This window comes from Chiloscyllium punctatum, chromosome 29 (assembly GCF_047496795.1).
Source record: "Chiloscyllium punctatum isolate Juve2018m chromosome 29, sChiPun1.3, whole genome shotgun sequence".
NCBI classification, from domain to species: domain Eukaryota; kingdom Metazoa; phylum Chordata; class Chondrichthyes; order Orectolobiformes; family Hemiscylliidae; genus Chiloscyllium; species Chiloscyllium punctatum.
This window is the reverse complement of record NC_092767.1, coordinates 4,624,724-4,696,812: the sequence shown is the minus strand read 5'-3', so window position 1 is coordinate 4,696,812 and position 72,089 is coordinate 4,624,724. Positions and strand designations below refer to the sequence as shown.

Genomic DNA, 72,089 nt, shown 5'->3' with positions numbered 1-72,089 from the left:
CACAATGTTTGAAGCTGGAAGTCAGGGCTGACTGGGTGCCGGTCGAGTGGGCCCACTGGGTCGCATTGTGCAGGCCTGGATCGGACCAGCGTCCCTGCCCGGTTCTAGTGCAACTCCAGCACGATATAGAAAAAACAGGTACTGGAAGTTTGTCGAGCTCTGCGAAAGGATCCATAGGTTCTGATCTACAAAGGATCATGAATTATATTTTTTCCAAGACCTTTCTACGGCTGTGATCCGCAAGAGGCAAGCCTTTGGTTAGGCAAAAACGATGCTGAGGGATTTGAATATTCTGTACTTGGTAAGATATCCAGCAACATTACGTTTCAGCCAGGGAGGGTCTGTGTTTAATTTTCACTCACTAGAAAACGCAACGGACTTCCTGTACACATTAAAATAGACTGACTGGTTCAAATAATATGGACAAATGTGTTCCCTTCATTTTCTCTGGGGTTTGCCTGGTTTACCTCATTTTGGGTTTTTTTTAGTATGTGGAGGTCCCATTTTTCCTTTTTCTATCTCCTCCTTTCTTCCTCCCCTCCCATTATCCTTTGTTTTTTCGATCATTTGCTTTTCATTTCTCTCTCTTAGTGTGGAATAGGAAAGGGGGTTGGGGAGGTGAGGTGGTTACATTTTGTTTCACCCGGACTGTTTCGGGTGAAGGTATGGATGGGACGGGGTTGAATGCCCACTTTTAACTTTCTTGTTGTGAGACCCGTTTTATAACTTTGTTTTGTCTTGTTTGGGAGTGGCTCCAGCTAGGAGGAGCCATGGGGGATTAGTAGGTAGTATGAGCATCCCCTGTGGGCAAGTCTCTGCTTATTTGTGTTCCATTTTGGTTCATGGTAGAAGTAGCTGTTAGAAGTTTTTATTTAGCTGTTTTTGTAGTTATATTTTCAAGTTTATACGAACTGTTTATAGCTTTCACTCGGCACGCTATAAATGGGGTTCTTCTCCCAGTGGGTCATGGGCTGCTTCGGATGGTTACAGCTAACTGCTCGTTTAAATGGTGCACCTGGAATGGTAAAGGGAGCCATTCATCGATTAAGAGAACAAATGAAGAAAAAAAGGAAATGGTTGAGGTCGCCTTGTTGCAGGAAACACATCTAACCGATAAGGAGCATTTAAAGTTCCAGCAGGGAAGGTTCATACGGCTGTTTATTTATCCTTTAATTCAACAAGTTGAGGAGTAGATATACTCATTCATAAGAACCTTCCACTTCAGTTGCTTGACCAAATTAAGATTGAATGTGGGTGATCTCTGATCCTTAAAGCTTTAATACATCGAGAGGAATACTGGATCTTGAATAATATAGCCCCCAGCACACCCCCTCAAATTTCACTTAGATGCGCTCTCCAGGTCGATGATCCTGGGGGCACGTCATAGAGTTAAGAGGAGACTCTAATTGACGTATGGACCCCGAGGTGGATAGGATGTCGAGGTGTCTCGCGGGTATTTCCCCGCCACCCAGGCAGCTGGTGGACCTGAACAGGTCGCTGGGTTGGTGGATGTGCAAGATGTCTTCGCCCTGAAAATAGGGACTTCACCTTTTTTTCTAACCCACATAAATGCTATACTAGGATTGACATGTTGTATGCCCCATTGGTCTTTTTAAATTCAGTGCTGTCCTGTAGAATTGAGAACGTAGCCATTTCTGATCATGTGGCAGTGTACATGGAGGTCAAGGATGGTGGCGATGGGACAGGCTCACGGCACTGGCACGGGGATCCTTTCCTCCTAATGGATAGCAAATTCATTGAGTATTTTTCGGGGGAATTTAAATGTTTTTGGAACATGAACTTGTGTACGTCCAGTCATCCGACGGTGCTATGGGAGACTGCCAAAGCCTATACAAGGGATTTGATTATTTCTTACTCGGCGACTCAATGATATCTGTGTCCTGTTTAATATGAATGACTAAGTTATTTGGATCTTTCTCAGGGTATAAAATCAATTTTATGAAATCGGAGGCCATCCCTGTTGGGGTGGAATCTGATTCCCTTCCAGATGGTCACAAGGAGGTTTAGGTATTTTTATCATCCAAGCCTTCGATCAATTACATAAAGTTAACTTCGTGCAGTTGCTAGAAAAGATAAGACAGAATCTTCCAATATTCTGTTTGGGTTAGCTGTGGTTAAAATGAATGGCCTTCCTTGATTATGATGTCCCATGCCAATGTTCCCTTTGACGCTGCCCAGACAGGCGCTACGGAGGCTTAACAGTTGGCTTTGATCTCTCATCTGGTGTCACAGATGGCCTCTTTTTAAACTGAACAAATTGCAGCTTCCACAGTGAATGGGGGTGTGTCGATTTTCCAGACTCTTTAAGAAATACCAACGAAGTTCCTTGCTATCCGATGTGGCTGATTCGGCTTGTCAGGACCCATGGTCAATTTGGCTCGACATCCAGGCCTTCCAGTCAAATTGTCCCCTCATTAATCTGTTGTTCATGGACAAGATGAGGCCTGTTATGGAGAATTGCAGAAACCGATTGTCCTGAACACAGTGAAAGCATGGAAAATGATGGGACAAGTTGAGGGCACTTTACAAAACCAAAACTTTGGCTTTCACTCCCATTGTAGGATTTGTAGGATTCAAGCAGGGATTGATGGATTGGGATTTAGGCTCTGGGAGTCCAGATGAGTTTCCTGTTTGGGAGAATTTTTTGACGGGGAGGTCATGATGAATTTTGAGCAGCTGAGCCAGGAATATGAGGTATTGGGAGGGACCTCTTTTGTTACTTTCAGCTTCAGGACTTTATACAGAAAAAAGAATATTCTAATGGTTCGTCTCTGTAAGTCAGATATGGAGATGAGAGAGCTTCAGAGTACGGACACTCTCTCGGTAAGCACCTTCTGTGATTTATTAGGAGGTAGTGTCTCGAAGGACATTGACCCTGTTACACCAGAACAGGAAGAGGCTATTCAGCACCTGGAGTCTGATATACAGTTACGGGAGGAGGCCAGTCAGCTCCTCGAGTCGATAACACTGGGCCCAGAGTAGGCCATGCAGCACCAGTGCCCTTTTATGCAGCAATAGGATCAGTCTATTGAGCCTCCTCAAGTCTGTAACATAGGAACTGGAAGAGGGACTGGAGATTGATGCACTGGGATACCAGGAGGACATTCAGTCCCATCGAGCCTGTTGCATGGGAATTGGAGAAGGATGCAAACTATAAGATTTCTTATGGGAAAGGAGGAAGACGTTTCCCTCACTTGTCTCGTGTATGGGAACAGAAGAAGGCCAATCATTCCCTCAGTCCTATATCAGTGATCAGGAGAGACCGTTCAGTATCTCCAGTCTGTGATGGAGGAATAGGAGAAGTTTTTTTCAGCCCCTCAAACTATTACACAGCAACAGGAAGATTGCATAAGCCCTCACGACTCTTATGCATCAACAGGAGGAGGACAGGCAGACCATCGAGATGGTGATGTGGAACACCAGAAAGACATCAGCCCACCGACTTTGTGAAAAAGGAAGAGAATGAGTCCATTCAGCGACTCCGACCTCTTACAGAGCAATCAGAGCAGGTCATTTCATGCCATGTGCCAATTATACAGGATTTGAGCGAACAAAGAGATCATAGAGAGGTAAGAATTTAGAATTATCATCTTCGCGATGGAATATATAGCAGTGAGAATACTGTTGAAATTTAAGAAATATTGTTACAGTCGATTATTCAGGAATTAATGACAAGAAATTTGAAAAGTCAAACCACAATCCATCAGAATCAACATGATTTTGATCATGGAGATCCTAGAGATGAAATATTTGGACTTCCAGAAGGCATTGAATAGCTCTGCACAAATGATTAATCTGCAGAATAAGATCGTTTACGATTAAAAGTAATTTATCAGCTTGGATACAGGCTTAGTGAAGCAACAAAATGCAGTGAGATGGAAAAATATGGGTCATTTTCTGTTTGGAAAAATTCAACTTTTAGGAAACTATATGTCTTGGTCCCCAGGCCCCAACTATTTACAATCTATAGTCTTAATTAGTTGAGAGGATAGAACATGTTATAACCAAATTAACAGATGACACTAACTCAGGTGAGAAATTGCAATGAAGATGCAAGAAAGTTAGAAAATTTATATGCATAGGTTTGGGCAACATTTGACAGAAGAAACTGAACAACAAAAAGTATGAGTGTATCCGTTTGGATCAGTGTAGCAGAAAGGCAAATTATTATTCAAATGGAGAGAGACTTCAGAATGATTAGGTACAGAGGGATCTGGCTGTCCGCGTCCATACTACAGAATACTCCGATGTAGGTACAGCAGATAATGAGAAAGGCAAGTGCAACTTTGGCATTTATTTCCAAAACACGGGATTATAAAGGGAGGGAGGTGTGAGATCGCAACTGAGTACTGTGTGCAGTCTTGGTGTCCTGACTGTAGGAGGGATGTATTTGCCATGGAGGCAGTTCAGAAGTGGTTTACTTGATTTACTCCAGAGATGAGGAGATTGTCCTCTGAAGAGAGATTGAGCAGTTCAGGCCAACACTGCCTGGAATATAGAAAAATGAGAGGAGATGTCGGAGATCTGGACGATGTGAAATGTGATTTACAATGTAGATGTGAAGTTGATATTTCCTTATGCGGGACAATCTCGAATGATACTAAAGCCATAGTTTCAGGATGAGGTGGGGGAGAAATGAAACAAGGGTGAGGAGAAAATACTTCTGTCTCAGGGTTGGGAAACTATGTAATCCCCTGCCCCAGAGTCCAGTAGGATCTGGGATATTGCGTAAGTGAATTAATATGGAGAGCGGACAGGAACGTGGAACTGAGGCCACAATGACATCAGCTATGATTGTATTCAATGTCGGAAGAGGCCTGAGGGGCTGGATTGCTGAACTGATGCTCCTCGTTCTTATTCAGCGCTTTGAAGGTGTTACACATAAATGGGGAGGACTGGTTATCGGACGGGAAGCAGGCACTCTGGATAAATCAGCCTTAGTCAGTTTGACAGAACGTCACCAGTGGAGTCACACAGTGACCAGTGCGAGGTCCAAGGCTCTTTCCAATCTGTATCAATGATCAGGAGGAGTGGAACAAATGTACTGTAACTATGAATGCCGATTAAAGTAAGATAAACAGGAAACTAAATTATCAAGGGAAGGTGGAGAGTCTGTAATTGGATATGGACAGGTGAAGTCAATGGATAAAAGTTTAGCAAATGGGATTAAAGATAATATATAGTCTGTCATTTTCTTTAGGAAGAATGGTAGGTAGTATGTTACTGAAATGGAAAGATACTACAGGACTTAGTGATGCAGTGTGTACTGGAGGGTTAATTCTGACCCGATCAGACACGGGAAGTGTTGCTCCATCTTCCTGATGTTCCCAGGGACCCCATTGCTCTCAACCACCATGTATATCCTCCGCCTCCAAATGGTGATGTCGACGTCGGGAGATGATGGATCTGTCACCCACTCCTGCCTGGAAAGTTTGGATCATAGATGCTGAGTGAAACAGTGACCCTGGCAGCACCGTCCTCCCCCTGGTGTGAAGATGCTCATTGTGTTGACGGAAGTGACACCACTCTGTGACCAGCTTCTTTTTCAATCAGGATCCCCTCACACTCTGCTCCTGAGTTAAATGTAACTTGGGAAGCTGTTCTTGGAAAACCCGGTGTGGATACAGCACATCCCTTTCGCTAAAAGGACACTCACTCCGGGGTTTCAGATCTTCCTCTCTGTGCAGCCTCTGCTCCATTTGGTGTTCATCTTACAGAAGCAGGTGTTGTAACTACAGTCCCTATGCTCCATCCAGAGTTGGGTCACCAAATCCTCAGGTCTCCCTTAATGTCTGAGGCGCGTCACAGCACAACCTCTAGCAAACCATCCACTAACCACCACTAACTTTTCTATAACAGGAGTCAGTCAGAAGCCCCTCAGGTACAAGTTAGATGCCTGCTCTTTTACAATAATACTCGAGAGGTTTACTCGTGTTACTGACTACACAATCAACTGAGAGGGATAAGCACAGGTGTTCAGTGGACCCGCACAGAGCAAGGTTCAAAGACGTGTCTAAACTGCTGGAACCCCTGTCCAACATGGAGCACCACATGGGGCACACCGGGAAGTGAACAATAGACCAGTATGCACACACCCCTCTCCAATGATCACCACATGGGGCACACCGGGAAGTGAACAGCAGCCAAACACACACACCCCCACCCCCCCGTCCATGGAGCAGTACATCAGACACACCGGGAAGTGAGCAACAGTCAAACACACACTCCTGTCCATGGAGTACCACATGAGACACACCAGGAAGTGAGCAACAGCCCAGCACACTCCTCCCTGTCTATGGACTACCACATGGAACACACCTGGAAGTGAATAACAGCCCATCACACACACCCCTGTCTGTGGAGCACCACATGAAACACACCGGGAAGTGAACAAAAGCCTGTCACATAGCATTTCATTGTTTCTGAGCTTCGCAATGCCAGCTCTCGATACACTAGGGATCCAAATGGGACCCACAGCCAGGACGTACAGGAGACCACGAGCCATACGTTTTGCACATTGTTTCTGAGCTTCATAATGATTTCCCCGGGATTCCAGAGATATGAGCACCAACGGCCAGGTTAAGGTACAGAAGGACGGATATTCATGTTTATAATTGGATGATAACTTGATCGACAAGTTCAGTAAACGTGGCTCTTCTCAGACAAATGGGATAAACTGGATGAGTAGTACTTTCTTAGGTCCAATAACAAAAATAAGAATATAAAGTAAATGTGCTGACAAACCAGCTGAAATCCACATCACAGAATCAGACAGCATGATCCAGATGATATATCTGTGCAGCATGTAGCAGTGTTCAAACCAGACTAGTGTACTGCTCAATACAACTCAGCAATCTGTGCAGACCACACCAATCCATGAACTGCCTCTCCAGCACTGGGAGCTATGCATTGAACAGCCGTAAATTATTATGTAAATCAGGAGCATTTACCCTCCCAGCATGTACAGCAGTGTACGCCACCCCAGGACATGGATCTGTAAACCAGGAGTAGTTACCCTCCCAGCATGTAGAGCTGTGTACACTGCCCCAGTGCATTGTTCAGTAACACTGTGTTAGATCACTGCCCAGCGTGGGGAAACCTGCAGCCCATGCTGGAAGTGACGGGATGTGCATCTCCAATCCATTTGCAGCTCCATATCTCCATTGTATCAATGGATGTAGAATATCTCAAGAGGAAGGAGGAAAATGACTTAGGGTTAAGTAGGCAAGGATCAGACAAGGCTCTAGAGGGTTAGAAGGTCGTCAGGAAGAAAGTGAAGAATAATCTCAGGAGAGCGAGAAGCGGGCATGAAAAAGACTTGGTGAGTAGGATTAAGGTAAAACTTAAGATGTTCTATACTTTTGTGGGGAACAAGATGATGTCTTTAGTGAGGGTAAGGCTCATCAGGATAGTGGAGGGAACTTGCACCAGGAGTCGGAGGAGGTAGGGGAACATACAACATTGCGCAGTACTACAGCGCAGTACAGGCCCTTCGGCCCTCGATGTTGCGCTGACCTGTCATACCAATCTGAAGCCTATCTAACTTAACTATTCCATGTACGTCCATATGCTTGTCCAATGACAACTTAAATGTACTTAAAGTTGGCGAATCTACTACTGTTGCAGGCAAAGCATTCCACAGCTCTCTCTTTAGGTCTTTCCTGACTACCTTGTAACCCTTAAGCGCCCCAACTGAGCCTTCACATCCCATCCGAACATAAGTCGCCGTCTTCCTCTTGACCAGAGATTCTACTTCATTCGTAAACCATGGCTCCCGCAGTCTACAGCTTCCTCCCTGCCTGACAGGTACATACATATCTAGGACACACAGTAGCTTTTCCTTGAATAAGCTCCACATTTCTAATATGCCCATCCCATGCAGTTTCCTTTCCCATCATATGCTTCCTAAAACTTGCCTAATGGCATTGTAATTGCCTTTCCCTCAGCTGTACCTCTTGCCCAGTGTATACACCTATCCCTTTCTATCACTAAAGTAAACATAACAGAATTGTGATTGCTATCACCAAAGTGCTCACCTACTTCCAAGTCTAACACCTGACGAGGCTCATTACCCAGTATCAAAACTAATGTGGCTTTGCGCCTTGTTGGCCTGTCTATATACAGTTTCAGGAAGCTCTTCTGCACACACTGGACAAAATCTGACCCCTCTTTAGTACTCGTACTATAGTGTTCCCGTTCAATATTTCAAAAGTTGAAGTTCCCCATTACATCCATCCTATCTCTGTCACTCCTATCGAGAATCATCTTTGCTATCCTTTCCTCTACATCTCTGGAACTATTCGGAGGCCTATAGAAAACTCCCAACAGGGTGACCTCTCCTTTCCTGTTTCTAACTTCAGCCCATTCTACCTCAGTTGACGAGTCCCCAAACATCCTTTCTGCAACTGTAATACTGTCCTTGACCAACAATGTTACACCTCCCCCTCTTTTACCATCTTCTCTGTTCTTACTGAAACATCTAAATCCTGGAATCTGCAACAACTATTCCTGTCCCTGCTCTAACCATGTCTCCAAAATAGCCACAGCACTGAAGTCCCAGGTACTAACCCATGCTGCAAGTTCACCCACCTTATTCCGGGTGCTCCTGGCATTGAAGTGGACACACTTCAAACCAAGATCTTGCTTGCCGGTGCCATCTTGCATCCCTGAAACTTGATTTTGGACCTCCCTACTCTCATTCCTTTCTATACGCTAACTACAATTTTTGTTCCCATCCTGCTGGATTAGTTTAAACCGACTCCAATAGCCTTAGCGAATTCCCCCCCCCCCCCCCCCCCCCCCCCAGGATATTGGTACCCCTCTGGTTCATATGAAGCCCATCCTGATTGTAGAAGTCCTACCTAACCCAGAAAGAGCCCCAATTATCCATGAACCCAAAACCCTCCCTCCTGCACCATTCCTGTAGCCACATGTTCACCTTCTCTCTCTGCCTATTCCTTGCCTCACTAGCACGTGGCACAGGCAAGAAACCAGAGCCAACAACTCTCTTCGTCCTAGCTCTAAGCTTCCATCCTAGCTCCCCGAATTTCTGCCTTAAATCCCCATCTCTCTTCCTACCTATGTCGTTGGTGCCTATGTGGAACACGACTTGGGGCTGCTCCCTCACCCTCTTAAGGAATGCAAAAACACGATCAGAGACATCACGAACTCTGGCACCAGGGAGGCAACACACCAACCGTGAGTCTCTCTCGTTCCCACAGAACCTACTATCTGTCCCCATAACTATGGAGTCCCCAATGAACACTACTATGCTCCTCTTCCACTTTCTCTTCTGAGCAGCAGGGACAGATGCTGTGCCAGAGCCCTCTACCCCACTGCTTTCCCCTGGTAAGTCACCCCCCCCAATTGTATCCAAAACGGTATGTTTATTGTTGAGGTGAATGACCACAGGGTATTCCTGCACTGCCTGCCGGTTCCCTTTCCATCCCCTGACTGTACCCCATTTGCCTTTTTCTTGTACCTTAGGAGTGACTAACTCCCTGTAACTCCTGTCAATAACCCACTCTTCCACCCGAATGATCCGAAGTTCATCCAGCTCCAGCTCCAGTTCCCTAATGCGGTTTTCAAGGAGCTGGAGTCAGGTGTACTTCCAGCAGATGTAGTCAGCAGGGACACTGGTGGTGACCGTTATCTCCCACATTCTGCAGGAGGAACATTCAACTGCCCTAACCTCAATTCCCACTAGTCTAAATTCCCAAAGGGACTGTTGAAAAAAAAAGGAATAAAAAACTCGTAAACATTCCAAGCTGTGGCACGGGTACTTTGTTTTTGGTTAGAGGAGGAGGGTGGGTGCTTTAACAGATTATAAGGCAAGGTGAGCTTTTCTGGGTGTTTGGTTTAATTCATAAACGGATTCATTGCTGTGTCGTAACAGCACACTTGGAACATTGTGTTCAGTTCCGGTCGCCTTGTTATAGGAAAGATGCAGAAGCTATATATAGGGTGCAGAGGAATCCCTAGGGATCAACAGAAATATTGGCACACACCACACGATCGAGTGAAATATTGAGGAAGTCACCACGCGAAAAATAAATACTGGCAGATTCTGCATGTCTGTATAAACGTCAGTGTGTCAGTGTTTGTGGTGTGACTGTACTGATGTCTGTATATCTGTGTGTGCACGTGCATCAGTGTATTTGCATTTCTCTCTGTGTACTTTAGTATTTGTGTGACTGCACCAATCTCTATGTATGCCTGTGTAACTATATGCACATCTTTGTGTATCTGCGTGTCTCTGTGCGTATCCGTGTGCACAGCGGATCTGCCAGCCTCTGTGGTTATTAAAGTCATGCAATGTCCCCCTCTGCTGGCCTTCACACTCTACTGCATTGATGGCAGTGGAGGGAGAAAACCATAAGGGATTCAGTCTAGGAAGTGGGGAGAGGGAGGTGGATCATAGCACCATCCAAACTGACAGCACCATCTGCACATGCACACACACACACACACACACACACACACACACACACACAGATGGGGATAGGGAGGATCATAATTGTACTGAGGACACTCAGAGTGGCGAATGCTCCTGAGTAATATCTGTGCTCGCTCTGCAATGTGAAAGTGATTTGTCTTTGAAGATTATTCATTGCACAGAGTGTACACCTTAAAGAATATTTCCACTGCAACTGCATCCAAGCAACTCTGTCCAAGTCGTCTGTAAGGTGATGCGATTAATTTATTAAATGTTTTTTAAATTGGAATATTTTATAATTCACCCCTACAAGTTGTAAGTGAGAAATGTTTGAAAAGTCCTGAAACTGACCCAGTGGTGATGGTAATATATCTAGGTATCAGACAAAACTGTTCTGTGCATCCAAAGATATTTGCAAAACCAAACAACCGTGCAATGTGAGAGATTCACAATGTTTGATGTCCTCTGATAGAAAAAAACATGACCCTTGTGCAGTGGCATGGGGAGACCAGCAGAGGGTGGCATTGTATGACTATAAACTTAACAGGGACAGACATCGAGGTGGAAGAGGGAAGTAAGAGTTTGTCTCAATTTCAATGGATTTACCCCCAAAATCACAGAGTCATAATTTCACAGAAATGCACACAAACATACATAGACACATTAAACACACAACACACATACATACCGATATGGACACTTACACACAAATACATGCACACGCCCACAGACACCGTGTTTTCTTTAAGATAGAGATAAGTATGTTTTACATGAATAAGGGAATCAATGGCCAGTTGGTGAAGGCAGGAGAATGTGGCTAAGAAACATTTTAACTGTGATCAAACGGCACAGCAGATCCAAGGGGTTAAATGAACTACTTCTGTTCCAATTTACTATTTTGTGAAGGGATTCATTTTGGAAATCGACTTTGAATGCAGATTACTGGGACAAATGTAGGATTCGTAGCAGTGTGGAGGAACAAACGGATCTTGGGGCCCATGTCTGTCGTTGTCTCAGTTGCCACCTAAGTTGATAGGGTTGTTAAGAAGGCGCATGGTGTGTTGGTTTTCATTAGCAGGTGCACTGAGTTGAAGAGCTGCAAGATTATGCTGCAGGTCTATAAAGCTCTGGTGAGACCATATTTGAAATGTTCTGGTCACCACACTGAAGAAAGGATATGGAAGCTTTAGAGCGGGTGCAGAGGAGATTTACCAGAATGCTGCCTGGACCAGAGGGCTTGTCTTATGAAGAAAGGTTGAGGGAGCTATGGCTTTTCTCATTGGAGTAAAGAAGGATGAGTGGTCGAGCTGAACAAGATGGTGAGAGTTATAGACAGAGTAAAGAGCCAGACACTTCCTCCCATGAATGGTTGTCACGAGGTGAGCATAATTTTAAGGTGTTTGGAGAAAGGTTTTGGAAGATGTCAAAGGCAGTGAGACACCAGCCTCCCTCCCTCTCCCCGCAAACCGGGTCCCATCTACAGTGAGACAGCTGTAATAACTACTGAGATATCACGGCCCTCTCCCTCTCCCCCCCCCCCCCCCCACACGGGGTTCCTGGTACTGTGAGACAGCAGTGCTAACCACTGAGACACCATGTCCTCCTCCCCCTCCCCCAAAACCAGGTCCCTGGTACTGTGATACAGCCGTGCTCACCACTGAGACACCATGCCCCCCTCCCCTCCCCCCAAACCGATTCCCTGGTACTTTGAGACAGCTGTGTTAACCACTGAGACACCATGTCCAAATTCCCTACCCCCATCCGTCCAACCGGGTCCCCGGTACTGTGAGACAGCCGTGTTAACCGCTGAGACACCATGACCCCCTCCCCCTCTCCCGCACTCCGGGTCCCAGGTACTGTGAGACAGCCGTGCTAACCACTGAGACACAATGCCCCCTCCCCATCCCCCCCAAAACCAGGTCTTTAGTACTGTGAGACAGCCGTGCAAAGCACTGAGACACAAAGCCCCCTTCCCCCTCCACCCAAACCGGTTCACTGGTACTGTGAGACAGCCCTGCTAACCACTGAGACACCATGCCCCCCTCTCCCGACCCCCAAACCGGGTCCCTGGTACTGTGAAACAACCATGCTAACCACTGAGACACAATTCCCCATCCCCGCCCCCTCCTCCAAAACGGAGTCACTGTGCTCGGTAATACTGGGGAAATGTAAATAAAAGTGATGAGCTTAGAGGTATGATGTTGTGGCCATAACCGAGACATGGGTTTCTCAGGGGCAGGAATGGTTGCTGGATGTTCCAGAGTTTAGAACATTTAAAAAGAATAGGGAGGAGGTAAAAAGAGGAAGGGGTGTAGCACTGCTAATCAGAGAGTGCATCACAGCTACAGAAGTTAACATTATCGAGGAAAGTCTACGTACTGAGTCAGTATGGGTGGAAATTAGGAACAGTAAGGCAGTAATCACCTCACTAGGGGTTAAATACAGGACCCCAATAGAGGCAGGGAGATTGAAGAAAGCATCGGTCGGCAGATTTTGGAAAAGTGTGAATGGAATAGAGTAGTTGTAATGGGTGACTAACTTTCCCAATATTGATTGGAACCTCCTTCCAGCAGATGATTTGGAAGGAGTTATTTTTGTAAGGTGTGTTCAAGAGGGTTTCCTAACTCAGTACGTTGAAGCGGCCAACGAGGGGAGAGACCATTTTGGATTTGGTACTCAGCAATGAGCTGGGGCAAGTGTCAGATCTTGCGGTGGGAGAGCATTTTGGTGATAGTGACCACAACTACCTCATCTTCAACATAGCCATGGAGAAGGAGAGAAGCAAGCACAATGGAATGATATTTAATTGGGGAAAAGGAAACTATGATACTATCAGACGTGAGTTGAGAACCATGGACTGGGAGCAATTGTTCCATGGAAAGGGCACTATAGACATGTGGAGACTGTTTAAGGAACAGTTGTTGCGAGTGATGCACAAATGTGCTCCTCTGAGACAGGCAAGAAAGGATAAGATAAAGGAACCTTGGATGACGAGAGCGGAAGAGCTTCTCGTCAAAAGGAAGAAGGCAGCTAACGTAAGCTGGAGGAAGCTAGGGTCAAGCTCAGCTCGACAAGATTGCAGGAAGGCCAGGAAGGAGCTCCAAAATGGTCTGAGGAGAGCCAGGAGGGAGCAGGAAAAAGGCTTGACAGGAAGGATTAGGGAGAATCTAAGGGCATTTTGCACATATGTGAGGAATAAGAGAATGATAAAAGAAAGAGTATGGCCGATCAGGGATAGCATAGGGAACTTGTGGATACAGTCTGAGGAGGTAGGGGAAGCCCTAAATGAGTTTTTTGTTTCTGTCTTTACAAAAGAAAAGGACTTTGTAGTGAAAGAAACCATTGAGGAACAGGTAATCCTGCTGCAACAGATAGATTGAGGAAGCTGATGTGTTGAAAATTTTGACAAACATTAATATTAACAAGTCTCCAGGGCCAGACCAGATTTGGCCTCGGCTGCTATGGGAAGCGAGAAATACGATTGCTTCGCCACTTGTGAAGATCTTTGCATTCTCGCTCTCCACCGGATTCGTACCTGAGGACTGGAGGGAGGCAAATATAATTCCTCTCTTCAAGAAAGGAAATAGGAAAATCCCCGGAAATTACAGACCATTTAGTCTCACGTCTGTCATCTGCAAGGTGTTAGAAAGGATTCTGCGGGAAAGGATTTATGACCATCTTGAAGAGCATGGCTTGATTAAATGCAGTCAGTACGGCTTTGTGAGGGGCAGGATCTGCCTCACGAATCTTAATGAGTTCTTTGAGGAAGTTACTAGAAAAGTTGATGAGGGTCGAGCGGTGGATGTTGTGTATTTGGACTTCGGCAAGGCATTTGATAAGATTTCCCATGGTAGGCTCGTTCAGAATGTCAGGAGGAATGGATACAGGGAAATTTAGCTGTCTGGATACAGAATTGGCTGGTCGATAGAAGACAGCGAGTGGTTGTGGAAGGAAAATATACTGCCTGGAAGTCAGTGATGAATGGTGTTCCACGGGCTCTGTTCTTGGGCCTCTACTCTTTGTAATTTTTATGAATGACTAGGATGAGGATATTGAAGGATGGGTTAGCAAGTTTGCAGAGGACACAACGGTTGGAGGTATCATTGACAGTGTACAGGGCTGTTGCAGGCTGCAGCACGACATTGCCAGGATGCAGAGATTGGCTGAGAGGTGGTAGATGGAATTCAAACTGAATAAATTCGAGGTGATGCATTTTGGAAGATCGAACTTGAAAGTTGAGTACAGGACTAAAGGCAGCATTCTTGGCAGTGTGGAGGAACAGCAGGATCTTGGTGTGCAAGTACATAGATCACTTAAAATGTCCACCCAGGTGGACAGGGTTGTTAAGAGGACATATGGTGCTTTTGGCTTTCATTTTCAGGGTGATTGAGTTAAAGAGCCGTGAGATCTTGTTGCAGCTCCATTTACTCATACCCCTATACTTATTCTCCCATTTCCTCATGCTCCGACACTGAATTATCCTGCTTTTACATATAACGATCCTAATTCTGCCATTTCCTCATATCCCATTACGATTCTCTCATTTTCTGATGCCCGAGTTCAAATCTCGCATTTAGGAGTGCCCTACTCTAATTCTACATTTTAATGGTGACTTGAACCAAATATCTAATTTAGGTCCACTCCCCACCACTTCTTCCATTAACTATGTAGCTGCAATGATTCTCCCATGTCTTGGTCCACTGCTGTAATTCTCCAATTTTGGCGTTTGCTGCATCAAATTCTCAAATTGCCAATTCTGCACTAATCCACCCTTTCGTCATGAACTGAAGAAACTCTCCCACTGAGTATTGCCTTGCCCCAACTCTCCTGTTTTGCTGTTTCCTGACATACATCTTCCACATAATGGTTTACTGCTCAAAGTTTTTTTCATTATTGGCGCCCTGCATCGAATGGCCACTTTCCTGCACTTTACAACATTTCTCCGACTTACTGATTTCTGCCTGTGTTCTCCATTTAACTATTCTCTGTTCCAACTCTGCATGTTTTAAGCACCCCACACCAATTCTCGAATTCAATATTGCCCTGAAACAATTCTCATGTTCATTGATAACCAAATCAACTTCTCCCAGTGTGGGGAACGCCACTCTGACTCTCTGAGATAGTGGTGCCATACCCCAATTCTCTGTTAACGTTCCACTGTGCAATTTTTCCATTTTGTGGTTCGTGCAACAATTATCCCCAAAACAGCTTCACTTCCGTGCACCATTCTACCATTTTCGAATCCTGCTCGAATCTTCTTTTCATCAGCAACTGCACCTCCACCACATTTAATATTATTCAGCACCAGTTTTAGCACGTCTTCCACCAATTCTCTACTTTCGGGACATCGGCAACAACTCTCCCATTATTGATGCCCTGCGTCAATTGTCCCATTGCGTTGTTTCCTGATACACTTCCTCCACGTATTAGCTTCCCAGCTCCAAAGTTTTCTTTTCCATTTCTTGGTGGGCGGACTCGAATCTCGACTTTACTACTGCTTGCAAAATTGTTCCTTCTCAATGATTCCCTTCCCCTATTCTTCCATTTAGTGGTGTTCTGCTAAAATTCTTTAATGAATTGACAATTTGTACTAATTTTCCAATGTAATGGCACTGTGCAACAATTCTCCCTTTTACTGATACCCAACAATCCCTGGTTAATGGGACGCGAGAGGAGATGAGCACATCCTCTTTATTCTGTCAGTTGAAACAGACGAAAATATCTGTTGGATGCCAATGCAAGAGGATACTGTCTTTTTCTGTGCCTTTTTAGTGGGGCATGCTCAGCATTGAAACGTCTGCTTTTGCACAAGCAGAGTTTGATTGCCATTCATACTGAGCAACATTAATACAGAAAACACGTTTTCAATTTCTGTGATCAAGTGGTTCAGGCATTGCACATATGGACGAGAAATCTGGCTCTTAACGTGGCGCCATGGCTTAGCTGGTGAAAGCAGCTCCCATCACACTGGTGCCTGCTCATTCTATTGAAAGCTCGTTATTTCTCGCAAGTATTGTTTTGCTGATCGAGAAACTCAGTGCCCGGTTTGAATTGCTGTGCATTCTGATTTCGCGTTCCAGCTTCATTTTCCTGGTTTAAATCCAGTCGTGTAGGTTGCTATTTTTAACTATTATTTTAACCTGGAGATTCTTCCCGCAGTTCCACAAGCACTTCTGCTTCTCATCCTCTTATTCTCATTCCTTCATTCCCAGTTTTGTGGAAATTAAGTGGTGAGGCAGGAGACACTGCAGCATTCCCGGGAAATGTTGTGGTAATGGCACTGACACCACGACATGATCACCCTCATTCTCTGCTGTCACCATTCATTCGTTGTACACCAACAGTAAATGCATCGGTGTTCTTCTTCAGCTATCATGTAATTACTTTCTTTTACTGATGGATAAGGAATACAACTATAACTTCGAAAGGGTCTTTAGATTTTGAGGAAGAAATGTCTCCTTGCCTCAGGTCGAAGTGACAGACGCATTATCCAGAGAATGAGAGACTACTTCGACCGACTCCAGCCTGACCTCAGAAAGCGTCTCAGCAGTTCGAATCTCAAACTGTCTCTGAATGTCAGACTTTTCAAGAGCAGAAATGGGAAATGAGGGATATGGAGATCCAGAGAGTCAGAGAATGTGAAAAGGCCCAGGAGGTTACAAAAACAATTATAGATAAACAGAGACGCATATTGAGGCAGAAACTGAAAGAAGCAATTCTCCATTCGGCGTGATGCTAAATAACGGAACCTAAAGGAAATGTAGCCAATAAAACATAGCCTTCCACCAGCTCAGGAAAATGAAAGTAGCATGACAGCTGATTAAGTCCTTTTAAGATTGTAAATTCGATGTTTGTAAGCTCAAGAGTGATTTTGATAAATATCCTGATTCGACAGGGAAGTTTATCCTTTTCCCAACAGTATAATCTAGAAATCTACAACTAACCTATTTCCTGTCCTTCTTAAGAAAAAAAACCTGTTTATCTCCAATGATGTTGCCAGGTGTAGCGGGTTTCTCTATCAATTGTCGTTTTTAGTTCATATTTCCAAAACCTGTACCTTTTTGATTTTTGATAACCTGGCACAAAACCAAGCATTACCAGGTTCGGACCAGTGGTAAGAAATACTGGTACCACGATACATTTGCACAACAAAACATGCATTCCCTGTCCGAGAATAGAACCAACACTATTGCAGTTCGAGTTCCAAATCCTAACTACGACATTACACGGAATGAAGACAGACGCTCTTGCGCTTATTCTCAATGAAATGGATTTTCCATTTCATTTCTGATCAGTTTCACTGCAGATTGGTTTCTACTCGTCTCCAAGTTTTGCAGAATGGAAAATCCCATTTGGCCCATGGTGCAGTCTGGTTTAAAGACATTCATCTATTCTATTCCCAGTTTCCAGCTTTGATCCATAACCTTATGTGTTCTGATGTTTCCAGTGCAAATGGCAGTGAGGTTCTCGCTTTGATCTTAGATGACACAACAATGGGATTGAAGTTTGACATAGTCACACTGTGTTATTACCCACATCGTGTCTCCCACAGAAAGAGACACACAGACAGATTCCCCGAGAGGGGCAGAGTTCTCAGGATTTGACCAGCTCCTTGTGCTTCACTTCAGATGTCCGCTCCAACATGCATGTTCAACCTCCAAAAGGCAGCTTTTGGTTAAACCAAAGCCAGTTCTGCAGAGAATGAGAGACGTCGATCTGAGCTAGAATTTGAATTGGACGAAACAAACTGTAAATTCGAAAACCCAAACCCTTCTGTTCCTGACAGACAACAGGAATGGACTAGCACGCTGCATCCTCGTGATTTTAAATGCGAACCGACAATCCCCTAATTCGACATCAGGCGTGTTACCAATTCTGTCACTGACCCAAAGACCAGGTTTGGATGTGACAGTTTGTCTATAGGTAATGTAATCGTCCACATCTGGGAAACAGCATTCACAAGGTGAAAAATCAGCAAACATAATCACCGTCACTGTTTCACTTGGAATGCCCCACTCTGTGAAACATTTCCTTTCACTGTACTTTCATACTTGAAGTTTTTTACATTCCAGAGCCTGAACTAATTCAGCGAGAAACCACTGGTCATTTCGAGCCCGTCATCCGGAATGAGGCGAGTTGAACGTTGCCTTCCTTGCTGCCAACACATCAGCGCAGCTCAAAACGAGCTCGTGTTCGCATCAGTCTTTACTTAACTTGCTACAGTATATCTGCTGAACAACATCAGATTATCACAGCATTGCCTTCTTCACATTGAAACCAATGTTGATAATATGAACCGACTTGGAAACTTGGAGAGAGAAACACTGCTGACGAAGACGATTATGACGTGAAGAGCAGGCACTAGATTTTGTTCAGGTCCCAAAGGCTACTGCAGTATCAATGGACATCCCTGCATACGAGTCTGAGTTTGCATTACCCAGAACAGGCTTTCATTCCCAGTCAGGAAATGAAGAGTTAATTCTCTTCTTGTGAATTATCCGAAGGAAAACTAAATCCTGGTTGCACCCAGAACACACACACGGATCCTGCCAGAACAATTCAGTGATCGATCAGCATCTGTCTGGAAGGACAATGGCAGCAAATATAAGTGAAAGCTATCACCGCAATTACCCCTCCAAGGTTTTCACGTTTCCCAGTCGAAAATACTTCGCTGCTTCTTCAATGTCACTACTTCTAAATCCTTGCCTGATGGCATCATGCCTCTATCCCGCTACTGAGGACATCCAGAGTTCTGCGGAGTAACTCAAAATCTCAATCTCTCGAGTAATTAGGGATTGACGGTGCATCCCATCACATTGAGCAATGACTTTGTCCCAGTAATACGTTTCCAAAAGCTGCAGTTTCTAAGGGAACACTTGCAAGCTGTCGGGAATAAATTGTGTTTCGGAGATGCCGGTGTTGGACTGGGGTGTACCAAGTCAAAAATCACACAACACCAGGTTATAGTCCAACAGGTTTAATTGGAAGCACACTAGCTTTCGGAGCGATGCTCCTTCATCAGGTGTTTGTGGAGGGCTCGATCTTAACACAGAATTTATAGCAAACATTGGCAGTATGATGTAACTGAAATTATACATTGAAGAATTGATTGTCTGTTAAGCCTTTCAACTGTTGAAAGAAGTGAAACTATCACTGTATTCTATGTGTAAATCACAAAACCCTTTTTATAAAAAGTTGCATTCTCGGGATAGCTGTTAACAATGGTAATAGCGAGACAATATGTTGAAGGTGTTACCCCCCTGAGTTATGTGTCTATGACCTTATGCTTATATTGATTCCAATCCAAAAAGTGAGATAACAGAGTTTTACATAATTTAATGCAGTTTTTGAGCTCAGAGTTCTACATGAATGTATGTGGTTTCTGAGTAAAGTGCAATGTAACTCTGAAAGTACCAAAAAAATTCACCACACAAAATATATGTGTGCATGTGGGTCTTTGTCTGTGTGTGTGTGTCTCCAGCGAAACCAAAAACTGACAACTCATGAACAGAAGCAGAACTGACAAAGAGAACATATTTTCAGACACACGGACTCATGAATGCTGTCTGTGAGGCAGAGCGAGTCGTCTGGGTCATGAGCTGCTCACACAAATTGCAGCGAGTCAATTCCAAATGGTGCTTGCAACGTACTGGCGCCTTAGAGCACCAATACTTCCAGGAAAGTGCTCAAGTAACACGAATCAGAACTGACTAACAATGAACCATGAAAAATGAAGATTATCAATTACAGTCTCGATTAGATGAGGTTAACAATTGGGCTGATGTCTCCACCGGATCGAGAGGACCAATCACCAGCCTCTCTCATCAGGACAGAAATTAAGGAAATTAGGGATAAGGAACCAAGTTTCATATCGCAATTTCCCTCCTTTTCGTAACAACAACAGAAAACTGCGAGCAGATTCAATGTAGAACCTAATTTCACATCAACAGGGAAATAAATATCTTCGTTCACTTTCAGAGAAACGGTGAAAAATGCAAATTGTCTGGAATATGAAAGTTTGGCGCAGCCTGTTTTTGAGTCGCATATTATGCTGGTGGCCTTTCGAGCTGGAGGGGAACGTGACAACTACAGCAGAAGGGGAAACCAGCGTGGGAACTGACATGTTGGTTGTTTTCTGCTGTGCCACATCACAGCCGGGTTCGAAGAAATGACTGCTTTTTTTTCTGTTCAACTTTAACACAGCTCATCCCTGCAAAACGTTGCCAGCTTAATCCATTAGCACACCTGGCCGCGTAGGGATACAAATACAAGCCTTCTTAAGAAGTGGAATCTGAAAACAGAGTCTCAGCTTGCTCAGCCACGCGAGCACACAGGCCAAAACCGGAAACCCAAGAGCATGTACCTGATGATACCCTGCAGCATACTCACAGCAACTGTACCAGTTCTGCAGAATAAGCGGTGGGAAGGAATTGCTCTATCTGAGCGGTCGTGCTTGTTGTTCTCATCAGCAAATCTGGCTTTGAATTTGCTAGCCCATATCTGCTGCCATGCTGAAACGGAATGCAATTCCGATTAGTCGCTGTGTGAATCTTTGTTCACACTCTCTCCTCAGATAACGTGATCACTGGAGATGATTTTTTCTGCTCCTGCCAGATACGCCAACTCTCCTGCTGCTCAGATGAATTGAAAAACTGGTTTATCACTGGAATCCAAGAATGGCAGAACACGCAGCAAGCTTATTCGAAACCCACAGACAATAAGAGTTCCAACATTCATTTTATTTTTCCATAATAGTGCATTATCCAGCAGAGCCATGCGCAACTGCCACCTGGCTGCAAGCTGAGTTGGAAACCTATGTGGGAATCAAGGACATGTGACTCACTTATGGTGGGTAAATCAAACAGTTCTCACTTTGAGGTGTGCAAAAATTAGTTTCTATACATATTCAGGGAAGGTCAAAGGCGATCTGAGATGTCAAAGAGGTGGTCACTGTTCGTGATTGTTCTTTGTTCGATTGTGAAAAGGTTTCCCGCTTTAGTCACATTCACGTTTCTTATTGATGACTGAATCAAACAGAAGGTGTTTCACCAGAGCTGCACGTGACTTGCATTCTTCTCCCTCGCTGTCATATTTTCCTGGAACTCTGTGAGAACAAGAAAACAAAATACATACTGTCATTCGGCAGCCTGTCTGTGATTTGTCCTTTTCCATTACAACATGGCTTAGACTTCAGGCCACACGGTAATATTAGTAACAGTATGAGAACAAGAGTCGATAGTTCATCTGTGCCTGTAAATCTTTTCATTCTGACTGAACTGTATCCGTGTCTGCTGCTTCGAAACTTGAATATGTGAACTGCTCCAAACTGTGATCGAGGATTTCTGGGTTTGGTTGACACACGTTGAGAAACGCCAGACAGCGTTCAAATGAAGCTTTCAGAGCACATTTTCGGATGCATTTGACAGAGACTAACATCATGAATCCAGTGTTCGCTGTGACAGGAGGAAATGAATACTCTCCTTGTTACTGATCCAGGCCACCTTCGCATGTAAAGCAAATGTGGTACTGTTGTTGCAGAAAGGATCAGTGCCCGGTATCTGTGTCCTTAAAGTGGACATGATCGAAAAAATAAAGAATACCATGTTGAAATATCCAGGAAATATTGGCTTAAAAGGCGCAGACAATTTTCCCTGCAGTGCCAAGACAGAGGAACATATGTAACTGCACTCTTAAACAGGATGGCCAGCAGTGATAGAAACATCGCCACATATGAAGGCCCACTGCAAATAGATATTTGAAAATGAAATTCACGCAGCAGGTATTCGGAATTATATTCTTCCCACCGCTACAGTAGTATTGGGCGAGTAAATTCAAAACAAGGCTTGCTGATGAGTATGCAACAAAGCCCCATCGATCATGATATGAAAGACTGATGTCCGTAAAGTGGGAACAACAATGTTTCTTCTAAGCTTAGTACTGGGCCACTTTCCCACAAACTGATACTGCTACTCTCCAGAAAATATCAGGGCTCGCGGCATGCACTCTAAGAAATGGTGACCATCAGTGCTGGAAACATCCCTGCATATTCAGAACAAGGAAGAATACACATCGAATAAAAGCGTAGACGGCAATTAATTGGACTTGCATTCCCTTTCACCACAGCAGCTAGAATGTGCGGGAATATACAGAGTAAGGTTTACTGACCAGGTCAGAAAGCAATTACCTCCACATATCTTGACTCACAAGCCTACCTTTCTTTCTGTCGGTTTTTTTTTTGAAGCGCCGATCCTTTCCGTAGGAGATGAAGATGATTACTACTCCCCCGCAGGATCACAGTGGGGCCAGAGACCCGATCGAGCTGCTCAGAACAGTTCGTGTTTGCCGAGAATCACTGAAACTGAGATTGATGACACGTAGACACGGTGTAACAGCTGCTAACACATGTGGAGGGTTTTGGGACGGATTAGGACCCACTCTGGGAAAAAGACTGGATCCTAAAACTGGGGATTAAGTGTTCAGGGAGAGGACTGGAGAATGGGGTTAAGAACGATATTAGCCAAATCGAATGGCGGAGCAGACTAGATATTCTGAAAGCGCTAACCGTCCTCCTCTGTCTTCCAATCTCTGGCCATCTGGTATCTAAGGAAATTTTAGAGACTGGGAAAATGTTTGGAGAGGAAGCAATAAATGTGAAGCTGAATATAAAGTTTGAAGTCAGGACAAGTTCAATAAAAAGGAAGTTTGTAGAAAGGCAGAGGGACATGGAGATGGAAAAAAGAAGTGTCACCAGTCCCGAAATCTCATTCGGTTTTCATTTTCAAGATGCGACCGGACCGGCTGAGAATTTCCAGCAATTTCATTTGTTGATTCTGAAACAGAAGATGGGAGTGATCCTGGACCAATCAGTTCTCCAATGTTCTAGGAATATTTGACTTACCCGTTCGATCAGATCACGTTTGTCCCACACTGAAACCTCAGAATCCTTCGCAACCCCCACCCTCGTTACTGGCAATAAACTGTTCATTACATAAACTTACAGGAGCACACACAAGAACAATTGCAAAACGTTCAGGGAGAACTCCGTTCCGTTCCATCAGCACATTCTGAATCAGTTAATTGTTGTTCAGGACCCATGAGACATTAAGCCGTCTCTGTCAGACCACTAACAAATGGCCATTCGCGTTCTGTGTCTTTGAATACTTTGGAGAGTGCACGGATGTAGTGGAATCTCACGTTTTGAAATGGACATCATTCATACTATTTTCAGCTGCACTGATAAAGTTGACTCTGGCGCTTCCAGTGAAGTGCAGAGAGTTTTCACTCAGAAACCGGCATGTGATCAAAGCAGGAGGACATATGTGTCAATGAAAGCAACAAGAATGCTCCATCAGCGTTGGTTTGCAATTCTGCATGTGGAACGAAGAGCTGGAACTCGATTAAACAGTGAAAACGACTATTATGGGGCTTGGACGCACGACTCTCTGATTAAACACCTCACATTTTTTCGAACTGAGGTATGCAGGCTTGGCAAACGACGAATTAGTTTGCTATTTCATTCTGAGCACAATTCACATGGCACAGCAATTTGCAAAGATCCAGCTCATTCCTCCCAAACACAAAGAATATAATTTACATCTTTCACTTTTGTTATTTCTTCAAAACATTACAATCTATTTAGCACTTGTCCTGGTATTTAACATTCAAACCGAATATTTTCATACGAAGTGATTTCCAGTCACTCTGGCGAACAGTAAATCATTCAGAAAGTTACCTTAGGAAACCCAATCATTTCCGTTTACAGTGTTGGGAATTTCCCATCTGCTGACGAGACAGAGTCCTCACAATCAACATTTTCTTTGTTCTTCATTTTTAAAACGTTTACCACTTCTTATTTTCAAGACAGGAGTTTTGTTTATAACACGTTCCAAGAACAGGAACAACCTTCCAATCTCCTGAAGCCGTTTCCAATTTAAAATGGAAGTTTTCTTCCTTTCCCACAGGAAGAGCAGTTAATGAGAAAGGAGTTTCCACGAGCTGTGTCCCAGGGTTTGGCAGGAAGCCCTGATTGAAGCTGCAGTGGCCGCTTTGAGTTGGCATCGGGGGTTTGGAGAACATGGTGTCGTATTCTGCTGCGTGTAACCGTCTTACTCCCTATGTACTCGGGGTGAATCATGGATGAGTTTTCGGAACAATGCTGCCTTCCAGTCTCTGGCCATCTGCTATCTAAGGAAATAGAAACTATTATTTGTTAGTTCGAAGTCCTGGGCAATGTGAAAGATTGAACAGTTCTGATTAAAAACTGGAGACTGGGAAAATTGTTGGAGAGGAAGTAATAAAAGAGAAGCTGAATATAAAGTTGGAAGTCAGGAGACATTCAATAAAAAGGAAGAGTGTGCAAAAGCAGGTGGAGATGGACATGGAAAAGAAGTGCCACTAGTCCCGAAGTCTTAAATCAATTTATATTTCCAAGATGCTACCAGACCTGCTGAGATTTTCCAGTAATTTCATTTGTTGATTCTGAAACAGAAGATGGCAGTGATCCTGGACCAAACAGCTCTCCCGTGCTCTGGGTATATTTGACTTACTGTGTCTATGTCCCACACTGAAACCTCACGATCCTGCCGCACCTCCATTCTCGTTCCTGACAATATACTGTTCATTACGTTAAACACAAGAAGAACAATTGCAAAACGTTGAGGGAGAGTACCCTTCGGTTTCCATCAGAACAATCTGAATCACTGAAAATTGGTTCAGGACCCATGTGACATTGATCCGTCTCTGTCAGACCCCTCGCAAGTGGCCATTCGGTTTCCGTGCCTTTGAACACTTTGGGTGGTGCACGGTTGGTTTGGAACCTCAAGTTTTCAAACGGACATCATTCATTGTATTTTCGGCTGCACTTATAAAGTTGTCTCTGGCGCCACCAGTAAAATGGAAACAGTGTTCACTCAGAAACCGACGTGTGATCAAAAGCAGGTGGACAGATGTGTCAATGAAAGCAGCAACAATACTGCACGTGGAACGAAGAGCCGGAATTGTATGAAGCAGTGAAAGCGCCCATTGTGAGGCTTGCACCCACCACCCTCATATTAAGCATCTCACACTGCACCGACTGAGCTAACCAAGCACGTGCGCTGTGGATTAGTTTGCTATGACATTGTGAGCATAATTCATCAGCAATTTGTTAGGATCCATTTCATTCCTTCTAATCACAAAAATATCATTCACACCTTTCACTTCAGTTATTCCTTCAAAACATTACAATCTATTCCCCACTTGTCCTGGGATTTAAGTTTCAACCTTAATATCTTCATATTTTTACCCTCAACTTTCTGTGCTGATGTGAATTCCAATCTCTCTGGCAGACAGTAAATCAGTCGGTCAATTACCTAAGGAAACCCAATCATTTCCCTTTACAGTTTGGGGCATTTCCCATCTGCTGACGAGACAGAGTCTTCTGAATGAACACTTTATTTGTTCTTTCTACCTAAAACCTTAACCACTTCTTATTATCAAGTCAGGAGTTTTATTTACAACACGTTCGAAGAACTGGAGCAACATTCCAATGTCCTGAAGCCCTTTCCAATTTAAAGTGAAAGTTTTGCTCCTTTCACACGGAAAGAGCTGTTCCTAAGGGAGCAGTTTCCACGAGTTGTTTCCCATGGCTTGGCAGAAAGCCGCTGATTGAAGCTGCAGTGGCCGCTTTCTGTTGGCATTGGGAGCTTGGAGAAAGTGATGTCGTATTCTGCTGCGTGTATCCGTCTCGCTCCCTGCGGACTTGGGGTGAATCATGGATGAGTTTTCCCGTTTATAATATCAATGCATGGTCGGGGTAAATGCTTCTGCCGAAATATTTGAGGCTTATTCCCTGGGTGGGCTCGAACCACCAACATTTCAGCCAAATGCACTGACCATTTGAGCTACAGAAACTTGCAACGCAGACATCCAAAAGCAAAGTTACCGACGGGATGTGAGGATCTGTCCGACAGCAGGAACTTGCGTTGTTTTCAGAGACGATCGCTGATTTTATCACCGAGAGGGTAAGCACACTGTGGAACTGCAAACACTCAAATTAAAAGGCATCCACACATGCGCAGTTCTCTCACATAGTTGCTCACTGACAATGCTGGTATATGAAGCCACCATTCGATAGAAACTGAAGTTGAAAATCCAGCACATTAGACCGCTCGATCACGCTATCACATAAAAGCCAGCACTCAGATTTTTTATGACTAGTGTTTCAGCATGGATTCACTTCACACACTTAGACCTCGCAAATTTTGTAATGAAATTGGGGTAATTTAAGAAGAAAGACCAAACAAAATGTACAGACAAGGAACAGGCCCTTCATCCATTCAAGCCTGAGCCGATACAAATCTACTGTTTAAACCTGTCACCGAATTCCTAAGCATCTGTATCCCTCTGCTCCTCACCTACTCATGCATCTGTCCAGACGCCTCTTAAATATATCTACCGTAATTACCTCTCCCGTCTCTGCTGGGAACGCGCTCCAGACACCCACCACCTGCTGTGTCAAGTAGTTGCCGCGTGTATCCCTCTTAAACTTTTCATGTCTCACCTTGAAAGCGTGACCTCTCGGTATTTAATCCTTCAACCTGGGAAATAAAACTTTTCTCTATCTACCCTGTCTGTACCCTTCATGATTATGTAAATCTCAAAAAGTTCTCCCTCAAACTTTCCTTTTTTCTAATGAAAACAAACCTAACCTACTCAACCTCTCTTCCTAGATTGCACCATCCATATGAGGCAACATCCGCTGAAACCTTTTACACGCCCTCTCCAAAGCGTCCACATCCTTTTGGTAATGTGGCGACCACAAATTTACACAGTATTCTAAGTGTGGTCAGACCAATGTATTATTCAGTTGTAACATGACTTGTTAGCCATTTTATTCAATACACCATCCAATGAAGCCAAACATTTTCTATGCCTGCTTGACCACTCTATCCACCTGTGCAGCAAACTTCAGTGTATAATGGACCTGCACTCACAGATCTCTCTATCCATCAACTTTTTTCCCCCAATGCTCTTCCGTTCATTGTATAACCCCATCTAGAATTAGACTGACCGAAATGCGTCACCTCACATTTGTCTGTTTTGAACCCCAGCTGCCACTTTTCTGCCCAACTTTCCAGTATATCTATATCCTCCTGTATTCTTTAATAGTCACTTATAATTTCTGCTAGTCCAGAAATCTTCGTGTCATCTGCAAACTTTCTGATTATTGCAACAGTGCTCTCTCCCAGATCATTTAAGTATATCACAAACAGCAGTGACCACAACACTGACCCCTGTGGTCAATTTTCTCAATTTCCAGAAACTCCATTCAACTGACAATCTGTCTCCTATTGCTCAACTAATTCTTTATCCACCTGTCTAGAACACCCTGCACACCAAGTTACTTTACGTTCTGTATTTGGTTACCATGGGGAACCTTATCTAACTCCTTACTGCAGTGCATGTATATGACGTCAACAGCCTTTCCTTCATCTATCAACTTAGGCACTTCCCCGAAAAACTCAATGCCTCTCACTGATATGCACATTATTTTCTAAATATGAATAGATCCTATCACTCAGTACCTTCTCCAGCAACTTTCCCAACACTGATGTTAGGCCCATTGTTCTGTAGTTATCCGGAATATCCCTACTGTCCTTCTTTTACAGGGGACAAAATGAGCAACGTTCCAGTCGGCCAGAACCTCACCTGTGCTGAAGGATGCCACGAAGATATCTGTCAGGGCCCCAGCTATTTCCTCTCTCACATCACTCAGGAACCAGGAATAGATCCCATCTGTTCCTGGGGATTTGTCCACATTAATTACTCCTAGCCTGCCCAATACAGCTTCCCTACTTATGTCAACATGATCCAGATTAATCAAATGTCTTCCTCTAGACTCAACATTCATCATGTTCCTCTCCTCAGTGAACACTGATGAAAAATAATCATTCAGAATCATACCCACTCTCTCAGATTTGACATGCAGCCTTCCTTAATTTTCCTTGAGTGCACCAATCCTTTCTCCGGTTACCTGCTTGCATCTTATATATGAATAATGGCTTTAGGATTCTCCTTAATTGTGCTAGCGTTGAGTTGTTTCATGACCCCTTTCAACACCCTTGATTCCTCGTTTAAGACTTGTCCTACTCTTCTCATGTTCCTACAGGGACCATTATGTTGTGAGCTGCCGAGGCGATATGTGTGCTTCCCTTTTCCTCTTGGCGAGTCGTACAATTGTCCTGTCATCAACAGTTCTCAAATCCTTTGCCTTCAACGGGACATGCCTATCCTGCACTATATTTAACCTATCTTTGAAAGCCTGACACATATGAACTGTGGACTTTCCTACAAATAGCTGTGCCCAATCCACATTTCCGACCTCCTGCATAATTTTGATATAATTAGCTTTGGCCCAGTTTCGTACTCTTTCCTTAGGACCACTCTCATCTTTGTCAATGAGTATTCTAAAACCTACAGAATATTGGACACTTCCCAAAGGAATCACCCACGGCAAATGCTATCACCAGCCCTGGCTTATTCCCCAATATCAGTTCCAATATGGCCTATTCCCTCGTCGGACTATTGATATACCTCTCCAGAAAATTCACCTGGAGGCTTCTTACAAATGGTATCCCATCCAGATCTCTGACACTAAGAGTATCCTTGTCAATGTTGGGAAAACGGAAATCTCCAATCAACACTAAATTATTGCTTCTACGTATTTCCATGGTCTATTTAACTATTTTTTCTTACACCTCACGCTCTCTGTAATACAGCCCCAAATATCTAACCTCACCCTTCTTATTTCACTGCTCCATCCATAGTGTCTCACGACCCAAGCCCTATATGGTGTCCTCCTTTCGCACAGCCATGAGATCATCCCTGACCAGGAATGCAACTCCTTCCCCTTTTACTTCCCTCCCTGTCCCGTCTGAAGCGTCTATATCCTAGAACATTTGGTTGCCAACCATGCCCTTCCATCAACTAAATCTCTGTGATCGCAATAACCTCATATTCCAGGCACCAACCTCAGCCCTAAATTCATCTGTCTATATCCATGCATTAAAGTAAATGCATTTCAGTCCACCAGTTCTTTTGCATTCATCTGCTCTCTGCCTACTCTTCCCATTATTAATGCTATCTTCCAGATTCTTAGCGTTTCCAGTTTCCACCTCACTGCCGACTTGTTTAATCTTGTGGTTCCCAGCCCCCTGCCACATTAGTATAAAACCTCCCCAACAGCAGTAGCAAAAACTCCCGAAAGGACATACGTTGCCATCTGGTTCAGATGTAGATCAATTATCTTATAGTTCCACATTCCCCAGAACTGGTCACAAAATCCAACAAATCTGAAACCTGTCCTGCAGCACCATTCCTCAACTCACGTGTTCACCGTGCCGTTTTTTTTAATTCATTTCTCCGCTGGCAGTCACCTGGCACAGGCAGTAATTCCGACATTGCTACCTTTGAGGTCCTCCTCTTTAATTTCTCTCCTAGCTCCCTGAATTCTCCCTGCAGGTCCTCATCTCGTTTTTTTTTTGTTGGTGCCTGTATGCACCAAGACAACTGGCTGTTCACGATCTCCTTTTCGAATGCTCTTCAGATGATGGGCGACATCCCTGGCCTGAGCACCTGGGAGGCAATATAACTCTCCAGAATTTCTGACACTCCACAGTGAGTCCATCCGCAGCTCCAGAGTGGCCACGCGGTCAAACAAGTGCTGCAGCTGGACAAACTTCTTGCAAGTGTATGTTTAGAAAACCTTTACAAGGATTTGCAAGGTTTGCACTGCTTGGACATGAGAACGAAACTGAATAGGCTTCGTCAGATTCCCAGGAGCTTCAGTGCTTATGTTTGACCTCACAGAAGCTTATAAAATCATGAGGAAGACAGACAGAGTAAATAGTCAGGGAGCACTTCTTCACAAGACACGCGAGTTCAAATCTACATGGCAAACGTTTAACGTGAGAGAGGAAAAATTGAAAAGGGATGTGACGGACACATGTTTTTCACACAGAACTTTTGTGTGTGTAGAATGACTTGCCACATTTAGTGGCAGAGTCTGGTGCACTCACAACATTTCAAAGGCATCTGAATGGGTGTATAGACAGGAAGACCTCGGAGAGATAAGGCACAAATATTGGCAGAAATGTATGGATTAATTTCGGTTATCTATTCAGCAAGGGCAAGTTGGATCGCGGGATTTGTTTCCATTCTGGACAAGTCTGAGATGCTCCAGCCACCGGCAACAGTTTGAATACACCATTTGCAAAAAAAAAAACGCATGTTGTTTGTTACTCAGCCAGCGAGTTTGGTTATTTTGTTTGGAGAGTGGATGAGCCCAACCGATCCAGAGATGAAGGTTTTCGCTGCCAATGACCATCCTTCTTGACACTTTCCCAAGTTCGCCATCAAAGATATTGGCTGAAGAAAAATACCTCACGTATCGCATTACCCACATTGCTCTCCAGCGAATCCAAAAACTGAAAGCTCTTAACGTGGAACAGAATCAAAACTGAAAAGGCAGTACCATGATCAGACACACCGAAGCTTAAGTGCTGTCTGTGAGGCACTGTGAGTCGTCTCTGACATGAACTGCTCGCACAAATAACAGCAATGCAATTCCAAACCTACTGGAGATTTAGTGTATTGCCAAGTCCCAGAAAGTGCTCAAGTATCATAAAACAAAACACAACAACGAACCATTAAAAGTGAACATTTCCAATTATATCCGTGATTAAATTAGGCCATCAATGCGCCGGTGCCCCCATCTGATCGAGAGAGCCAATCACCTTTCTCCCTCACCAGGACAGTAATGAAGGAAATGAAAGTATAGCAACACTTCACATCGCGATTGCCCACCTTTTTGCCACAGCATCAAAAAACGGTGAACAGATTCAATGCAGGATCTTCTTTCGAAATAACGGTGAAATAACTATGTCTATTCACTTTCAGAGTAAACGAGGAACAAAGCAAGTTGTCTGCAATATGAATAACCAATGTAGATTACTTTGGTCCCAGGTTCTACTGATGCACAGACTTTCATATGAAAAGGTTCCTTTGGTGATTGCCCTACACCCAGAAATCTTCTGGCTGCCTTCTGTTTGCACTGACACATTAACCTTGTGCTGCTCTAATCGAATTTGTTGTTCTTGCCATTTGTCCGTATTCCTACTCGGGATAGCTGGTCGTGGCAACTCATGACTGCCACACAAATTCTTTGCCAAAATTGGATAGTCCCGCAACGTGATTCGCAGTGCACGAACTTTGCAACGAGTATATGCCACGCGGCAAGTTAAAAAGCACGCTTCCATTTATTATAGTAAGTTTCTAGGAACTGACAGCCAGATTCCTCCTTACACTCGGAATTATGACAACACATTAACCAACAGCCTCTCTCAGAGACAAGTGACCAATGCCCGACTTGTGCCAGACAAACGTAGTTAACAGGATTGCACGCAGGGACTGCACATAAAACGATAGAGGAGAAGCAGACAGACGACCATCGGGCTGCGTTCAGGCAGTTCAGTTACCCTGTAAACCCCATGCACAGCTGTTCCTTGTAGGTACACACAGGGATCTGAGTGTCTCTGACTCCGGGACTTGGAACTCGGATGATATGACCGTCTGCAGCACTGGTTACTTCCTTGTGTGAGGTAACTCCCGATGGAACATATGTAAAACACGATAGCTCATTGAGAAATACGTCCAAAATAGTACCCAAGAGACGTATTTCTGTTGTGTTTCTAGTCCTGTTCCTGACATGACAGACAGCATTGTACTTATTGTGTGCTTCCTGACGGTTCGGTGCATGCTTCCGTGAGCGCATTGTGTGCAGTAATCTGCGTTTGAGCTGCAATTACGTGCGTTTGAAATCCAGGACCACCGGCCTCGATTTTGTTTTCCTCTTCTCGTGCGCAATTGCAACACAGTAAACGATCAATTAATATTGGGAAATAATATACACAGGCGTGTGAAAAGCTCACTTTCCGTCGCAATTATGCAATGGTTAGAGATCACTTTGATACAGGAGATAAGGATGGAAAGTGTGTTTGGGTAGAGATGAGGAACATTGAGGAAAGAGGAAACCAGCCGGTGCAGCTTACAAGAACACTAACAGTAACCACAGTGTAACAAAAAACGTACAGGAAAAAATACCGCCTGTGAATGATAAAAGAAGGCAAGAATTATGGGAGACATTCATTTCCCTTCTTCCTCTCCTGTTTGAATTGTAAAGAAACTTTGAAGAAAAACAATCGAAAACTCATACATGCCCCACCGAACAACGTGCGCCATACCTTGGTCATTGATTACTGTAGATTAAAATACTTACAATGTGCAAACAGGTCCTTCAGCCCAGCAACTCCACACCGACCCGCCCGAGCCCAAATGCATTCCTCTCCTTTAACCACGTCAATTTAGCACGGCCATTTCAACAAACCGGTACATTTTTGGACTGTGGGAGAAAAGCAGAGCAAGCACACACAGACACAGGGAGATTGTGCAAACTCCACACATTCAGTTGCTTGAGGCGGGAATTGACCCTGCCTCTGTGGCATTGTGAAACAGCAGCGCTCACGATGGTGTCAGCGTGCGATGGGACTTAATTGCCTTCTTTAATTTGGAAAAATCTCTGTCATTGTGAGCATCTGGAAAGACCAGTTCCTTCGCCAGAAAAAGAAATGAATATGTCATTAACCTTTGTTTGTTTCAGATCCAACAATACTCAGATCAATAGCTCCTTTCAATGAATAATTTTGACTCAATTTGGCTGCAAATATCTTGTCCTAACTTTGTGCTTTTCTTCTTTTACATTGGTGTCTCGCACCTTACAAATGACAGCAAAGGTATGAATGGAGATGGAAACATGTAACTCAAGTCAGCGGCAGCTTTCAATGAGATCACGGCTGATTTGGTCAATGCTCAGGGGGCGGTGCTGTCTGTAGTCATGGCCGAGTGGTTAAGGCGATGGATTAGAAATCCATTGGGGTTTCTCCACGTAGGTTCGAATCCTGCTGACTACGTTATGAATGCTTTCCTGCTGGAACTATTCAAAGTTAAGAAAGCCTGTTTTGCAAACCAGGCCTGTAATTTGATTAGACTTGAAAAACTCGAGTTCTTCATCAGAAATGCTCCACATTTAAAACATTATCTCTGTTTGTCTTTCCAGATACACTGCTCGACACATCGGGTTTCTGCAGTTGTTATTGAACGCCCTGAGCAGAAGTGCTGCTTTTCATTAGATTCCTTTCATCCCTTGTCCTCTGTTCTCTGACTCTGGTCATTGGCAACACTTCCTCCTGCTCGTCAGAGTGCTCATTCCCCACCGCTCCCTCTCCCATCATTACAAACGACCGCAGGAAATTGCCACTTAACCATCTTTGTTCCAAAGTGAAACTCACCAGCCTAGGAACTCTCTCCACCAAACGGGACTTCTCATCCCTGGACATGGTGCAAGCCAGAGGATTGTGAAGAGTTACTGTGAAAATATTGTCAGTTGGCAGTTGGAAAAATGTTTAGGAAGCAAACCATATAATTTAGGCTCCAGCTTTGGAAATCTTGAGAAACCCTTTGGGAAATGGAATCATAGGAGATTGAAGAAGTGTAAATTGTCAGTCCGAGTAGAGGAAGGGACATTGACTCTGATCTTCTCGGCACAGGAACTGGTCTGAGACATTGAAAGAATTCTCGCTCCCGTACGCGAGGAATACAAACTTCATCTGGACTGTGGGATAATGAAAAACTCTGGAACACTCAAGACAATATCCAAATATTGACTGAGATCACTACAGTACGAGTACTGTAGATGGGTCAGTTTTTGTCCACTGTGTGCGGGAGGGCTTCCTGACACAGTATGTAGACATGCCTTCAAGGGAAGAAGCCACTTTCGATTTAGTACTGGGTAACGAGCCTGGCCAGGTTTTAGATTTGGAAGGAGGTGAGCACTGTGGAGACAGCGATCACAATTCTCTCAGGTTTACTTTCGTGATGGAAAGGGATAGGTGTACTCCACGGAGCAAGAGTTTCAGCTGGTGGAAGGGAAATCACGATGCAATGAGGTAAGATTTAGGAATCGTAGAGTGGGGTAGGAAACTGTAGAGGGTGAGCACATTAAAAATGCGGAGCTTATTCAAGGAAAAGCTCCTGTGTGTCCTAGATAAGTATGTACCTGTCAGGGAGGGAGTAAGATATAGTACGCGTGAGCCGTGGTTTACTAAGGAAGTGGAAACCCTGGTCAAGAAGAACAAGAAGTCTTATGTTAGGAGAAAACGTGAAAACTCAGTTCGAGCGCTCGAGGGTTTCAACGATATCAGGAAAGACCTAAAAAGAGAGCTGAGAAGAACCAGGAGGAGAAATGAGAAGTTGTTGGCAGATAGGATCAGGGTTAACCCTAAGGCTTTCCATAGGTATGTGAGCACTAAAAGAATGACGAGAGTTAAATTTGGGACAATCAAGGATAATAGTGGGAAGTCGTATGTGGAGTCAGTGGAGATAGAGGAAGCACTAAATAAATATTTTTCGACAGAGTTCGCTATAGATAATGAAAATGTTGGCGAGGAAGATAGAGAGATACTTGCGTCTAGACTAGAAGAGATTGAGGTTCACATGGAAGAGATATTAGAAATACTGCAGAGTGTGAAAATAGATAAGTCAGCTGGGCCGGACGGGATCTATCTGATGTTGTTCAGCAAATGCAGGACAGGAAGGTACAAATCAAGCTGATGCTCACAACGGCTCGTTTTGAGCCGCTAATTTGCAGTGAAGTGGCGGCGCCAATAAAAGGTGTCACGCAGCTCGTCTAATTTCACATCCTGAGCTCGAAATGACCAGATGTCTCTCGCAGAGTTTCGGCAGGGTCTTGCTTAGACGACACCATGACACGTTTTCACTGGAGTGGATCATGAAATCGCGTCGGGACTGCGAATAAAACGATGGAAACTTCCAGCAGAGAAGGAGGCGATCCCGAAGCAGGCAGCTGAGGACAAATGTTTCTCCTTTGCCAGTGAAAGGCACTGCTTCACAAATTGGAAACTTCGAAGTGAAGCAGTGTTGGTGATTTTCTTCGCTGCTTGTTCACCTTTTTAATTCTGATTCCGTGAAAGTCCATGGCATTACATATCGACATTCTGCCAGCGATGAGCGCGTCTGTTGGGCCAGTGGCGTAATGGATAACGCGTCTGACTTCGAATCCGAAGATTGTAGGTTCGCGTCCTACCTGGCTCGAGGGGAATGTCTGACTTTAACCGTGCCCCACGTTGACGCTTCCCTGTGATGTCCTGCCGGGACGTCGCTTCTGTGCTTCCACATTTGAAACTTGCATTTGTCCTATTATCCATTTCAAATTCCAGCTCACCCCAACGGAGACCTCTGTCGCTTTGGGGGTGTCTTTTTGTGGGTGAAAATGAGCTGAAGTTCCTCCAAAGAGTTACAAGTCGCTGTGCAAAGGTCACACATCTGCCCCATTATTGTGCCATTTAAGAACACAGGATAAAGTCATTGACATTTGCACTGGGAACATTAGAACACACGAGACTTTGGGCCAAAGTTGGAAACTGCGACTGGAATGATTGGCTCTCTGATTAGCCGCGATGCACACAGGTGGAATGGCCTTTTCCCACTTTGTAAATCTACGAAGACAAGTTGAATATAATCTGCAAGGAAAATGTTCATAAAGGGTGTTTTATTTACACCAAATACGACAGTATCTATCGCCTTGTCTTGTTATTTACTTGTGAGGATTCGATAGTCTCAGAACCGTGGCCCGGATCGTACTCCGGCTCATGGAATGCTGGTATTGTTCAGCTAACATGTCGGTGTACCAGTACTTCTGCCGATTTTCCGATGCTAGCAGGTCATTGGTTTTGTCCAAAACATTATGAATGTTAACATAATACGAATAGCTGCAGTTGCTGGAAATCTGAGCAAAAAACGAAAATTGTTTGCGGAACGCAGAAAGACTGGCAACAGAAACATCGACTTTCCTGCTCCTCGGATGCTGCTGTGCTTTTCAAAAATTTTCTGATCTAAAATCAGGTTTCCAGCATCTGCAGTCCTCACTTTTGCCTAGTTCCTTCAGTGTCGCTGGTTCCCAATTCAAGAACTCCATCTCTAGCGGTTTCATGTCTGTACCTCCATGCTGTCGAGTTGAAGAGTGAATAAAAGTAACTCACCCCCTCCATCTCTGGGGTAATTAGGGGCTGAAAGTGAATCGTATCACATTGAAGTGTATCTACAAGCGACTTAATCTCTGTCTTTTATTGGGAACCATCTCTTTCATTGTAACCATCAGGAAAGGCCATTTCGTTCGCTAAAAAGAGAAATGAATATGTCACTAACCTTTGTTTGTTTCATGGCCAAGAATACTCAGATCAATAGCTCCCTTGATTACCTCTGCTGGTCATGTTCGCAAAGAGGTCTAGCAAATTGCCAAGTGTGATTTTCCTTTCAATAAATAATGTTGAATCAATTTTGCTGCAAATATCTTGTCCTAACTTTGTGCTTTTCTTCTTTTACATTGGTGTCTCGCACCTTACAAATGACAGCAAAGGTATGAATGGAGATGGAAACATGTAACTCAAGTCAGCGGCAGCTTTCAATGAGATCACGGCTGATTTGGTCAATGCTCCGGGGGCGGTGCTGTCTGTAGTCATGGCCGAGTGGTTAAGGCGATGGATTAGAAATCCATTGGGGTTTCCCCACGTAGGTTCGAATCCTGCTGACTACGTTATGAATGCTTTCCTGCTGGAACTATTCAAAGTTAAGAAAGCCTGTTTTGCAAACCAGGCCTGTAATTTGATTAGACTTGAGAAAGTCGAGATCTTCATCAGAAATGCTCCACATTTAAAATATTATCTCTGTTTCTCTTTCCAGATACACTGCTCGACACATCGGGTTTCTGCAGTTGTTATTGAACGCCCTGAGCAGAAGTGCTGCTTTTCATTAGATTCCTTTCATCGCTTGTCCTCTGTTCTTTGATCTGGTCATTGGCAACACTTCCTCCTGCTCGTCAGAGTTCTCATTCCCCACCGCTCCCTCTCCCATCATTACAAATGACCGCAGGATATTGCCACTTAACCATCTTTGTTCCAAAGTGAAACTCACCAGCCTAGGAACTCTCTCCACCAAACGGGACTTCTCATCCCTGGCCATGGTGCAAGCCAGAGGATTGTAAAGAGTTACTGTGAAAATATTGTCAGTTGGCAGTTGGAAAAATGTTTAGGAAGCAAACCATATAATTTAGGCTCCAGCTTTGGAAATCTTGAGAAACCCTTTGGGAAATGGAATCATAGGAGATTGAAGAAGTGTAAATTGTCAGTCCGAGTAGAGGAAGGGACATTGACTCTGATCTTCTCGGCACAGGAACTGGTCTGAGACATTGAAAGAATTCTCGCTCCCGTACGCGAGGAATACAAACTTCATCTGGACTGTGGGATAATGAAAAACTCTGGAACACTCAAGACAATATCCAAATATTGACTGAGATCACTACAGTACGCGTACTATAGATGGGTCAGTTTTTGTCCACTGTGTGCGGGAGGGCTTCCTGACACAGTATGTAGACATGCCTTCAAGGGAAGAAGCCACTTTCGATTTAGTACTGGGTAGCGAGCCTGGCCAGGTTTTAGATTTGGAAGGAGGTGAGCACTGTGGAGACAGCGATCACAATTCTCTCAGGTTTACTTTCGTGATGGAAAGGGATAGGTGTACTCCACGGAGCAAGAGTTTCAGCTGGTGGAAGGGAAATCACGATGCAATGAGGTAAGATTTAGGAATCGTAGAGTGGGGTAGGAAACTGTAGGGGGTGAGCACATTAAAAATGTGGAGCTTATTCAAGGAAAAGCTCCTGTGTGTCCTAGATAAGTATGTACCTGTCAGGGAGGGAGTAAGATATAGAACGCGTGAGCCGTGCTTTACTAAGGAAGTGGAAACCCTGGTCAAGAAGAACAAGAAGTCTTATGTTAGGAGAAAACGTGAAAACTCAGTTCGAGCGCTCGAGGGTTCCAACGATATCAGGAAAGACCTAACAAGAGAGCTGAGAAGAACCAGGAGGAGACATGAGAAGTTGTTGGCAGATAGGATCAGGGTTAACCCTAAGGCTTTCCATAGGTATGTGAGCACTAAAAGAATGACGAGAGTTAAATTTGGGACAATCAAGGATAATAGTGGGAAGTCGTATGTGGAGTCAGTGGAGATAGAGGAAGCACTAAATAAATATTTTTCGACAGAGTTCGCTATAGATAATGAAAATGTTGGCGAGGAAGATAGAGAGATACTTGCGTCTAGACTAGAAGAGATTGAGGTTCACATGGAAGAGATATTAGAAACACTGCAGAGTGTGAAAATAGACAAGTCAGCTGGGCCGGACGGGATATATCTGATGTTGTTCAGCAAATGCACGACAGGAAGGTACAAATCAAGCTGATGCTAACAACGGCTCGTTTTGAGCCGCTAATTTGCAGTGAAGTGGCGGCGCCAATAAAAGGTGTCACGCAGCTCGTCTAATTCCACATCCTGAGCTCGAAATGACCAGATGTCTCTCGCAGAGTTTCGGCAGGGTCTTGCTTAAACGACACCATGACACGTTTTCACTGGAGTGGAACATGAAATCGCGTCGGGACTGCGAATAAAACGATGGAAACTTCCAGCAGAGAAGGAGGCGACCCTGAAGCAGGCAGCTGAGGACAAATGTTTCTCCTTTGCCAGTGAAAGGCACTGCTTCACAAATTGGAAACTTCGAAGTGAAGCAGTGTTGGTGATTTTCTTCGCTGCTTGTTCACCTTTTTAATTCTGATTCCGTGAAAGTCCATGGCATTACATATCGACATTCTGCCAGCGGTGAGCGCGTCTGTTGGGCCAGTGGCGTAATGGATAACGCGTCTGACTTCGAATCCGAAGATTGTAGGTTCGAGTCCTACCTGGCTCGAGTGGAATGTCTGACTTTAAACGTGCCCCACGTTGACGCTCTCCTGTGATGTCCTGCCGGGACGTCGCTTCTGTGCTTCCACATTTGAAACTTGCATTTGTCCTATTATCCATTTCAAATTCCAGCTCACCCCAACAGAGACCTCTGTCCCTTTGGGGGTATCTTTCTGTGTGTCTCCCTTTGTGGGTGAAAATGAGCAGAAGTTCCCCCAAAGAGTTACAAGTCGCTGTGCAAAGGTCACACATCTGCCCCATTATTGTGCCATTTAAGAACACAGGATAAAGTCATTGACATTTGCACTGGGAACATTAGAACACACGAGACTTGGGGCCAAAGTTGGAAACTGCGACTGGAATGATTGGCTCTCTGATTAGCCGCGATGCACGCAGGTGGAATGGCCTTTTCCCACTTTGTAAATCTACGACGACAAGTTGAAAATAATCTGCAAGGAAAATGTTCATAAAGGGTGTTTTATTTACACCAAATACGACAGTATCTATCGCCTTGTCTTGTTATTTACTTGTGAGGATTCGATAGTCTCAGAACCGTGGCCCGGATCGTACTCCGGCTCATGGAATGCTGGTATTGTTCAGCTAACATGTCGGTGTACCAGTACTTCTGCCGATTTTCCGATGCTAGCAGGTCATTGGTTTTGTCCAAAACATTATGAATGTTAACATAATACGAATAGCTGCAGTTGCTGGAAATCTGAGCAAAAAACGAAAATTGTTTGCAGAACGCAGAAAGACTGGCAACAGAAACATCGACTTTCCTGCTCCTCGGATGCTGCTGTGCTTTTCAAAAATTTTCTGATCTAAAATCAGGTTTCCAGCATCTGCAGTCCTCACTTTTGCCTAGTTCCTTCAGTGTCGCTGGTTCCCAATTCAAGAACTCCATCTCTAGCGGTTTCATGTCTGTACCTCCATGCTGTCGAGTTGAAGAGTGAAGAAAAGTAACTCACCCCCTCCATCTCTGGGGTAATTAGGGGCTGAAAGTGAATCGTATCACATTGAAGTGTATCTACAAGCGACTTAATCTCTGTCTTTTATTGGGAACCATCTCTTTCATTGTAACCATCAGGAAAGGCCATTTCGTTCGCTAAAAAGAGAAATGAATATGTCACTAACCTTTGTTTGTTTCATGGCCAAGAATACTCAGATCAATAGCGCCCTTGATTACCTCTGCTGGTCATGTTCGCAAAGAGGTCTAGCAAATTGCCAAGTGTGATTTTCCTTTCAATAAATAATGTTGAATCAATTTTGCTGCAAATATCTTGTCCTAACTTTGTGCTTTTCTTCTTTTACATTGGTGTCTCGCACCTTACAAATGACAGCAAAGGTATGAATGGAGATGGAAACATGTAACTCAAGTCAGCGGCAGCTTTCAATGAGATCACGGCTGATTTGGTCAATGCTCAGGGGGCGGTGCTGTCTGTAGTCATGGCCGAGTGGTTAAGGCGATGGATTAGAAATCCATTGGGGTTTCCCCACGGAGGTTCGAATCCTGCTGACTACGTTATGAATGCTTTCCTGCTGGAACTATTCAAAGTTAAGAAAGCCTGTTTTGCAAACCAGGCCTGTAATTTGATTAGACTTGAGAAACTCGAGTTCTTCATCAGAAATGCTCCACATTTAAAACATTATCTCTGTTTGTCTTTCCAGATACACTGCTCGACACATCGGGTTTCTGCAGTTGTTATTGAACGCCCTGAGCAGAAGTGCTGCTTTTCATTAGATTCCTTTCATCCCTTGTCCTCTGTTCTCTGACTCTGGTCATTGGCAACACTTCCTCCTGCTCGTCAGAGTGCTCATTCCCCACCGCTCCCTCTCCCATCATTACAAACGACCGCAGGAAATTGCCACTTAACCATCTTTGTTCCAAAGTGAAACTCACCAGCCTAGGAACTCTCTCCACCAAACGGGACTTCTCATCCCTGGACATGGTGCAAGCCAGAGGATTGTGAAGAGTTACTGTGAAAATATTGTCAGTTGGCAGTTGGAAAAATGTTTAGGAAGCAAACCATATAATTTAGGCTCCAGCTTTGGAAATCTTGAGAAACCCTTTGGGAAATGGAATCATAGGAGATTGAAGAAGTGTAAATTGTCAGTCCGAGTAGAGGAAGGGACATTGACTCTGATCTTCTCGGCACAGGAACTGGTCTGAGACATTGAAAGAATTCTCGCTCCCGTACGCGAGGAATACAAACTTCATCTGGACTGTGGGATAATGAAAAACTCTGGAACACTCAAGACAATATCCAAATATTGACTGAGATCACTACAGTACGCGTACTATAGATGGGTCAGTTTTTGTCCACTGTGTGCGGGAGGGCTTCCTGACACAGTATGTAGACATGCCTTCAAGGGAAGAAGCCACTTTCGATTTAGTACTGGGTAACGAGCCTGGCCAGGTTTTAGATTTGGAAGGAGGTGAGCACTGTGGAGACAGCGATCACAATTCTCTCAGGTTTACTTTCGTGATGGAAAGGGATAGGTGTACTCCACGGAGCAAGAGTTTCAGCTGGTGGAAGGGAAATCACGATGCAATGAGGTAAGATTTAGGAATCGTAGAGTGGGGTAGGAAACTGTAGGGGGTGAGCACATTAAAAATGTGGAGCTTATTCAAGGAAAAGCTCCTGTGTGTCCTAGATAAGTATGTACCTGTCAGGGAGGGAGTAAGATATAGAACGCGTGAGCCGTGCTTTACTAAGGAAGTGGAAACCCTGGTCAAGAAGAACAAGAAGTCTTATGTTAGGAGAAAACGTGAAAACTCAGTTCGAGCGCTCGAGGGTTCCAACGATATCAGGAAAGACCTAACAAGAGAGCTGAGAAGAACCAGGAGGAGACATGAGAAGTTGTTGGCAGATAGGATCAGGGTTAACCCTAAGGCTTTCCATAGGTATGTGAGCACTAAAAGAATGACGAGAGTTAAATTTGGGACAATCAAGGATAATAGTGGGAAGTCGTATGTGGAGTCAGTGGAGATAGAGGAAGCACTAAATAAATATTTTTCGACAGAGTTCGCTATAGATAATGAAAATGTTGGCGAGGAAGATAGAGAGATACTTGCGTCTAGACTAGAAGAGATTGAGGTTCACATGGAAGAGATATTAGAAACACTGCAGAGTGTGAAAATAGACAAGTCAGCTGGGCCGGACGGGATCTATCTGATGTTGTTCAGCAAATGCACGACAGGAAGGTACAAATCAAGCTGATGCTAACAACGGCTCGTTTTGAGCCGCTAATTTGCAGTGAAGTGGCGGCGCCAATAAAAGGTGTCACGCAGCTCGTCTAATTCCACATCCTGAGCTCGAAATGACCAGATGTCTCTCGCAGAGTTTCGGCAGGGTCTTGCTTAAACGACACCATGACACGTTTTCACTGGAGTGGATCATGAAATCGCGTCGGGACTGCGAATAAAACGATGGAAACTTCCAGCAGAGAAGGAGGCGACCCTGAAGCAGGCAGCTGAGGACAAATGTTTCTCCTTTGCCAGTGAAAGGCACTGCTTCACAAATTGGAAACTTCGAAGTGAAGCAGTGTTGGTGATTTTCTTCGCTGCTTGTTCACCTTTTTAATTCTGATTCCGTGAAAGTCCATGGCATTACATATCGACATTCTGCCAGCGGTGAGCGCGTCTGTTGGGCCAGTGGCGTAATGGATAACGCGTCTGACTTCGAATCCGAAGATTGTAGGTTCGAGTCCTACCTGGCTCGAGTGGAATGTCTGACTTTAAACGGCCCCACGTTGACGCTCTCCTGTGATGTCCTGCCGGGACGTCGCTTCTGTGCTTCCACATTTGAAACTTGCATTTGTCCTATTATCCATTTCAAATTCCAGCTCACCCCAACGGAGACCTCTGTCCCTTTGGGGGTATCTTTCTGTGTGTCTCCCTTTGTGGGTGAAAATGAGCAGAAGTTCCCCCAAAGAGTTACAAGTCGCTGTGCAAAGGTCACACATCTGCCCCATTATTGTGCCATTTAAGAACACAGGATAAAGTCATTGACATTTGCACTGGGAACATTAGAACACACGAGACTTTGGGCCAAAGTTGGAAACTGCGACTGGAATGATTGGCTCTCTGATTAGCCGCGATGCACACAGGTGGAATGGCCTTTTCCCACTTTGTAAATCTACGACGACAAGTTGAAAATAATCTGCAAGTAAAATGTTCATAAAGGGTGTTTTATTTACACCAAATACGACAGTATCTATCGCCTTGTCTTGTTATTTACTTGTGAGGATTCGATAGTCTCAGAACCGTTGCCCGGATCGTACTCCGGCTCATGGAATGCTGGTATTGTTCAGCTAACATGTCGGTGTACCAGTACTTCTGCCGATTTTCCGATGCTAGCAGGTCATTGGTTTTGTCCAAAACATTATGAATGTTAACATAATACGAATAGCTGCAGTTGCTGGAAATCTGAGCAAAAAACGAAAATTGTTTGCGGAACGCAGAAAGACTGGCAACAGAAACATCGACTTTCCTGCTCCTCGGATGCTGCTGTGCTTTTCAAAAATTTTCTGATCTAAAATCAGGTTTCCAGCATCTGCAGTCCTCACTTTTGCCTAGTTCCTTCAGTGTCGCTGGTTCCCAATTCAAGAACTCCATCTCTAGCGGTTTCATGTCTGTACCTCCATGCTGTCGAGTTGAAGAGTGAAGAAAAGTAACTCACCCCCTCCATCTCTGGGGTAATTAGGGGCTGAAAGTGAATCGTATCACATTGAAGTGTATCTACAAGCGACTTAATCTCTGTCTTTTATTGGGAACCATCTCTTTCATTGTAACCATCAGGAAAGGCCATTTCGTTCGCTAAAAAGAGAAATGAATATGTCACTAACCTTTGTTTGTTTCATGGCCAAGAATACTCAGATCAATAGCTCCCTTGATTACCTCTGCTGGTCATGTTCGCAAAGAGGTCTAGCAAATTGCCAAGTGTGATTTTCCTTTCAATAAATAATGTTGAATCAATTTTGCTGCAAATATCTTGTCCTAACTTTGTGCTTTTCTTCTTTTACATTGGTGTCTCGCACCTTACAAATGACAGCAAAGGTATGAATGGAGATGGAAACATGTAACTCAAGTCAGCGGCAGCTTTCAATGAGATCACGGCTGATTTGGTCAATGCTCAGGGGGCGGTGCTGTCTGTAGTCATGGTCGAGTGGTTAAGGCGATGGATTAGAAATCTATTGGGGTTTCCCCACGGAGGTTCGAATCCTGCTGACTACGTTATGAATGCTTTCCTGCTGGAACTATTCAAAGTTAAGAAAGCCTGTTTTGCAAACCAGGCCTGTAATTTGATTAGACTTGAGAAACTCGAGTTCTTCATCAGAAATGCTCCACATTTAAAACATTATCTCTGTTTGTCTTTCCAGATACACTGCTCGACACATCGGGTTTCTGCAGTTGTTATTGAACGCCCTGAGCAGAAGTGCTGCTTTTCATTAGATTCCTTTCATCCCTTGTCCTCTGTTCTCTGACTCTGGTCATTGGCAACACTTCCTCCTGCTCGTCAGAGTGCTCATTCCCCACCGCTCCCTCTCCCATCATTACAAACGACCGCAGGAAATTGCCACTTAACCATCTTTGTTCCAAAGTGAAACTCACCAGCCTAGGAACTCTCTCCACCAAACGGGACTTCTCATCCCTGGACATGGTGCAAGCCAGAGGATTGTGAAGAGTTACTGTGAAAATATTGTCAGTTGGCAGTTGGAAAAATGTTTAGGAAGCAAACCATATAATTTAGGCTCCAGCTTTGGAAATCTTGAGAAACCCTTTGGGAAATGGAATCATAGGAGATTGAAGAAGTGTAAATTGTCAGTCCGAGTAGAGGAAGGGACATTGACTCTGATCTTCTCGGCACAGGAACTGGTCTGAGACATTGAAAGAATTCTCGCTCCCGTACGCGAGGAATACAAACTTCATCTGGACTGTGGGATAATGAAAAACTCTGGAACACTCAAGACAATATCCAAATATTGACTGAGATCACTACAGTACGCGTACTATAGATGGGTCAGTTTTTGTCCACTGTGTGCGGGAGGGCTTCCTGACACAGTATGTAGACATGCCTTCAAGGGAAGAAGCCACTTTCGATTTAGTACTGGGTAACGAGCCTGGCCAGGTTTTAGATTTGGAAGGAGGTGAGCACTGTGGAGACAGCGATCACAATTCTCTCAGGTTTACTTTCGTGATGGAAAGGGATAGGTGTACTCCACGGAGCAAGAGTTTCAGCTGGTGGAAGGGAAATCACGATGCAATGAGGTAAGATTTAGGAATCGTAGAGTGGGGTAGGAAACTGTAGGGGGTGAGCACATTAAAAATGTGGAGCTTATTCAAGGAAAAGCTCCTGTGTGTCCTAGATAAGTATGTACCTGTCAGGGAGGGAGTAAGATATAGAACGCGTGAGCCGTGCTTTACTAAGGAAGTGGAAACCCTGGTCAAGAAGAACAAGAAGTCTTATGTTAGGAGAAAACGTGAAAACTCAGTTCGAGCGCTCGAGGGTTCCAACGATATCAGGAAAGACCTAACAAGAGAGCTGAGAAGAACCAGGAGGAGACATGAGAAGTTGTTGGCAGATAGGATCAGGGTTAACCCTAAGGCTTTCCATAGGTATGTGAGCACTAAAAGAATGACGAGAGTTAAATTTGGGACAATCAAGGATAATAGTGGGAAGTCGTATGTGGAGTCAGTGGAGATAGAGGAAGCACTAAATAAATATTTTTCGACAGAGTTCGCTATAGATAATGAAAATGTTGGCGAGGAAGATAGAGAGATACTTGCGTCTAGACTAGAAGAGATTGAGGTTCACATGGAAGAGATATTAGAAACACTGCAGAGTGTGAAAATAGACAAGTCAGCTGGGCCGGACGGGATCTATCTGATGTTGTTCAGCAAATGCACGACAGGAAGGTACAAATCAAGCTGATGCTAACAACGGCTCGTTTTGAGCCGCTAATTTGCAGTGAAGTGGCGGCGCCAATAAAAGGTGTCACGCAGCTCGTCTAATTCCACATCCTGAGCTCGAAATGACCAGATGTCTCTCGCAGAGTTTCGGCAGGGTCTTGCTTAAACGACACCATGACACGTTTTCACTGGAGTGGATCATGAAATCGCGTCGGGACTGCGAATAAAACGATGGAAACTTCCAGCAGAGAAGGAGGCGACCCTGAAGCAGGCAGCTGAGGACAAATGTTTCTCCTTTGCCAGTGAAAGGCACTGCTTCACAAATTGGAAACTTCGAAGTGAAGCAGTGTTGGTGATTTTCTTCGCTGCTTGTTCACCTTTTTAATTCTGATTCCGTGAAAGTCCATGGCATTACATATCGACATTCTGCCAGCGGTGAGCGCGTCTGTTGGGCCAGTGGTGTAATGGATAACGCGTCTGACTTCGAATCCGAAGATTGTAGGTTCGAGTCCTACCTGGCTCGAGTGGAATGTCTGACTTTAAACGTGCCCCACGTTGACGCTCTCCTGTGATGTCCTGCCGGGACGTCGCTTCTGTGCTTCCACATTTGAAACTTGCATTTGTCCTATTATCCATTTCAAATTCCAGCTCACCCCAACGGAGACCTCTGTCCCTTTGGGGGTATCTTTCTGTGTGTCTCCCTTTGTGGGTGAAAATGAGCAGAAGTTCCCCCAAAGAGTTACAAGTCGCTGTGCAAAGGTCACACATCTGCCCCATTATTGTGCCATTTAAGAACACAGGATAAAGTCATTGACATTTGCACTGGGAACATTAGAACACACGAGACTTTGGGCCAAAGTTGGAAACTGCGACTGGAATGATTGGCTCTCTGATTAGCCGCGATGCACACAGGTGGAATGGCCTTTTCCCACTTTGTAAATCTACGACGACAAGTTGAAAATAATCTGCAAGTAAAATGTTCATAAAGGGTGTTTTATTTACACCAAATACGACAGTATCTATCGCCTTGTCTTGTTATTTACTTGTGAGGATTCGATAGTCTCAGAACCGTTGCCCGGATCGTACTCCGGCTCATGGAATGCTGGTATTGTTCAGCTAACATGTCGGTGTACCAGTACTTCTGCCGATTTTCCGATGCTAGCAGGTCATTGGTTTTGTCCAAAACATTATGAATGTTAACATAATACGAATAGCTGCAGTTGCTGGAAATCTGAGCAAAAAACGAAAATTGTTTGCGGAACGCAGAAAGACTGGCAACAGAAACATCGACTTTCCTGCTCCTCGGATGCTGCTGTGCTTTTCCAGCATTTTCTGATCTAAAATCAGGTTTCCAGCATCTGCAGTCCTCACTTTTGCCTAGTTCCTTCAGTGTCGCTGGTTCCCAATTCAAGAACTCCATCTCTAGCGGTTTCATGTCTGTACCTCCATGCTGTCGAGTTGAAGAGTGAAGAAAAGTAACTCACCCCCTCCATCTCTGGGGTAATTAGGGGCTGAAAGTGAATCGTATCACATTGAAGTGTATCTACAAGCGACTTAATCTCTGTCTTTTATTGGGAACCATCTCTTTCATTGTAACCATCAGGAAAGGCCATTTCGTTCGCTAAAAAGAGAAATGAATATGTCACTAACCTTTGTTTGTTTCATGGCCAAGAATACTCAGATCAATAGCTCCCTTGATTACCTCTGCTGGTCATGTTCGCAAAGAGGTCTAGCAAATTGCCAAGTGTGATTTTCCTTTCAATAAATAATGTTAAATCAATTTTGCTGCAAATATCTTGTCCTAACTTTGTGCTTTTCTTCTTTTACATTGGTGTCTCGCACCTTACAAATGACAGCAAAGGTATGAATGGAGATGGAAACATGTAACTCAAGTCAGCGGCAGCTTTCAATGAGATCACGGCTGATTTGGTCAATGCTCAGGGGGCGGTGCTGTCTGTAGTCATGGCCGAGTGGTTAAGGCGATGGATTAGAAATCCATTGGGGTTTCCTCACGTAGGTTCGAATCCTGCTGACTACGTTATGAATGCTTTCCTGCTGGAACTATTCAAAGTTAAGAAAGCCTGTTTTGCTTAACGGGCCTGTAATTTGATTAGACTTGAGAAACTCGAGTTCTTCATCAAAAATGCTCCACATTTAAAACATTATCTCTGTTTGTCTTTCCAGAAACACTGCTCGACACATCGGGTTTCTGCAGTTGTTATTGAACGCCCTGAGCAGAAGTGCTGCTTTTCATGAGATTCTCTTTCATCCCTTGTCCTCTGTTCTCTGACTCTGGTCATTGGCAACACTTCCTCCTGCTCGTCAGAGCGCTCATTCCCCACCGCTCCCTCTCCCATCATTACAAACGACCGCAGGAAATTGCCACTTAACCATCTTTGTTCCAAAGTGAAACTCACCAGCCTAGGAACTCTCTCCACCAAACGGGACTTCTCATCCCTGGACATGTTGCAAGCCAGAGGATTGTGAAGAGTTACTGTGAAAATATTGTCAGTTGGCAGTTGGAAAAATGTTTAGGAAGCAAACCATATAATTTAGGCTCCAGCTTTGGAAATCTTGAGAAACCCTTTGGGAAATGGAATCATAGGAGATTGAAGAAGTGTAAATTGTCAGTCCGAGTAGAGGAAGGGACATTGACTCTGATCTTCTCGGCACAGGAACTGGTCTGAGACATTGAAAGAATTCTCGCTCCCGTACGCGAGGAATACAAACTTCATCTGGACTGTGGGATAATGAAAATCTCTGGAACACTCAAGACAATATCCAAATATTGACTGAGATCACTACAGTACGAGTACTATAGATGGGTCAGTTTTTGTCCACTGTGTGCGGGAGGGCTTCCTGACACAGTATGTAGACATGCCTTCAAGGGAAGAAGCCACTTTCGATTTAGTACTGGGTAACGAGCCTGGCCAGGTTTTAGATTTGGAAGGAGGTGAGCACTGTGGAGACAGCGATCACAATTCTCTCAGGTTTACTTTCGTGATGGAAAGGGATAGGTGTACTCCACGGAGCAAGAGTTTCAGCTGGTGGAAGGGAAATCACGATGCAATGAGGTAAGATTTAGGAATCGTAGAGTGGGGTAGGAAACTGTAGGGGGTGAGCACATTAAAAATGTGGAGCTTATTCAAGGAAAAGCTCCTGTGTGTCCTAGATAAGTATGTACCTGTCAGGGAGGGAGCAAGATATAGAAAGCGTGAGCCGTGCTTTACTAAGGAAGTGGAAACCCTGGTCAAGAATAACAAGAAGTCTTATGTTAGGAGAAAACGTGAAAACTCAGTTCGAGCGCTCGAGGGTTCCAACGATATCAGGAAAGACCTAAAAAGAGAGCTGAGAAGAACCAGGAGGAGACATGAGAAGTTGTTGGCAGATAGGATCAGGGTTAACCCTAAGGCTTTCCATAGGTATGTGAGCACTAAAAGAATGACGAGAGTTAAATTTGGGACAATCAAGGATAATAGTGGGAAGTCGTATGTGGAGTCAGTGGAGATAGAGGAAGCACTAAATAAATATTTTTCGACAGAGTTCGCTATAGATAATGAAAATGTTGGCGAGGAAGATAGAGAGATACTTGCGTCTAGACTAGAAGAGATTGAGGTTCACATGGAAGAGATATTAGAAACACTGCAGAGTGTGAAAATAGATAAGTCAGCTGGGCCGGACGGAATCTGTCTGATGTTGTTCAGCAAATGCACGACAGGAAGGTACAAATCAAGCTGATGCTAACAACGGCTCGTTTTGAGCCGCTAATTTGCAGTGAAGCGGCGGCGCCAATAAAAGGTGTCACGCAGCTCGTCTGATTCCACATCCTGAGCTCGAAATGACCAGATGTCTCTCGCAGAGTTTCGGCAGGGTCTTGCTTCGACGACACCATGACACGTTTTCACTGGAGTGGATCATGAAATCGCGTCGGGACTGCGAATAAAACGATGGAAACTTCCAGCAGAGAAGGAGGCGACCCTGAAGCAGGCAGCTGAGGACAAATGTTTCTCCTTTGCCAGTGAAAGGCACTGCTTCACAAATTGGAAACTTCGAAGTGAAGCAGTGTTGGTGATTTTCTTCGCTGCTTGTTCACCTTTTTAATTCTGATTCCGTGAAAGTCCATGGCATTACATATCGACATTCTGCCAGCGGTGAGCGTGTCTGTTGGGCCAGTGGCGTAATGGATAACGCGTCTGACTTCGGATCAGAAGATTGTAGGTTCGAGTCCTACCTGGCTCGAGGAGAATGTCTGACTTTAACCGTGCCCCACGTTGACGCTCCCCTGTGATGTCCTGCCGGGACGTCCCCTCAGTGCTTCCACATTTGAAACTTGCATTTGTCCTATTATCCATTTCAAATTCCAGCTCACCACAACGGAGACCTCTGTCGCTTTGGGGGTATCTTTCTGTGCGTCTCCCTTTGTGGGTGAAAATGAGCAGAAGTTCCTCAAAAGAGTTACAAGTCGCTGTGCAAAGGTCACACATCTGCCCCATTATTGTGCTATTTAAGAACACAGGATAAAGTCATTGACATTTGCACTGGGAACGTTAGAACACACGAGACTTTGGGCCAAAGTTGGAAACTGCGACTGGAATGATTGGCTCTCTGATTAGCCGTGATGCACACAGGTGGAATGGCCTTTTCCCACTTTGTAAATCTACGAAGACAAGTTGAAAATAATTTGCAAGGAAAATGTTCATAAAGGGTGTTTTATTTACACCAAATACGATAGTATCTATCGCCTTGTCTTGTTATTTACTTGTGAGGATTCGATACTCTCAGAACCGTGGCCCGGATCGTATTCCCGCTCATGGATTGGTGGTATTGTTCAGCTAACATGTCGGTGTACCAGTACTTCTGCCGATTTTCCGATGCTAGCAGGTCATTGATTTTGTCCAAAACATTATGAATGTTAACATAATACGAAGAGCTGCAGTTGCTGGAAATCTGAGCCAAAAACGAAAATTGTTTGCGGAACGGAGAAAGACTGGCAACAGAAACATCGACTTTCCTGCTCCTCGGATGCTGCTGTGCTTTTCCAGCATTTTCTGATCTAAAATCAGGTTTCCAGCATCTGCAGTCCTCACTTTTGCCTCGTTCCTTCAGTGTCGCTGGTTCTCAATTCAAGAACTACATCTCTCGCGGTTTAATGTCTGTACCTCCATGCTGTCGAGTTGAAGAGTGAAGAAAAGTAACTCACCCCCTCCATCTCTCGGGTAATTAGGGGCTGAAAGTGAATCGTATCACATTGAAGTATATGTACAAGCGACTTAATCTCTGTCTTTTATTGGGAACCATCTCTTTCATTGTAACCATCAGGAAAGACCATTTCGTTCGCTGAAAAAAGAAATGAATATGTCACTAACCTTTGTTTTTTTCATGTCCAAGAATACTCAGATCAATAGCGCCCTTGATTACCTCTGCTGGTCATGTTCGCAAAGAGGTCTAGCAAATTCCCAAGTGTGATTTTCCTTTCAATAAATAATGTTGAATCAATTTTGCTGCAAATATCTTGTCCTATCTTTGTGCTTTTCTTCTTTTACATTGGTGTCTCGCACCTTACAAATGACAGCAAAGGTATTGAATGGAGATGGAAACATGTAACTCAAGTCAGCGGCAGCTTTCAATGAGATATCGGCTGATTTGGTCACTGCTCAACGTTACAGCTTTGTCTGTAGTCATGGCCGGGTGTTTAAGCTGAATAATTAGAAGTTTTCTGGGGGTTTCCCCACGTAGGCTCGTGTCCTGCTGACGTACGTTATGAATGCTTTCCCACTGGAACAATTTCTACTCGAAGTTCAGAAAGCTTATCTTGCAAACCAGACCGGTAATTTGATTAGACTTGGGAAACTCGAGTTCTTCATCAGAAATGTTCTGTATTTAAAGCATTATCTCTAAGAATGACGATAGTTAAATTTGGGACAATCAAGGATAATAGTGGGAAGTTTTGTGTGGAGTCAGAGGAGGTAGGGGAAGCACTAAATTAATATTTTTCGACAGTGTTCGCGATAGAAAATGAAAACGTTGGCGAGGAAGATACAGAGATACTTGCGTCTAGTGTAGTAGAGATTGAGGTTCACAAGGATTAGGTAATAGAAATACTGAAGATTGTGAAAACAGACAAGTCCCCTGGGCCGAATGGGATCTGTCCTAGGAACCTTCTGGGAAGCAAGGGAAGACATTGATGAGCCTTTGGAATTGATCGTCAAATCATCGTTGTATACAGGAATGGAGCCCGTGGAATGGAGCATAGCATATGTTGTTCTCTTGTGCAAAAAGTTTCGTAGAGACAACCCTGGTAATTACAGACCAGTGAATTCACTGCAGTTGTTGGTAACGTGTTGGAAAAGGTTATTATAGATAGGATTTATGACCATCTCGCAAAGAATAATCTGATCAGGGACAGTCAGCACAGTTTTGTGATGGTTAGGCCTTGCCTAACGAATCTCGTTGACTTTTTTGACAAAGTGACCAAACAGGTAGATGACAGTAACCCGGTTGATGTGGTGTATATGGGTTTCAGCAAGTTGTTCGATAAGTTTCCCCACAATAGGCTGTTATACAAAATGCGGAGGAATGGAATTATGGGAGAGTTTCCAGCTTTGATCAGTCATTGGCTTGCCAATAGAAAACAGTGTTGTCGTTGATGGAACATGTTCTTCTTGGTGTTTAGGTCCTGGCGCCGTAACACAAGGGTTGGTGTTAGGTCCACTGCTGTTACATGAGATCTAACCTTGCCAATCAGTCTCCCATGGGAAACATTATTGAACACCTTACTGAAGACCGTATGGATCACATTTACTGCTCTGCCCTCATCAATCTTCTTTGTTACTTCTTCAAAAAAATTATCAAGTTTGTGAGACATGATTTCCCACGCACAAAGCCATGTTAATAATCCCGAATCAGTCCTTGCCTTTCCAAATACATGTACATTCTGTTCCTCAGGATTCCCTCCAACAATTAGAGCATTCTTGGCAGATGCAGTTTCATGTAGGGAATGCGAGGTCATATACTTTGTTGGGAAGAATCAAAAGACACACTAGTGTTAAAATCGATAGAAAAAAAAAGAAGTGCGGTGCAGAGGAGTCTCAGTGTTCTTATACATGAAACGAAGAAAGGTTAATCACATATTTATTTCTTGCTGGCAAAACAAAGCCGTTTCTGATGCTCACAATTAAAGAGATGGTTTGCAAGAAAATAGGAAAATTAAGTCACTAGTAGAGTAATCAATTACCAAGATATCCCTCGTGATGTTTTATGGGACATGTGGGATTTTTTTTTATTTTGGTTCTCCAAACGTTTTTACAATAGAACCGAGAGTTTTAGATGGGAAGTTAAGATCACGCATGACTACTGCCATTTTTGTCACCTTGTACGATTTATTTCGCTTTGTGGTTACTGCGAGTGGGCTTGTAAACTGCACATGCTTGTGAGTCCATTCCTCACTGTTCCTCAACTCCAGCCAAACAGACTTTACATCCTTATTTCCTGAATCAAGGTAATTCTCTCACCATTGCATAAATGTCATTAAAACCTCGGTATTTCACACGCCTCTTTATATCATCTTTCAATATCAATTGATCTTTTACTGTATTGCAGTTGTCCATAAGAAGAGAAAAATGAAATGGAGAATGGTGGACCTAAGCTTCATACACCCGTTATTGAAGCGAAAATGCAGATTTCTGCCTATAAAACGATCGTGGAAGCATGTGCCGAACCCTCAGGAAACACAGAATAAGTGCAGTGCCACAGGGCATGTCAGGGACAGCACTAGAAGGACAACAGAAATGCTGCTCTAAGCTCCTATTTTGGATGTATTTCTCAATGAGCAATAGAGTGTGACATGTGTTCCATCAGGAGTTACCTCACACAAGGAAGTAACCAGTGCTACAGACTGTCATATCATCCAAATTCCAAGCCCTGGAATCAGAGACATTCAATATTCTGTTTATAACTGCAAGGAACAGCTGTCCAAGGCGTTTTTACAGTCCAGATGAAATTATGAATGCAGCTCTCCAGTTGTCAGCCTCTTTCTCCTATGTCGTGTTTCGTGCAGTCCATGCGTGGAATCTCGTCAACCACGTTTGAAATGCACATGATGGGGTATTGGGCCTTGTTTTCTCGTGAGTTGTTGTCTGAGTGAGTCCCTCGGTTTCTGTGCTGTTATATGTCCGAGTGTTCGGAGGAATCTGGATATCATATTGCAGAATTTGTTTTTAACACAGGGAAGCATGATTTAAAAATTACCTCATAGCAAATCCACGTTGCAAACTTTGTATGCCATGCATTTGCGAATGAAGGTGGGTGAATATTGGTTCTTGGCAAAGAATTTGTGTGGGCGTCAGTCCAGCAGTCCCTAGTAGCAATACGTACAAACGGCAGGGGCCACACATTCGGCTACAATAGCACAACAATAATAGGACAGGGCAAGCACAAGACAGGCAGACAATTCATGGAAACAGGGCACTCATCCACGGATTCCATCCGTTGGACCCAATCTGCAATCCCAACAAACGGCAGCAGCAGGAATGAAACCAAATGCATTCGTACCAAAACATGAGAGCAGCGCTTCACAGGAACCTCTGCAGCGCTGAGAATGTCACCCAGAAAGGGACGAAAAGTCTGCAAACCATTTTCCTAGCGTCACCGAACTTTTTAACAAGAACTCCAGAAGCATCCGAACTTCACATCTTTCTGCTCCAAAACACTCCGCTTTTCCACAACAGAGAATTGCACACTCAACTACCGCGTGTAATATGAGAATTGCAGCCCCTACACGACCAAGGGCGGCAGTAAGAGCGAGGGGAAACAGCTGCCACTGTCATTCCACAGCTACAAACGCTCTCTTTGAAAGGTACATTATCGTATGAATGTCGGGGCAGCAGTAGAATATGGGAACTAAACAGCCTGCGCTGTGTATTCATATTCTGGACAATGTGAGTTGTTCACAGTTTTCCCTGAAAGTGAGTGGACGTCGTTATTTCACCGCTGCTGTGAAGCCAGATCCTGCACTGAGTCTGGTCCCTCGTTTTTTGTTGTTGTGGCTAAAAGGTGGGCAATCGCAACGTGAAACTTTGTTATATTTCTCTCATTTCCTTCATTACTGTCGTGGTGAGGGAGGCTGGAGATTGGCTCGCTCGATCAGATGGAGGCACCAGCGCATTGTTGACCTAATTTAATCGAGAATGTAATTGGTCATATTCACTTTGCATGGTACATTTTTCTGTTTTGTTTAATGTTACTTGAGCACTTTCTGTTACTTGGCAATGCACTAAATCTCCAGAATGTCGGGAAGCTCCGTTTGGAATTGCTTCGGTGTTATTTGTGTGAGCAGCTCTTGACATACACGTCTCGCACTGCCCCACAGACAGAAGTAATGAGTTTGCGTGTCTGATAATGACTCTGCCTTTTGAGTTTTGCACCTGGTCCACGCTAAGAGCTGTCAGTTTTTGGATTCACTGGAGAGTTAAGGGGATAACACGATTTGTGAGGTTTTTTTTTTAGTCAACGAAATTATTTGATGGAGAACTTGGGAATGTATCAAGGAGAATGGTCATTGTCTGTAAATGTCTGGAAAACATTCCTCTCTGTGTCATTTCAAAACATTACGCCTCAAGAAAAAAATAAAATTCAAACACGCTCACTTAGTAACAAACAGCATGCGTTTTTGCAAGTGGTCTATTCAAACTGTTGTCAGGTACTGGAGTGTCACAGAATTACCGAGCAAGGAAGCAAACCTTCCTATCCACCTTGCACCTGTTGAACAGATGACCGTAAATAATCTAAACATATTTGTCAATATTTGTCCCTTATCTCTCCGAACAATTCCTGTCTGCATACCCATTTAGATGCCTTTGAAGTGTTGTGAGTGCACCAAACTCTGCCACTAAATGTTGCAATTTATTCCACACGCACAAAAATGTCTGTATTAAAAACAAGTGTCGCTCACGTCCCTTTCAAATTGTACGGCTCTCACATTAAACCTATGCTATCTCACTGTAAATTCATGTGACTTCTGAAAAAAATGTAGATTGACTATGTTCTCTGTTCGTCTACCTCATGATTTTGTAAACATTTCCAAGAACATCCCTCAGGCCTGAAGCTCCGGGGAAAACTGTCGAAGAATATTCAGCTTCTCAATAATGTCCACACCGTGCAAACCTTTCAAATCGTTGTAAATATTTTTTTAAATTATGCGAAGGTATATATAGAAAGTGCCAGGGGAAATTGCCTGAAGTGAAGCGATGCTGAAACATTAGTCTTGACAGGTTTGGCGCTTAATTATCGTCAGGGAGCGTCGCCGAGTGGTTTAATGTAGGTAAAAGCAACAAATGCAGATGCTGGAGACCAGATTCAGGATTAGTGGTGCTGAAGAGCGCAGCAGTACAGGCAGCATCCGAGGAGCAGTAAAATCGACGTTTCGGGCGAAAACCTGTATTCCTGATGAAGGGCTTTTGCCTGAAACGTCGAGTTTACTGCTCCTCGGATGCTGCCTGAACTGCTGTGCTCTTCCAGCACGATTAATCCAGAGAGGTTTAATGTGCTGCGTTTAGGATCCAGTCTCTATTGCGTCGTGGGTTTGAAACCCAACTTTGCAATAGAACAACTGCAGGCAGCTTTTTATGACAGAGCTACGCAGGTCCTGATATTGCTTTATGGGTGTGTTTGTTACTCCTCGGGTCTCTCACCCTCTCTGCGATAAACACGGGAACATGAGCAACTGATTCTTAAAATAATGAGAACTACTGCTGTCCACATCCTCTCGATCACTGTGCGTTTGGATGTGTACACGCACAATTTTGCTGCCAGTTGCTGTGTCTCAAATGGTCAGAGCATTTGGCTGAAATGTTGGTTGTCCTAGCCCAAAAAGAGCACAGAGCATCAAATATTTCACATCAAGTATTGAGAGCGACCATGTGCTGACAATACAACCACGAGAACTCATCCATGATTGACCCTGAGTCCTCAATGAGTGAGACGGTCACGTGCAGCAAAATGTGACCCCACTCTCTACAAGCCCCAGCTGCCAACAGAAAGGGGCCACTGCAGTTTCAATCAGCGGCTTCCTGCCCAGCCCTGGGACACAGCTCATGGAAACTCCTTCCTCAGGAACGGCTGTTACCGTGTGAAAGGGTAAAACATTCTAATTCAAACTGGAAATGGCTTCAGAAGATTGTTCCTGTTTTTAAAACATTTTATAATCAGAATTCCTTTCTCGAATATTAGAAGTGGTAAACTTTGTAGGCAAGTCGAACAAAGAAAGTGTTGATTGTGAGGACTCTGTCTCTTCAGCAGATGGGATTCCCTACACTCTAATCAGAAATGATTTGGTTTCCTGAGGTATTTTCCCGATTGATTTGCAGTCTGCCAGAGTGTCTGGGAATCACTTCGGCGACCTAAGGAACAGGCTCAAAATTTGAAAATATTAACAGAGAATCGTAAATCCAGGGGCAAGGCCTAAATGGATTGTCATGGTCTGAAGGAATAAATCTGAGAATTGAAAGACTTGGATAATGTTATTTGCAATGGGGAGGAATAAACGAGATTTTGGAAATTGTCGTGTCAGCTGAATGAAACTCGGTATGAAATGATAAATTAACCAACACCAATCCTATCCTGATACACTCAGTCGGTAGAGCTTGAGACCTTTAATCTCAATGGTGTGGGGTCGAGACCCATGCAGGGCGCTGTTGTTTGTTAATAGGTTTGCCGCTCTCCTTTAATGTTGCAAGAGCAAAATCGCTCGCTGAAGCTTGTTTTGTTTACACATTTTTTCCTCCGTTTTTGATCATCTCTTGGTTTCTGAGTGAAAACTGTCTCCACTGTACTGCAGGTGCAACAGACAAGGTTATCAGTTCAGCTGAATATGCTATAAACGATGTCCCTTCCAAAACGTGAGGTTCCATTCCAAACGTGCCCCAACCAAAATGTCCAGATACGTCGAATGCGAATGGCCACATGACAGTGACAGCTGCATGTCAAATGGTGCTGCAATAGAATTAAGTGAATGAGAATGCTCTGATGGAAACCGAATGGAAATCTCCCTGAAATTTTCCCAGTTCACTCGGTAAATGATGCTGTTGTGTACCCACATGTGTCTACGTAATGGACAGCTTATTGTCAGTAACAGGGGATGGGGGTGATGCAGGATAGTGAGGTTTCCGTGTGAGTTAGAAGTGATTTGTTCGTCCACAGAGCAGACATAGCTGTTTGGTCCAGGATCAGACTTTTCCCTTCTGTTTCAGTACCAACAAAAGAAATTGCAGGAAAATCTCAGCAGGTCTGGTAGAATCTTGGAATGGAAAACCGAGTTAAGTCTTCAAGACCAGTGACACTTATTACTCCATGTCCATCTCCGTCTACCTTTTCATTGAATATCTCCTGACTCTCAACTTTATACTCAGTTTCTCTTTTATTATTCCATCTCCAAACATTCTTCCAGTCTCAAAATTTAATAGCAGAACTGTTCCATCTATCACCTCGCCGAGTTATGAGAGGAGGACTTCGAAATGCACGATTAACTCTGTTTCTATTTCCCAAGATACAGGCTGGTCGGAGACCAGAAGGCATCGGAGGACAGTTAGAGCTTTCAGCCCGTCTGGTCTGCCCGCCATTCGGTCATGACTCATATCGTTCCCAAACAAATTTTCAGCCTTCCATTTGTGACACTTAGCTCCCCTGAATTTAGGATCCAGTCTTTTTCCCAGAGTGCGAATGAAACTATCCCAACCGTCTCCACATCTGCTGGCAGCTGTTACACCATATCTGTGTGTGATCGAGCTCAATTTCAGTCCCACACAGCAAACACGTCTGTTCTGAGCAATGCAATTCCCGCTGCATGACAGATTGATCGGGTCTCTGACCCCACGGTTTTTCTTCGAGGCAGTAGTTAGCTCCTTCACCACCCACGGCAAGGATCGGTGCTTCAAAATGTGAGGACAAAGAACGATAGGCACAAGAGTTTGTACAGGTTAGGTCGAAAGGGTTATTGTCAACTTCAGTGGAGTCCCTGCTTCAGAGTCTGGGTTTGAATCCCCCAGGCCTGGAAAAAATTCCAAGTCAGGAAATGAAGATTTATTTCTCTTCTTGTGGCTAATCAGAATGAAAACCATTTTCTGCTTCAACAGAGAACACAGACCCGGTTCTGCCAGAAGGAATCCAGTGATTGATTGCAAACAACTGGAATCATAGAGTCATAGAGATGTACTGCAGGGAAACAGACCCTTCGTTCAAACCTGTCCATGCTGACCGGAAATCCCAACCCAATTTGGTCCCTCTTGCCAGCATACGGCCCATATCCCTCCAAACCCTTCCTACTCATATACAATTTCAAATGCCTCTTAAATGTTCCAATTGTACGAGCCTCCACTACATCCTCTGGCAGCCATGGCAGCATATACACGAATAAATCGTCACTGCAAATCCCCTCTAAGGATCTCGCCTTTCTAAGCTGAAACTATCTCGCTGTTCATTCAATGTCGCTACGTCTAATTCTTGGAACTCCCTCCCTATCGACATCATGGCTGTATCACTCTGTTGAGCACTTCGAGGACGATGTAACGTAACTTACCATCTCAATCTCTTGAGTAATTATGGTTGGGCAGTGAAGCCTATCCCAAAGAGTGACGTGCATTCTCCAGAATTTCGTTTGAAAAAACTGCAGTTTCCAAGTGGACATCCGAAAGTGGTCGGCAACAAAAGTAAAGTATCGAAGGGAAAGTAGGATAAACTGAAAGTCAATGATGACTGAGTTGAATGAGGCTGAAAGTGAGTGAGGAGCTGTTGGTACAAGGATCAATGTCAGTGCTAATGGTTTAGCCCTTACTGCCCACTGTTAACACCAATTCACACACCACTCCTGGTAAATTCACCACAATTACCCTGGTCTCTTGGTATGAGTTTCCCTCTGTGCATATTCAGGCGGTAAATCGTCCCCGAGAGGATGAACGCATACTGTTTATCCTGTCAGGTTAAAGAGGTGAAAGCATCAGTTTGAAATCAAAGCAAGAAGAGATTGCCTCTTCCTATACATTTTCAGTAGACAGTCACCAGCTGTGAACTTCTTTCCTGCACAAGCGGATGTTGATATAAATTATCATCGAGCAGCTTTATTACAGAAAGGTGGTCCGAATAACTGTGATCAAATATTTCATTAAATGCCCTTATTGATTTGAAGAACCGTGTCTGTGGTTTCGTCAGTTAAATCAAATGGTAATAAACAGACGTTAATGGTGTCAAATGCCGTCAAATGTTCTGTACATTGCAAGTTCATTGTTTAAACTTCTTGTTAAAGCCGTATTGTTTCGCTAACATCACGAAAGTAACGGCTCACCATGCTTCTTGTGTTTGAGCTCAGACCGTTATTATTTCGTGCTACCAAGCCCTACCTCCTGATGTGGACCCATTAGTCTATGTTCTATCCTGCTAATTCAACGCAGAGTTATTTTTACTCTGTTCGACAAGGATTTGTCTATCTCTTCTACTATTATTCTCCGTCCGTCTTTTCAAGTTTTTTGGGAATAATGAAGAGACGCAGGAGACACTGCAGACTTGCAGGACAATGTTGTATTAATAACGCATCCAATGAGATAATAGCTCTTATTGTCCGCTGTCACCATTCATTGATTTTTGGCAAACGGCAATGGCATCATAGAAATCCTATAATTGGAGTGAAACTGCTTTTTTTTTCTGGTCTATTAAGAATACTATTTAGAATTGTAAAAGCTAATAACGTTTTGAGTGAACAAATGTCACCTGATCTCAGACCTAAGTAACACAGACATTATTTGGAGTCTGTGAGCCCAGTTCTACACACTCTGGCCGGGGGTCGGAGAAAGCCACGGAACAGCCTCCGATTTTAACACTTTTCCAAGAGTAGAAATGAAAAATGAGGGATATTGACAGAGGAAATTCCCCATTGCTACAGCAGTGAGACCACTGGGTCCTGAACAGTAGACTTCCACGGAAAGTGAAGTATGGTGCTGTATGTTTTTTTCATTTGTGATCATTTTAGCTGCACATTCAGTTTATTTCTTTCTTCCATTTCTGTCAGCTTGGAAAAGGCCTTTCCGCCCATCTGCAGTGCGGGTCATTGGACATTCATCTTTTCGAGTCCAGGAGCTACTATTTCTTGGAGGACCTTCTGCACTGCATCTCGGGTGGGGTGGGTGCGAGGCTTTACCACTATATTCACCTGTCTATAGATATCGGAGAAGGGTCTATCTATTCCACGCCACCAGGCTTCCTCATCGCTCTTCTGAATCTTGGTTATTATTACCCTTGCCAAGGCACCTCCTTCTTTGATAACAGGAAACCGATATCCCGTGTCAGGCGTACCTGTAGCCGTGATGGATACTACTCAATGCCAGTAACTGGGTACACAAGGATCTCTGTGGAAATATTAATTGCCTTATTTATAGTCGTCCTGGTTACCAAACAGGCATGGGTGGCATGTAAAGGTCAACTTAACATCCTTGGTTAAGATTACCGTCTGCTGTTGTATCCCAGACACCCCCTGCCTTCACGACTCGTCCTGCCATGCAGTCCCATATTTCTATGAGTCTTCTAATCATTACTTACACTTATTTGGATCGGGTGTTGTCCGATGTCTCCTCAAGGTCAACTACACGTTTGCAACGGCTGGCGTGTATCAACGTGGCTCTTTCGGCGATCTTAACAGCTGTCTGTGTTGTAGGGAGCCCTTGGAACGGTCCCAGCCAGCTCTTCGCCTTCATGCTTTTGCTCCTGAAGTCTTTCACCACTATCCAGGCTTCAGGTTCTAGATTGTGCATCTTCCCTTCTGCTGATTGGGGTTGTGCTGCCCTTCTTTTGATTCTGTATTTGAGACAGAAGTGTGGAGAGATTTATACCGTAACATAATATCTCGTCCTCACAGTGGTCTGTTATCTGTTTTAAAATCGGTCTTGGCCAATTCCTGTATTGGGCCACCTTCCAAACAAAATCTCAAACGTCCTAATATTTACTCTTCCTCTCCTTCATATATATTCGCACAATTGGAAATGCCTTTGTCCATGTCACCTCTAGTTCCTCACAACATTTTGCCAATTAATTTTTAATGATAGTTTTCTCTCTTTCCACTGCCCCACCGCTCGCTCGGTGGTAAGCACAATGTTGCCTCACCTTTATTCCCAAGTAATCACTGATCTGCTGTAGGGAAATATTTATAAATGGGTTTCCATTGTCGCTGCTTAGCCTTTCAGGATGCCCCATCTCGGAATTATTTCAGTTAGCAAAGCCTTGGCTACTGCACTGGCATCCTGTTTAGACATGGGAGCACTTCCACCCCATGGGAAAACATCAAATATTACCAGACAATGCCTTTTCCCTTCGCTGGGTGTTAGTTGGGATTGGGGGTGTTCTGCCTGATTCATTTGTATTCCCCTCCCCACATTATTAGTGGCACAGATAACACATTATTCACCTTATTTTTATGAGTAATGAGTAAATTCCTTTCTGTACCAGCATGCTGAAATATTGTCGTACATCCCCACTTTTGACACATGGTCCTTACCGTGTGTTACTTTGGCATAGAAAGGGAATAAAGATCGTGGTAGACAGGGTTTCTCACTGGGGCCACACCACACCCATTCCCTCATTCTGCACCCTGCCCTTGTCCATTCACGCTTCTCCTTCGATGTGGTCTGAGACTGTAACTCCCATAAGTCTGCTTTGGATTACAAATATGTGACATACACATGTCAAACTCATCACTTGGCGGCTGATTGGCTGCTGTGTCCTTGCCGCTCAGTCTACATTTTCATTGCCTTGAGAACTTGAATCATAATTATTCCTGTGGGCTTCAAATGTACATACAGTGATTGATTTAGGCAATCGGACTGCTTTCAGGAGGTCAGAGATCAGGCCATATTATGTGATTAGCTTTCCAGTGGAGGTCAAGAAGCCCTTGTTTTTCCACAGGGATCCAATATTATGTACAACCCCGAATGCATATCTGTTGTCGATGTAAATATTCACTGTTCTTCCTTCGGCCAATTTACATGCCTCAATCAAGGCAATCAGCTCTGCTGCTTGCGCTGACAGATGAGAAGGAAGTGATCCCGCTTTGACTACCTCGTGGGTAGTTGCTACAACATACCAGACACTGGCCTATCTCTTTGCTTCTGAATGCTGACCTATCCACAATAAAACCCCGTATCCAGATTCTAAATTGGTGAATCCTACACGTCTGCTCTCGGGCTTCAAATGCCATTAATTACAGTGACACAATCATGTCGGTCTCCGTCTCCTTCTCTGGGGAGAAGTCAAGCAGCATGAAGGACGTTACATCGCTTTATTGTCAGGTTAGGCTTCTCCAGTAGCATAGCATTGTATGTGAGCCAACGTGCAGCCGACATGTGTGCTGTGTTGTGCTCAGAAAGCAGTAAGGATACTGCATGTGGGACCAGTCGGTTTAATTCAACAAAGCCGACTATGTCCCTGGAAGCTACAACAGCCTTTTCAAATGCAGGCACGACACAGAGGCATTTATGCAATCCTGCCGTTACGGGATCTAAGTTGAGGTGAAAAATAAGCTATGGCGTCAATTTTCTACACACAATTCTGCATCAGCTCAAATGTCATGCAGGCACGCTTCTCATCCACTGTATGTACAAAAGGCTTGTTTGGATTTGGAATCCCAGTGTCGGTGTAGTTGGGAGTGCCATTTCAACATTTCAACAAAGGCACTCTAGGCCTCAGGGGTCACTGCAACGGACTCTAGCTCTGCAAATCTGAACCATGAACTATGACACTTTTAGGCGCCTAAAGGTTTGCGTAATGCGGGTTAAACATTCTAAGTAGGATCACATGACCAAAAAGGATAACAATTGTTTCTTCATGTGAGGATTTGAATTTTGCTGGTTTGCTTGAACTCTGTCTTGACCAATGGCCTTTCCTTGTTCAGATATTAAGTGACCTAAGAACTTCAACCGTTGTTCCACAAGTTGTAGTTTTGCGAGACTAGATGGCAGAGCATCGTAAGACTACCTTTCTCACATTGTTTCTCTGTTGATGCTGCGATTAAGCATTCGTTTACATACTGCAGAAGCGCTGACATCCCCCCTCTCCCCCACCCCACCCCTTCCCCGGTTAAAACAAGAGTCTCCAGACTCCTGTGGAGAGCCTCGTTAATTATGGTGGGGACTCACAGTAATCTTGAAAATGTCACGTGAAAGTATACCATTTGCCTTTGAATGGAAAAGTGAACCAGAATTGACTGTCGGCGTGTAACGGTACACAAAACAAGGCATTTGCTAAATCCACAATAGACAGCCATTTACATCCAGCGGAATTTGAGCCAATATAATATAGGGGTTGGGAACATTTGGGGTGTGCGGAACAACAGCGTTCTTGATAACCTGCAGGTCATGACCAAACCTCCCGATTCCCCCGATTCACCTGGAATGTTTGCCTTTTTGAACGAAAAAAATGGGTGTTATCACCAGTGATTATTCACGGGGGATTATCACTCCAACCTATAAGAGAGATTCAAAGACTGGAGTAATTCCTTGCACAGCCTCGGGCTTTAACGGCTCTTTTGCTTTGCCAGGACTATACTCAGACTTCGGGGTTATTCTTAAGGATTCGTTTGAGCCCCACATCGTTTTTGCCTTTTGCCCTGAAATCAGTTGGGACCCTTCTTAATCTTGGGTCCGAGACATCTACCATAGGTAAACGCCAGACGACACTCCTGCCGGGGATTACCTGGACTGCCCTGTCTGCCTGAGTTAGCCAATTTAGTTTCTTCCTATACGTCCTTATAACTGCATTGAATCAGATACCCACACCGATCCTGAAGATACAATCTTGCGTTTTTTTGTGCCTGTAGTACCCATGGTCCCAAATTCTGACACCTGTCGCTGGATGCCTTCGCCAATGATCCGTGAGGAAAAGAGCCTTCCACATGAAAAAAAAGGGTCTACTTACCGTCACAGATACTTAAAAAAGTTTAAAGTGACAGAACATCTGTGATCATTCCAATAAAATTCGCACAATAACAACTGATCTGGTTTAACCAATCTCCTGAACCAATCCTTCTCTTATGATTTGTCAGGACCATCGTGGTGTATGTTTGCTGTGCAGTGCAGCATAGCTCCAGCAAGAAAATCTGTGTTAATGGGATTAACATGGCTACTTGCTTCCTGGGTAAGTGAATCGCTCACGGAAACTATCGCTCTCTGACATGCATCAGGGATCGTGATTCGTATTTTCCAGCCTGCACTGTTAAATCTTCTTTTTGTATTACCTGCAAGCCCGTCGGGGTACTGCGCAAATCGGACCCCAGTCTCACTATGAGATCCCGAGACATCAGATTTAAAGTACAGAATTCCGATCACAGAAATGAGAATTGGAATGTTTCCCCATTACTGGTTTCGCACAATAGGGGTGCGGTAAATCTCTCTCGTGTCACGACTCCTGATGCGCCCATTAAGTTCAGGAAGCTTCCGTTCATCTTTATTTGCGTCGACTCTCTGAACTGCCTTGATTTATGAACTGAATATGTTGCCCTTTTACCTTCCAAAAAAGTAAGAGGTGCACCTTCCACATATAACATAGATGTAAGCATTGACTTATATGCATCATCGTTGTCCTGAAAAATATAGTTCACGCTTCGCAAACTCAATGCTCAGTATAGAGGTGGGACATGTTTCAGTGCCCATAAGGTTAGTAGTAGAGATGAGCATAAGCGAGTACTCGTTGCCAATCATAAAGCAAATAGGCTTACCTGTAACTTTGGGCCTGTCCACCTCCCCCTCAGCCTTCCTCCATTAGTCACCCTGCTGCCCAGCCTCCAGGGCCGATTGAGGCTGTCTGGTCGTGCACTGCCTCACTCAGTGGTCCATTGCTCTGCAAACAAAGCACCCGCCAGATTTACCTCTGCCAGCCCTTCTTTTCACGCAGCACCTCCTTCCAACGGCTGGGCGACCATTTACATCATAGTAAGCTGAGCTTTAATTGTTTGCTGTTCCATCTTTAATTTCCGTTTTTCCTTCTCTTGGGCCAGAAAGTTTTCAGCATGTAGCGCGTGGAGTTCCATCAAATTCAGGTTTCCCGTGTCCCAGGTAATACATTGGCAAAACGCCTCATGTAATGGCCGCCTGATAGCTTTTACATATTCCCTTTAAAGTTCAATTCCCTTATTCTTATCAACACTTCAAGGTCAGTGGCCTGAAACATTCGAGTTCCTTTCCAGATATGGAGTTGTTTTTTTCTAATTCCTTGGCTGTTGATATGGTAGTTTGCTGGCCTTGTCAGTCTGCTATTAGTTCGGTTTAAATATGCATAGATTTTCTTTCTGTCTGCAACACTTGCCCTCTGCAATGTCAGGCCCTTTCTTTTTTTTTGTTTCCCTGTGTTTTTATTGGTTTCAAAAGAAATGTTAATTTTCCATTGCAATGGACACCACATTATTTTCACAGGTCGGTGCAACATCGAGGGCCGAAGTGCCTGTACTCCACTGTAACGTTCTATGTTGTAAGATACATTTCCTGCTGTTTTCCGATGTCTCTCCTCACTGTGGAAACTTCCAAACACATCTTCCAGTGATTTGTCTGCACTTCATTCAATCCAGAAAACTGTAGTTCCTGCTGAGAATGTGATCTCTCTACAATGGAGAGAGGAAAACAGAGTCGGTGACAAAGCTGAGATCACTTAGGTTCTGTCCAGAATCAACAAAAATTACCCCAGTCTTCCAGTGTCCTGCCACTTTAACATTGCATTGTGTACCCAAGCCATCATACCAGTCTCTGGCCTGCTGCAGTTCTACTTCAAGGCACAGAGCAAGCTGAAAGATCGGGCAACTCATTTTCTACTGAAAGACCATGCAGATTTCAGGACCCAACATCGAGTTCAATCATTTTGGATCCAGTCCGCCCTCTTCCCCATTTTTCACCCACCCATACATCCCATCAGTTCCGAACACGAATCATTGGACTCGAAGCGTTCACTGTCCTTTCTCATCATAGATGGACAAGAGCTGCTGATTTTGTTCAGACATTTTGGCATTTCATCAAAGAGCATTTCTTTTTCCGTTGTAATCGCAAGACTGCAGGAACCGTCTGATTGCAGGAGGAGAAGTTCACAGGAGATGAACATAATGCCAAGGGCTGGACCATTCCCATTGTGAAGGTAGATGAGCTAAGCTGGGGCTGTGTAACTAAGCACAGAGAAGGCTGAGTGAGAAACTGATTAACATGCACATATTATGGAGAGGATAGATATGTATGACAGGAATAAGGCTTTTCGGGAAGGAATAATAACCAGTGACATAGATGAAAAGCAGGAGAAAAGCGATTTAGAGGAGATTTAGGAAGAACGCTTTCACCCATAGAGTGTTGTTCATCTGGAATTTCTTATTTGAACGTGCGGTAATGCTAAGTGTTATGAGGACATTTCAGCAATATGTAGCTGAAAACTTAAAGATCCAGAGCACACGTGGATAAGGACCAGATACTGGAAAGTGTGACGAGGTCAGACAGAAGTGAGATGGGTGTCCCGAACGAAATCGTTCTAAGGCAAACTTTTGTGCTGAAAACTGGGTGAGGCCGCGACTCTGTGGTGCAATGGAAAGCGCATTGAATTTCTAAGTCTTTCTAAAGACTGCCATTCAAAAGATGTGGATGCAACTCACATCAGAGTCGAGTTTTAGTTTATGGTTTGAAAGGTGTTCAGACCAGACTCGGCTGCTCTGACATTCATGCAGAAACCCAACTGTCTCGAAATGCAACATTTTCCTCACAGTAATGAATAACTTCGATCTCTATTTATGGTAGAGATCGATAAATATGAGTTAGCCACTTGGCAATACAATGATATGGATGCGCTGGAAAAAGACATAAAAGTGCTGTGTGAGCTATGATGGTACAGAATGGCGTGACGGGGCAGGAGCGGTGTTAAGAATGGACTACTTCTGCTCCTTTCTGCTTGAGTCTTTTCTGGCCCAGGTTTTTAAACAATCACAATGAGAACAATGTGAATCTACACCAAGTAATATTTTCTGTCTAACCTCAACTTTGCTACCCTCCAAGCTGGAATAGATAGCTCCTGTTTCAGCTTTAGGTCAGATAGTGGAGGATACTCACAAGTTCTCTGTCAGGCTTAACATCCCTTCATGTAGGTTTCCAAGTGGACACATGGAGCAAGCGATCACATGGATGCTGGGGATTGAAGGACAGATTTCCCTCTTGCTGGGCTAGAATTCTGGCCAACGTAATGAACGTGATTTTTTGACATTTTAAAACTTACTCTGGATTCTTGCGACTTTACTAATTAAACTAAAATTCACTTTGACCTTGCATAACATGATTAATTTTTCACTATTTATAAAAATACTCTGCCACGTGCCCTTGGATGTAGTAATGCAGAAGATTGTTGACGTTGGGTACAGTGTGGGTCATTGTGCCGTATGAACATTTCAAAGGATGCTGGTGAAGTATCAGTGAAACGAATTCTCTGACGAATTGATACCGATAGAAGGAAAATCCCAGTACAGTAGCGACATAACATTGCCTGTGATCAACGCAGGAAGCTACGGTAAACGAACACAGACTTCAATTATGCCTATTTTCACCACATTTTACTATTCATTTTCCTGAACCAGATGCTCCATAATCGATGATCCATCATCAGTATAACCTCCTCTGCGCTGTGTTTCATTTCAGATCTTCAGCAAAAAAGGAGTAATTGGTTTGAGGGGCCCAAGTGGTAAGATCAGTAGCCATTGGTCATCAGGACACGGCAGCTCCAGTGGTGCAATTCGTCAGTTTGATGTAATTGCACGACAGACTGGAAGTGCGTAAGGTGCCAAAGTTGCACATTTGATTCTCGCCAGGTGTTGGTTTTACTGATAGTGACCAGAGATGATTGCAACTTCAAGCTGAAGAACAGTTCAAACACCGAATATTACACCGCAATAAAGTTCATTGTGGCCCTTACATTGCATCGACCTGTGATACCAATCTGACTAGTATTTTACCATCATAATCCGCAAGTTTATACAATGACCATTTCATTGCCCTGAAAGTTGTTGAGTCTACGAGTGTTGAAGGCAAGGCGTTCAGCATCCTTTCTACTCACTGATAAAGGAAACTACCTCGGTATCCTCAATTTACATCGATGTGCCCTTGTGCCAAAATTACCGTTTGAAGAAAAATGCCTTCGCTGTCCACCTTATGGCAACCTCTGATCATCTTCTATGTCTCTCTAAATTCACCCCTCAAACTTCTTGTCACTATCAAAAACCGCCTCAAGTCCCTCAACCTTTCCTCGTAAGACCATCTGCCCATAGAAGGCAACATCCTAGAAAATATCCTCTGTACCCTTTCCAATGCTTTCACATCCATCGTATAATGTGGAGACCAGAAATGCACGCAATTCTATGAGTGCGGCCACACCAGTTAATTTCTGGAGCTGCAAAGTGATAATTTCACTCTGAAACTGAATCATTCTCCCCAGAAAAACTAATACACCGTACTCCTTGCAAACAAACCTGTCAACGTGGGTGGTAACTTTCCGAGTTTTATATTCATGGGCACCGAGATCGCTCTGCACATCTACACTTCCAAGAATATAACAATTAGCCAAGAACTCTTTACTCTTGTTGCTCCTTCCGAAGTAAATTATCTCACACTTTTCCTCATTAAACTCCATTTGCCACCTCGGAGGTCAGTTCTGCAGATTATCCATGTCCCTCTGTGACCGTGAGCAGATATTGGCACTATTGACATCATCATTGATCTTAATGTCATCTGCAAACTTATGAATCCATCATTCCATGCCCTAATCCAGGTCATTTATAAAAATGACAAACAACAGCGGACACAAAAAGGAATCTTGTAGTACACCATCAGTTACTGAACTCCAGGACTATCATTTCCTATGAACTGCCACACTCTGTCTTCTTTCAGCGAGCCAATTTCTGATCCAAACTGCTAAACCATCCTCAATCCCATGACTCTGTATTTCATGCAATAGACGACAGTGCCATCCTGAAAACCATATCCAGCACATCAACCACTTTACTCTCATCCACCTGTTTGCTCACCTTCTCAAAGACCTCAATAAGGTTTGTGAGGCACAACCTGCTATTCATAAAATCGTACTCACTATCCCGAACCAACTTCTTCCTTTTTCGATGATCATAAATCCTATCTCTCATAATCTGTTCCAAAAGTTTCGCTGCAAGAAAGCTAAGGATCACTGTTCTATAATTACCAGCATTGTCTCTACTCCACTTCGTGAAGAAGGGGACAATATTTTCTAAACTCGGGTCTTCTAGCACTAATGACATAAATACTGACGAAATGAAACTTATAGTCAAATGTTCTGCAATCTCCTCCCACGATTGGCAGAGAGTCCTCGGATACATCCCATCAAGTCCAGGGGACAAACCTATTTTTAGACTTTCATGAATTGCTAACAACTCCTCTTTATGAATGACAATTTCGTTTATTCTAATAGGTTGCATCTCAATACTCTCTTCGACAATATTGTCTTTTTCATTTTTGATATGATAAAAAAAATACATTCAGCGTCTCTGTTATCCTTGGACTCCGCTGACAACTTCGTACTTCTGTTCTCGACAGGCCATAACCATATGCTAGACATTCTTTTATTCTTGAACTATCAATTGAAAGCTTCAGGATTGTTCCTGCCAGACAAAGACTTCTCATGCCTCCTGTTCACTCAAAGTAGCTCTCTCTTTAGGCCCTTCCTGGTTAGCTTTTAATTCCCAAGCGTCCTATCTCAGCCTTCAAATCTCATGTTTACATACGCCTCTTTCTCCTTCTTCTCAAGAGACTCAACTTCTTCAGCAAACCCAGCTCCCTGTGTCGACCTCATATTTCCTGCATGACGCATACATACTTACCAAGGATATGCAGTAGCTTTTCCCTGAACAAGCTCCATATTTCAGGTGTGCACAACCCTTGAAGTTACTTTCCACATGCGGTGCATCTTAACTCGTGTCTAATCGCATCATAATGGCCTTTCTCCCCGCGATACCTCGTGCTCTGCAATAAATACCTATGCCTATCCATCACTGAATAAACGGAACCGAATTGTGGTCACTATGAAAAAAGTGCTCACTTACCTCCAAAGAGAACAGCTGGCTGAGTTCATTACCCATAAGCAAATCCAATGTGGCTTTGTGTCTTGTTGGCCTGTCTGCATGCTGCGTCAGGAAACCCTTCTGCACACATTGGACAAAAACTGACCGATCCGAGGTGCTGAACCGATAACATTTCCAATCAATATTTGGAAAGTTAATGCTCCCCATAACAACTACCGTGTCACTTTTGTTCCTGTCCAGAATCATCTTTGCAATCTTTCCTCCATAAATCCAGAACATTTTTGTGGTGATCTCTCCATTCCTGACTCTAATCTCAGTACATTCTACCTCAGCAGATTCAGTCGCGTCCTCACCAATATCCTTTATATTACCATATTACTGTCCTTGACGAATAATGCCACATCTCCCCCTCTGAAGCGACCCTCCTGTTCTGACTGAAAAATCGAAACTGAGGTACCAGGAACAATCATTCTCTTCAGTCCTCCGTTCATGTCTCTGAAATGGCCACAACATCGAAGTTCCAGGTAACAACCCATGACACCTACCTCATCCCAGATGCTTCTGGCGTTGAAGCAAACACACTTGAAGCCACCTTCATCCTTACCAGTACACTCTTGTAAACCTGAAACGGTATTTATGACAAAACCACTCACAACCACCTGCAAACTGGAGCTACAATTCAGCTTCCCACTCTGTGGCTGAACTCGTTCAAACACTCATGAAAAGCTTTGGCA

At 44.0% G+C, this 72,089-nt stretch overlaps 9 non-coding genes across 9 annotated transcripts; all 9 read left to right on the top strand.

Annotated features, from left to right (window-relative positions):
- Positions 1 to 33,380: 33,380 nt before the first annotated feature.
- On the top strand, positions 33,381 to 33,462 carry trnas-aga (transfer RNA serine (anticodon AGA)). Its single transcript has one exon. It is a non-coding gene; the product is annotated as a tRNA-Ser (tRNA).
- Positions 33,463 to 37,081: 3,619 nt separating this feature from the next.
- trnas-aga (transfer RNA serine (anticodon AGA)) lies at positions 37,082 to 37,163 on the top strand. Its single transcript has one exon. It is a non-coding gene; the product is annotated as a tRNA-Ser (tRNA).
- A 2,126-nt stretch (positions 37,164 to 39,289) lies between these two features.
- trnar-ucg (transfer RNA arginine (anticodon UCG)) lies at positions 39,290 to 39,362 on the top strand. Its single transcript has one exon. It is a non-coding gene; the product is annotated as a tRNA-Arg (tRNA).
- Positions 39,363 to 40,795: 1,433 nt separating this feature from the next.
- On the top strand, positions 40,796 to 40,877 carry trnas-aga (transfer RNA serine (anticodon AGA)). The gene has a single exon. It is a non-coding gene; the product is annotated as a tRNA-Ser (tRNA).
- Positions 40,878 to 43,004: 2,127 nt separating this feature from the next.
- On the top strand, positions 43,005 to 43,077 carry trnar-ucg (transfer RNA arginine (anticodon UCG)). The gene has a single exon. It is a non-coding gene; the product is annotated as a tRNA-Arg (tRNA).
- Positions 43,078 to 44,509: 1,432 nt separating this feature from the next.
- Positions 44,510 to 44,591, top strand: trnas-aga (transfer RNA serine (anticodon AGA)). Its single transcript has one exon. It is a non-coding gene; the product is annotated as a tRNA-Ser (tRNA).
- A 2,127-nt stretch (positions 44,592 to 46,718) lies between these two features.
- trnar-ucg (transfer RNA arginine (anticodon UCG)) lies at positions 46,719 to 46,791 on the top strand. Its single transcript has one exon. It is a non-coding gene; the product is annotated as a tRNA-Arg (tRNA).
- Positions 46,792 to 48,224: 1,433 nt separating this feature from the next.
- Positions 48,225 to 48,306, top strand: trnas-aga (transfer RNA serine (anticodon AGA)). Its single transcript has one exon. It is a non-coding gene; the product is annotated as a tRNA-Ser (tRNA).
- Positions 48,307 to 50,434: 2,128 nt separating this feature from the next.
- trnar-ucg (transfer RNA arginine (anticodon UCG)) lies at positions 50,435 to 50,507 on the top strand. The gene has a single exon. It is a non-coding gene; the product is annotated as a tRNA-Arg (tRNA).
- The last annotated feature ends 21,582 nt before the right edge of the window (positions 50,508 to 72,089 follow it).